The following is a 72,089-nucleotide window of genomic DNA, read 5'->3' on the forward strand; positions in this document are numbered from 1 at the left end:
GATTCATATCCCTGGACAGGGTAAAGCCCTGTTTATTTTTTTTAAATATATATAATTTTGGGGGTTAGTTCTATGTTATTTTATTGGGCAGAAGTATTTCCCATTTCCATTTTACAGGCAGAGAAGATGAGTCATACGATACTCATTATACAAGAGCAGCGGAGGCTGATTAATTTGGGCAGAGGAGGAAAAGTGTGTGGAGAAAAAATCCTTGATTCTCAAACTGGACACATTCTGCAGTGCTGTGCAGCTGGAACGGTTTTGAATTTGCTTCTGGGTTGTCCTAGGTTTCGGCCCATGTGCCTGGAAAGGTCTCTCGGGCAAACATGCTAATTTAAGAAGTTTGTCATTCTAAATGCTCTTAAAAGGATTAAACAAAGTCCACAGCAAATAAATGAACATGTTTGGAAGGTTTTCCACCCTCATGTAATTTCCAGAAAACAGACATGATTCACTTGCTAAACCAAACACACAGGTATATTAATGAGCCTGGTTCACATGACTGGACAGCACGGAGGGAGCCTCATCTATTGGCGTGGGTTCTGCTGCAGGAACCGCACCTGAAGGTTTAATTAGAATTTGTTTCCAGCGAGTGCTGCTCCAGCCTTTTTCTCCCCAATGTAAGAAAGCGCCCTCCTTGCCTGGCCATTAGTCTGCAGAGCCCCACGGCTCACACACTCCCCTGCTCATCAGGATGCTGATGGAGCCAGATTGCTTAGACACACTTAGCTACACTCGCAGCTGGGATCATCAGTCTCTTCTGTGTGTTCACCTCCACGTGCAGGGGAGAAAATCGAGTTTTGCTGGCGACAAATGCTAATTGACCACCAGTTATTTCAGAGGGACTGTGATGTTGGAAACTGGAGTCTCTTTCATTTTTATATGTTGGATGCAGACAAACTGCACGCCGAATCCCCCACTGTAAGTACACCCACCAGGGAGGGGGTCGGAATTTGGATCTGCACGTATTCAGATCCTGGCACTGGTCAGCTTACAGTGTTCTCGCTGGGTTTGGCAGAATGTTTCCATAGTGATTTATTTGGTTTCCAATAAATTTGCACAGCCGTCTCCTTCAGTCGAGTTCTGATGAGTTCAGTTGGGAGGGGCATGTGAAATTGGGGCAGGCAGAGAGGTGCAATGAAGACTAGACACCATCTGGTTACCTCTCATTTTTTATGGGCCCAAAAATGCTTGTCTTGTTTTCTTTTCTCCTCCATCTACCCCTTCAGGTCAGGGAGTCGTCTTCAAGAATTTCATCCTAAAATATAAAGTAATGAAGAACGCAGTGTGTCTCTTTGGTTGATTTCATTTGACATGGGTTCATTGTTAAAGATTTTCTGGTGAGGATTTTGTGAGCTTTTAAAAGCTGGAAGTGCAGCAAAACCAAGGAGAGAAAGTCAGAGAAACGAGTCAGCGGCCCCTGTGAGGTCTGCAGGACGAAGGCAGGAGGTGGGGCGGAGGCAGCACCGTGGCCTCCCCTGTAGCCCTGAGGCCAACGTGGGCATGAAAAGACAGCGTCTCTTGTCGCCATGTGTTCTACCAGGTCTCCAACTAAAGGAATGCGAGGAGATTTGGGGAGGCCTTACCTTTTACCATCTTGTCAAACATCTTTAATGCTGACTGTATTTATTCAAGATGACACAGAGATCACCTGCAGAGCTTGAGGGAGCGGTGCTTGCTTCCTGACTTGCCCGCCCCAGGCTCACTCTTCAGACTCCTGATTCTTGCAGGCACTGCAGTGCCCATGGGGGGCGCTCTGCTCCTGGGGGGTCTCTGCTCCTGTGGGGGGAGCTCTGCTCCTGGAGGTGCTGGGCACTGGAGTGCTCACATTGGAGCCTGTCGCACCAGCGCTGATCCCTCACCAAGTGATGAGCCGTTTGTGTAAGTTGTAGAGTTGGGAAACAGAGTCTTCCTGTGTCTACGGAGTTCTCCAGTAAAGCCAACTTGGAGGAAAGAAAGAAAATGCCTACTGTTCCATGACTGTGTCCTAAGAGTTTAAAGCTCACTGCGGGGCACACGTGAGATCTCATCCAGTAAATACTCTGGGGTCTTGACTCTGACATGTCATGAATTTGGCATTCTCATAATGTTATTTCTCTTAAAATATGTCTAAGCAATCATTTTTGTGTGACGGTTATGTGTGCGTAAGGGTCCTGAAGAAACTGTTGTGGATGGAAGTGTGGGCATCAGTGGTACCAGAAGGCCTGGTGGCCCTGGGGGCTGCCCGAGCTCCACACCATCTGTTACCAGCAGTCTTTCAGATTGCATCTTATTCCAGAGCTCATCGGGGCTCCCATCTCTCACTACGTGTCTTGAGAGAATATTTGTTCAGAGGGGAGGGGACGGGGTGCTTCCAAGTTTGGGTTCTGGGGTTCCCTGTCTAAAGGTGGCACTGGCACAAATCATTTATTCATGGAGTAATGAAGTCCCCCAGTCTTGTGGCTAATTGGGACTCCCTGTCCTTCTTCATGTTAGGAGCTGGAGGGCTTGGGTTAGGCCCCCAAAGCTGTTTTTGGTAAGCTTTCAGCCCTACCACACAACCTGGGTTGTCCCGTTTCAGTCACATGACTTTGATTTTTGCAGGTAGGTGTGACTCCTGGACAGTGCCTGGGACTTCCAGGTTTCCCTTGCAGTAGGAACACTGAAGAAATTTCAACCCGTAAGTTGTGTTTGGGGGCCTCGAGGACAAGTATGGACCCACAGAAAGATATCTGGATGGGTGGCGATCAGGCCCGAGTCTTGGAAGGACAGAGATTCCATTATTGTTTTAACAGTAAACTTAAGGGAGGAATTCGGGAAGGTCTGATGCAATTGAGGTTAAAAATATTATCTGGCTTTTATTGTTAGCAGTAGTGGTTTTTAAACCTTAGACCCATTCCCGCTTTTTATAATAAATATTTTGTAACCTTTCTTTTCTGGTGCCCGGAAGTGAACGTCATAGAAAATGTAACCTAACTATAAATATGATAAACAAATAGACAGGTAGATGGAAAGATGTGGTGTCTAAATTCTTATATTATGGGGTATTTTATATTTATGCTAATTAGTGACCTCTCAGGACAAAAGGCACATACAAAGGGAGTCACTTCTAATAAACTGTTTTTCCAAGCCTTACCTAACTGGGAAACAAGTGGCTTCAGAATGTTAGAGCACCTCCCAGGTCCCCGGGGAAATCTCCTTGTCAGAGTTACACTTGCTGATGGTGTCCTGTGCCTAGTGCAAGCATATGCGTTTCGGAAGCTGCCCGGTGGCTGACTCCGGGGATTCCTTCTCTGTCGCAGCTGTGAGGGAGCATTGTCTTTCCTGACCACAACCACAGAGGCGATTTTGAATCTCTGAAAACTGCCATACCAGTATATATCACAACACCCACAAGATATGCTGAATAAAGTAGAAAACTTTAAGTGCCTCCTTTAGGATAGAAATAGGATATAAAATAAATCATGATTTAAAAAATTCTAGTGCCCGAATAAGTGCTACATTACACTGGCTGCATTATTAGGTTAGACAACTTCATTACTGCTTTCCATACCACATCTTGTAGTTAGATTTTATTTATCTTTTTTTTCCCTAAAGAAAAAAATCATATGATGCATTCTTGTGTCAGAGGTGACAAGAAGAGAGCAAGTGTAAAACCGGAAATCGTGATGCTGGTCAGTCTAATATCAGCTCCGTCACTGCACAGATCATCTTAACTCATTTTACTGCAATTTTTGGAATTACCTTCTCACTTGGAAAATCCCCTGTGTCAGTTAGATTTGCTAGTAAAACAATTTTTTTTTCTTACTTAGTGCATCAGTGATGTTTTCAAGATGATAAAAAATTTTGCCCATGGCATTTAAACAGTTGCTTCTTCTCGTAATTCATGGTTCACGGTCTTGTATTTGTCACAACTGGAGAACTGTGTTTTCTGTGTGCAAATTCTCATTGCTTTGGTGACGCAGGGACACTTGTCCTTACTGGATGGAGTATGATAGTAGTTGTTTGAATTCTCTCTCTAAATCTGGAGTCCTGTGTTATGATTCCTGTTAACTTAAAAAATAGGAATATTGTTATTTACCTAAATAGATAACATCACACCAGTGATGTATATCAAATTGGTCCAAATAGGAATTCCAATATTAAATGAGACAGTAATTTCACAACTCACTATTCCAAAAATTTGGATTGATGGTTCAATTATACCAGGGGCATTACCTGTTGTAATTGAATCAATCATTGATTTCTTCAATAAAAGTTTCCATTCCATCTGCTCTATTGTTTTATTGTCCTTCTGTGTTTTGTTTGCTTTCTTTCCCAAATATATATGATTTTGGATTTTGTCATTGAAAATCCTTGCTGGTTTTGCTACCTCATGCTGCAGAGAAAGCCTGTGACTGTTTTATAGTCACTGATTTCATGGTTGTATGAGTGCTTAATGCCACCTTGCAGGGATGTGGAGACCTAATGAAGTGTGTGCATAAAAGGCTTAGTCTACATTGAGTGCAGGGTTAGTGTGAGCAGCTCATATCATCAGTATCATAGTTAATCCATTACAATCATCCACTGATAATCAGTGTTATCATTCAAACGTCTCCAGGAGAGGAAATGTAGTATTCTAAATGCAAATCTTTGCCACTCTTTTAGTCAATTCAACACCTTTAAAGCTTTACTGTAATAGGACTGTGTGCCTGGTATCCCTACTTTTACTTCTCCTGACCCAGGACGTGGTCTCCATGGCTGATGATCCATGAGACACTGGATTCTTGGTCCCATGGCTCTGTGTGTTCTGGGACATCTGGGGACTTCAGCACTGTTTTAGGGGCTTTGGGTCCCACCTCTTCATAGCATTGCTGAGATGAGATCTGTGGGTTCACCCTCATTCTTGAGTGTATGGTGCATTTTTTCTAGAACCAACACACGCCACCGTGGCAGCACTGCTTTGACCACGTGCTGGGACAGCGTGTGCTTGTCAGTTCTTGGGTTTAAATTTTCTGTTCAAATTTCTAAAATGGGGTATATTGACAGATACACTCCATGTAAACAGAAGCTCTGTGGGGTTTTCAGCAACTTCTAAGAGCATAAATATTCCTGAAGCAGCTAATCTTCCTCCCAACAAGTGAGGAGCAAGCCGGCAAGTCCTGGGCGCCTGTGGCGGCCAAGCTGTGCAGCCCAGGCTGCTCACCGAGGAGCAAGGAGAAAATCTTAAAAACCTGCTTCCATGCTGTCTTTCACAGAATCTCAGAACTGAATGTTTTAATATTTAAAGAGGGGTGATTAGTTTTTTTTATATATTATTTTATTTTTTCCTTTTTCAGTATTATTAGGTATAATTATTACAGTTCAACTCCACATACACATTGCATGTAAATACATGTATAGAGTATACTGCATTTTTTTAGTTTACATATATGTACTAATTATTGTTTCTAAGAACAGATTAGAGTTTCAGATTTTTAAACTTACATAGTTACCAGAGGAATAAAGACAACTACAAAAGAATAATAAACAGAATATGGTAATCCAATCACAAAGGACAGTCATATGTGCTTAAGCATATTCAAGAAATCAAAATAAAAATTAGTTCATTTGTGGTCTTATTATTATTGCTATTAATTTTAGATTCCTCATAAATGAAGTCATATGGCATTTTTCTTTCTCTTTTCACCCCACTTCACTTAGAATGACAGTCTTCAGGTCCATCCATGTTGCTGCAAATTGCATCTTTTATGGCTGAGTATTATTCCATTGTAGATTATGTATCACCTTGTCTTTATCCAGTCATGTGCTGATGGACATTTGTGTTGTTTCCATGTTCCTTGTTCTATGTCCCTTCTGGCAACAATTACTGATTTTAAATATTTTCCACCTTAAAATCCTTCCTGAAGGAGATGTGGTAACAGGAATCAAAAACAGTTACAGCACAGGGTTGTGTGTGATGGGCCCTAGGGGCTTGGTAGGAAGGTTGGCAGAAAGGATTTCAGATTCTGATCAAATGATTCCTCCTCTTGTAGCCCTGCTGACCGCCTCTCTCACGGCCTGCCCTACTAGTCTGACCAGTCCCTTCTGTGAATCCCACTGTATTGTGCACAAATTTTTTCCAATTGGTGTCATCCCGCAGGGACCTTAGGTGAGGCACCTAAGCTCCTGTGTTGGTTTCTTCCATCAGCCCTTAACTTCCTTGGGAGCCAGGACTGTCTCATTGCCCCAAGGATTCCTAATGCCTAGTGAGATGCCTGATACAGCTGGTACTTAAGAAGCACATAAGTCAAATGGAATAACCTGATCAAAGAAATGGTCCTCATTTTTCAGACATGCCTACTTGAGTACATAGGGTAAAATGACATGTTTTCTTGAATTTGCTGTCAAATACTTCAACAAAGAACAAGTAAAAGAACAAAGGTCTGAATAAAGGAAATATGGAAATGTTTGTGAATTCCTTAATCTGGGTGACGGGCTTATTGTACTATATTTATTTATGTATACTTAAGTTATTTTATAATTTTCTTATCATTAGCTGAATAGCAAGTATTAATACGTATTAATTGAAATCCTTTGAGCCGACCAAACTTACCCCACACAAAATCCTTAATATCCTAGTAGTTTGTCTTTCAGAAATCTTTTCCCACAAAGACAAGAAAAAAGGGAAAGGCAGATCCGTGCAATATTTCCACGTTGTCAAAAGACCAAAGGCCGATACAAAAGAAGAGATTGTAAAAAAGATAAAGAGGCTGAAATCAATGTCCGGAAAACCTAGCTAACAATCCTAAATGTCCCAACTTAACTAACCTCAGCACTGCCGCATCAAGAATGGGGCAATTAGAACCTTGAGGATTTTTTTTAAATAAATAAATAATGATCCAGTTCCTACCACAGGCAATTATGGTAAGAGTGAGTATAAGTTCTAACACCAACTAGTGTACAAATTATAATTTATACTTGATTCAAACTGCTTCTTCTATAAAATCTGAATCTTTTTATTCTTAAGACAGATTTGTGGCATATGACCTAGTGATAAAATTTTCAACTTGCTTGTATTCAAAAAGTTCACCAATGTGAGAGTTTATTACAACAACTATTGCTTTTTGGGAAACACATGTGCCTTGTCACTCTCTTCCATAAGATTTCCTGTGGAAAATTCAATCCCTCATTCAGGAAGGGGCTGAGCAAACTGTCTGATAGAAAACCTTCATACACTGCAACACAAGAAAATGAAAATGACAGTGAGCAGCCCGTGAAGCCGGCAGACACACACAGCTCACGGCTGTGTTCCCGCCGTGACTTTCTGTAACCAGCAGGGAAAATGTGCATTTCAAGAAATAGACATAAACACTTTTCAGGACCTGAGCACATAATTTCCCTTTCAGGGATTAGTGGGCTTCCATTTAATTCTATGAGAAGTGTTTAAAACAACAGAACAACAGCTGAGATATGATTTAAAGTAACATTTGTCTTAGTGAAAATAAAGCCAGCTGATAGTTATCATTTTTACTTTATTTGATCTCACTCTCCTACTTTACCTCACCAACCTCCTTCACAAAATGATGGTGAACGTCCCCTCCTGGGTCAGAAGGCTAAGTAGAAAGTACCAATCACATGGAGGTGTGCTTTGTTGTTTTATTTTTCAAAAGAAACATGTTTCATTCATGTGATTTAAAATTAAGATCAAGAAACAAAGTCTATTCAGTGAATGGTAGCCAACACATGTCGTCATAGCTGCTCATCAGGTTTGGCCCCACTTTACACACATTTACATGGACATGTGACATGTGCTGTCATGGGACATGGTGAGTGGGGACAGGGTCTCTGCTCTCACAGGGCACACAGCCTGGTGGGGGAGGCGGTGTTCAATCATTGCCTTTTTTTTTTAATGTACTTACAAATTATGGGAAATGCTATTTAAAAAGAACAAAGTGAGTCAATGAAAGTGAAAAATTCAAGGACAGTATTTAGGCTGAGGGAAGACAGGGAACCTCTTTGAAGAGCTGACACTCCACTGAGACCCAAAGGACAACTCCGGTGCTGCAGGTGAAGCAGCAGGGACACATTGATAAAGGGCTGATATTTAGGATACACCAAAATCTCTTTAAACTCAACAAGAAGAATGAATAACCTGCTTAATAAATGAGCAAAATGCCTCAACACACACCTCAACATAGAAGGAAACTAGATGCCAAAGAAGTCTATGGAAACATGCTCCATAGCATCTGTCATCAAGGGGCTGCAGACTGAAACAGTGAGGTATCACTGCACACCTGTCAGAACTGCCAAAACTCAGAACACTGACAGCACCAAATGCTAGTGAGGATGTGGAGCAACAGGAATTCTCTTGCATTGCTGGTGGGAATGAAAAATGGCCCAGATACTTTGGAAGACGGTCTGGCAATTTTTTACAAAACTAAACGTACTCCTACCATATGATCTGGCAACTGTGCTCCTTGGTGTTTACTGAACAAAATGGAAACTTACGTCCACACACAAATCTGCATACAGATGTTAATAGCAGCTTTATTCATAATCACCAGAACTCAGAAACAACTAAGCTGTTCTTCAGTAGGTGAATGGATAAATAAACTATGGTCCAGGCAGAAAATGGACTATTTATGGTGTTAAAATGAAATGAGTTTTCAAGGCATGGAAAGACATGGAGGAACCTTAAATGCATATTACTAAGTGAAAGAAGCCAATCTGGGAAGGTTCCGCAACTGTCTGATTCCAACTGTATGGTGTTCTGGGAAAGGCAAAACCACAGAGACTAAAAGATCAGTTGCTGTCAGAGGCTAGAGGGGAAGGAGTAATGAATGAGGTGCAGCACGGAGCATTTTTAGGGTCACTAAGACAGACTACTCTGTATGATGCTGTGATGGTAGAAACGTGTCATTCTACATCTGTCCAAACCCACAGAGTGCACACCACCAAGTGTAAATCCTAGTGTCAAATATGGGCTCTTGGTGATGATGACGTGTCAGTGTAGGTTCACCCATTGTCGCAAATGCACGCTCAGGTGCAGGCGTCAATAGTGAGGAGGCTGTGGGGACAAACTGCAGTTCATACACCCAATCCAGCCCCAGCCACTGCTGTGAATAAAGCTCTGTGGGTGTGTGGAATGTCCGGCTGCTCTGGCGTCTGAACAGCAGAGCTGAGCAGCTGCACCAGAGATTAGGAGGTTTGCAGATCCTGAAATATTGACTCCCAAGCCCTTGACAGAAAAAAGTCTGCTGTGTCCTGTTCTACACGAATCACAATTCACCCTGATGAGACAGGAGAGCAGGGCCCAAACAAGGCATGGTTAATCGGACTGAAGCAATGTTTTAGTTCCAAAACCTTTGTTGAAGTCCTGCAGAATCAGTGACAGAATGTAGCCAGGAAGCGTCTGCAGAAGGAGTCGGTAGCAGGCCTTCCCGCCAGGCTCCGGGATGCCGGGGGCCGCGCGCTGCACGGGGGCCACCCACTTGAAGAAGACGGACTTGCAGTGGAAGCCGATCAACTCATAGAGCTCGGAGAGGATGCTGCACTGCTGAATTCTCTCCTAGGAACGCTGAAGCACAGGGAGAAAAGCAACAAGCATCTGAACGAAACATGTAAGTGAAAAAAGACACGTAAAAAAGGTTTTCCCATAAAACAGAGACCTGATGACACAGGAAGGAAGAGGAAGGCTGACTTCGTGCACTGATGGGACCGGATGCAGAAATGCAGGGAAGCAGCGCTGTGCAGATGCTCCAGACCCCCTCCGGCCCCACCTCTCCACGTTCATCCTGTCCTTTTCCTAGAAAGGCCTGTATTCCCTGAAACAGAGGAATCTGCTCCCTACACATGAGACGCAGAGAAAGGAAGGAGCAAAAGAAAGGGAAAGTAAAGGAACAACATTTCATCTAGACCCTAGTATTTGGGCAGGACTTTCACCAAACACACATCTTCTCAAAGCACAGAGCACACAGTGAGAGGCTGACAGAGTGACTGCGACTTCTGCTCCTTAAGCACCAGCTACCTGCCAGCACACGCTGCGCCCCTTACTGAATCATTACAATCATCTCAGAAACTATTACTACCCCGGCTCACAGGCAAGGAAATCTGAAACTCGGGGAGGAATTATTATCATCCTGAACAATGTCCCATGACCCAGAATTGTCAGAGCCTCCACAGACCCTGGACTAAAATGCTCCACTTCACCACGGGCCCTGAGCCTCAGGCTGAGGCCACATCAGGTCTGCACGGGCCCAGAGCACGAGTATGTGGGACAGGGAATGGTCCCACTCGAAGTGCCAGGCCAAGGCCTTCAGAAACCTATGTAATGAAACCAAATACCCAAACTCATTTCCAACCCAATGCCCTGTCCGGGAGGACTGCTCGGCACATCTGTGCTGTCACCTGTGCACAGGCTGTGCAAGGGGCCCAGACAGTGACGTGACGTCCCAGTGGAAGTGGCTCGGAGACCACTTCATCACAGGAAAGACTCTCCCGGCTTCCAGCGTTAACTCTCCATTCCATTTTCAACTGGAAAGTAAGTTTAGACTTGTTTTCCTCTCCTAGAAACAGAATGGTAATATCAGCAGGAAACTCAAGACTGAGGAAGAGTCTCCTGGCCATCTGGAAGGATAGGCCGGGGAGGGAACAGAGACAGGGATCAGAAAGACCCGTGTTCCTGTCCAAAGTCTGCACGTCACTCACTTTGACAGTTTACATATTAATACAGGTGAAAAAATCTAATTATGATTGTTGGGAAAACTAATTGAAATAACGTATGCCACTAGCATACGTCTAAAATCCTTAATGAGTGTCCCAGAAATGGAAGTGATCGTGGTTAGTTACTGTCTGCCAAGTCTTGGGTGCTAAGCCCACATCAGCCAGCCAGAGATGTGCCAGAGAATGCCTCACCAGCCAGCAGCCTTCTCCAACTTGGAAACTCACAGTGTCTGAAGTACAGGCAGTGGTGGATGCTTTGGAAAACTCTGGAGGTAGCACTCCAGTGATGACTTTAAAAAGCTGGGGAGAATTTAGGGGACCATACAGTTCAAATACAGAAAATACATTCCATGTCTGCCCAAATTCATCTCTAGCCATGATGATTCAGAGAGGAAATACATATTCAAACGTACACCATTTTCCCACATAAGTGCATCAAAACAATTTGGAAAGAATGTAACTTTCTTCTCTAGATCACACAGCGGGGATTACAAGGTTTGTACTGAGAGCCCTACTTGTAAAACATCTGCTAACACAACTGGGTCCACTATCAGTCCATTCAAAGAGAAGGATGGAAAAGAACAAAGCCAAGCTAATACGCTCCGGTCTTTGGTGGGTTACAATGTCACAAAGGAGACGGACAGGTCATCAAGGAACCACCCTGCCGTGATCACGGAGCCGGGCAACGGGGTTGGAGGCAAGATGTACGACGCAGCCGCAGCTGTGCCCGCACTTCTAGGCAGGTATCCAAAGTCACCTCGACATGGCGTCCAATGCTTGTGCCCACGTCCTCATCACCTGAGATGTATTTAAGAGAAATGAAAACTAATAAACGGAGAATACCTTTGGTGGGCACACCGTCCAAAGAGCAAAGTCACAGTTTGACAACTGGCCATCCCGGTTCCCTGGGATTCATTCTTGGAGAACCTTAAAAACCACTCCTCTGTCCTCAAGAAGTGCTGCCTAATGTCCAATCTTTGGCTCAGGGATACAGCACGTTCACGTGGACTTTAATGTCTGCACAGATTTGACTGTCTTTCTCCAGGTTCATTTGTCCATTCTGAAGAGGCCTGAGTTAAGTCCATCTTCTGTAAGATCAATTCCCTCCAGTGAAAACTCATCGAGCCTGCAATTAAAAGCCAACTGAACAGGACAGTCCTCAGCTAAAAATGTCACCCACCCTTCACTGCTTTCTTAATTTCCTTTCCTGGCTAATTGCAAGAGACTAAAACCTCCCTCCACCCAGCTCCCCAAATATGTCAAACAGAAAGTAAGGTCCATAAAAGAGGAGACAACTCCATAGTCCTCTCTGATCCTAGCATATACTAATGTCAATAATTAGAACTATGATTATGGCTTCTTTCCTTTAAAACCTTTCTGGTTATTTAAATGAGACCTTGGAAGAGAGCTGTTTGGGTCTAGTACCTTGATCCAGAAGACTCAGGAGGCCTTTTTCGGAATGGCTGTTCACTGATTCATTCAAAACACAACTTCTCATTCCGGGAGGAGCTGTGATTTTCTGCCAGGAGATTGTGGTCACTCTCATGCCAGAACAGCTTTAAACTAAATCCTTACTTTGGATTTGTTATTTTTCCCTGCTTCCCCAAAAATTGACTTTCCTTAATTTCTTGCCTTGAGGAATGATATTTTTCTTTCTTTCTAATTCACCCTTTATTAAACAGGATTCTCAGGATGTGCTTGGCCTTACATAGGATGAGCCTTCCAACTCCCAGTGTGAGAGGCCTGGGGCTCACCTCCCGCCCTCCTGCCAGGGCAACTAACACTCAGTTCAGGAGCCAACAGGCACCCCAGGGCTTCTAAGGCTCGCGTATCTCCCAGAATCCCTGCTTTCTGGTATGACTTGGATTCTGAGGATTTCCCCTCACTTTCTTGAAAATTAGCTGTGCAGCGTGAAAGATGAGGAAGGAAGGATTTATTTCTTAATCAGCATTTTAAGGAACTTGTGTAATGAACGTTTTCACGAGTTTCTAGATCCCTCCATTGCCGAGACAGAAAACACAATAGATATTTTCTAAATTTAAGTATCATGTGCATTGTTTCTTTGCTTTTGTTTTCTTAGCTACTAACACACATTTTTTAATTAAAAAAAATAAGGCCAAAAATAGGATAGTAACTTGAAGGGGCAAACAAAATTTAAGGGCAAAGAAAGAAAAATGATAAGTACTCTACAAATTAATATAATACATACACTATGGATCAGATCAGCAATTCTCAGTAACAGCTAATTGAAACATGACCATGAGTTAAACGTCTCTCCTGTCAGGAGATGACCAACAGATAATAGAATTAAAACGACAAATTAAAATTCTAAGTCTGGGGAGGTATAGAAGGCTACCAGCTAAATGTGTCTTCTGGAAAAGAGGGAGGCTCACCAGCTCTTTGCTGTGGAGCCTGAGCCTAGGGGAGGGCGGTGAAGAACTGCCCTGTTAGTATCCAATTAACAAAGTGGGTGATGAATAAAGAGACGTGAGCTTTGATGACAGAGATGATACTACTATTCACTTGTCCTGTAAAGTATGTCTTCACGTTCAGTGATCAATACCTCGACGTCCTCAGGGATTGAGATTATAGGAAAATTCACTGCCTGGGACCAGACCTCCTCTGTGAGCTCGTGACACTGCACTTAGATGTCTAAAGGGCAACTCAAACTCCACCTGCAAAGAGCTGACTTCACGGTGCTCCTCCCATAGCCGTCCTGCCCAGGGCCCCTGGTTGGGAGGGAAGGTCTCTCTGCCCCTCCCAGCTCAGGCCCATCACTCACAGATGTGACTGGACCCCTCCTTCAGGGCTCAGATTTCCTCAGTCACCGAGCCCCACCACCCACACCTGACCTACCAGGTACTCACAGGCACTCCCTCAGCACTGACTCTGGGCTGTGGACCATGCTGCACACTGTGCGAATGTTATCTCACTGGATCTCCACAACAGTCCTGGGAATTGGGTACATCACTGCTTCAATTGATTAGATAAATTGTTTCACTTCCTTGAGTGCGTCAACCAAAGTGACACGGCTACTGAGCCACAAACATGGGACTGAAAACCACTTGAAAATTGAACACTGCTACACCTTGCAGCCACCCTACTCTGATTCGTCACATCACTTTCTGCCGAGCCTACTGAATGTTTGCAAGCATTCTACAAACACAAAAGTGATCTATGAGAGCACCCCACTCCCCTACTTAAATTGTCAATGACGGTCCACTGCCCTTAGGAGAAAGCCCCACCGGGCCTGAGCACAGCCCAACGGCCCGGCATCCTCGTTCCCTGTGCGGCCACGCCGCCTCACCCACCACGCAGCACAGTGCCGTGTCCAGGACTGGGATGCTGACTCCGTACAACACGGGGCTCGTCTCACTCGAACAATGATCACCCTCTTCAGTGGTCACCCTCTTCAATGCTGACTCTCAGAAAAATGTTTTCTCAGGATGAATCAATATCTTTTTCCTTACAACTTCCAGTCATTGATAATGAGCTCCCCCAAAAAGAGAGAAGACTTAATCCTCAGTCTCCTTATCTGTAAAGTGGGAATAGCAAGGAAATATGTAAGGTTTTCAGAGAAATAAAATTCATGTGAGACTGAGGGACAATTCCCAACATACAGTAAGCACTCAATATGGGCTTACTTAGTATTAATAAGAATATGTTGCATTCCAGCATCCTTAAATCAATGTTTTATGGCTTTGTCCAACAGACTACTGACAAACAGTTGGACGAACCCCTTTGAGCAGATCAGCACAAGTGTATTGGGAGAGGTAAGCGCTGCCTCCAGTTACAGCTCAAACTCTTACATGTTGTTTGAGCATTTAGTTGTCGTTATTGAATAAAGACAGGTGTTCTTTAGTCAAAGCTCCTGAAACATAAATCTTCAAAGATAGATACAAATTAGGTTTCAAGTACAACATTCTCACTAGAAATTATTTGAAAATGATAGTCTTAGCTCCTCTGTACATCAAAAGGGCATGTTCTTAATGTATCTGACTATATACACTGAAAGGATTGTTTAAAAGAAATTAAGATGAAGCCATCCTAAATAAGTTCTCAGTATCATCTGCACAAAGCCCCACCCAAGGGTCTCATTTCTCACTTCCACATAGGTGTTGAGGTAGTTTAACCTGGGTCTTGGTTTTTTATAACACATGTGAGGGAAGAGTTGTGGATAGATTTATGTAGCAAATATAAACCTAGTGTATTTGATGTGTAGGAATCCTAGAAATAAACAAATTGATATATAGTCCCACCCTTAAGAAGCTCAGCCTTCCCATTTACAACAGCATTAAAAATAAAATGGGAGATACATTTAACAAAAATTTACAAGATTTGTACATTGAACAATTTGAAGTATCACTGAAAAAATTTTAGAAGATCTACATATATGGAAGACATCCCATGTTCATGGAAGAGTAGACAATATTGTTAAAAATGTTAAGACACCCCAAAGTGATCTACAAATTCAGTGGAATCGCTATCAAAATTCCAGCTGACTTCTTTGCGAAAATTGAAAAACTGATCCCAAAATTCATATGGAAGTGCTAGGGGCCCAGGACAGCCAAAGCAATCTTGAAGAAGCAGAGCAAAGTGGGAGGACTCACTTTAAATGTTACTACAAATCTATAGTACTGAAGTCATTATGGTACTGTCATAAGTTTGGATACATAAATCTATGAGACACAGTAAAAATTCCAGGGGGGAAACTTACATTTACAGTCAGTTTTCAACAAGGGTGCCAACAACACTCCATTGAAAGAATAGTCTATTCAATGAATGGTGCAGGGAAAGCTGGGTATCTGCAGGCAAAAGAATGAATTTAGAATCTGAAACCCCCTATTGTATATAACAAATAAAAATTAATTGAAAATGGATCACAGACAGAAACGTAAAATCTAAACCTATAAACTTTCTAAAAGAAGACATAGTATAAATCTTTGTGGTCCTAGGATAGGTTATGGTTTCCTAGATACAATACCAAGAGCAGAAGTGATAAAAAAAAACCAGATAAACTGGACTTCATCAAAATTAAAACCACTTGTTACAAAAGATATCATCAAGAAAGTGAAATGAAAGGGGAAGTGGGTAGCTCAAGTGATAGAGTGCATGCTTGGCAAAAAATAAATAAATAAATAAAATAAATGAATAAATCTAATTACCTCCCCTATAAAGAAATTGTCTTAATGTTTAAAAAAAGTAAAGTGGAATGACAATCTGCAGAATAGTAGAAAAAATTTGCAAAGCATATATCTAATAAGAGACTAGTATCCAGGATATAAAACGAATGCTTACAACTGACCAATACAAAGAAAATCGACCCAATTTTTAAATTTACCAAGGAATTAAATAGATACACAAATGGCCAATAAGCATATGAAAAGATGCTCAGCATCACTAGTCAAATCAAAATCAAAATGAGATCTCATTTTACACCCACTAGGATGGTTATAATCAAAACACGGACAATAACAAATGTCGGTCAGGAGGCAGAGGAAACGGAACCCTCAATATGCAGCCATTGGAAAGGGGCAATGGTGCAGCTTCTTTGTAAAAGTCTGGTGTTTCCTCAAAAGTTTAGTGTTATCATATGGCTCAGCAATTCTACTCCTACATATAGGGTCATCCCTCAGTATCCTCGGGGGATTGGTTTCAGGAATCCACCACCCTGGATTCCATAATCCAATGATGTTCGAGTCCCTTTACAACCAGCCATCTGGATCCATGAAGTGGAAACTACAGCTATGGCGGGCCAACTGTGCAGCCAACAGAATGAAAACATATTCTCACAAAAGCTTGCACATCAATATTCATGGCAGTATCATTCAGAGTAGCCAAAGGTTACAAACAATATACATCCATCAATGAATGGGTAAAAAAATTATCAAGAATAGTCCCAAAAAATTTTGGAAATTGAATCTTTGACAAAGGAGGTGAGAACATACAATGGAGTAAAGACAGCCTCTTCAGAAAATGGTGTAGGGAAAACTGGACAGCTGCATGTAAATCAATGAAGTTAGACTACTCCCTCACAGCACACACAAAAATAAATTCAAAATGGCTTAAAGACTTAAACATGTAGACAAGACAATACAAACCTCTTAGAAGAAAACGTAGGCAAAACATCTGACATGCATCTCAGCAATGTTCTCCTAGAGCAGTCTACTCAAGCAATAGAAATACAAGCAAAAATATACAAGTGGGGTCTAATTAAACTTACAAGCTTTTGCACAGCAAAGGAAACAGTAAGCAAAACAAAAAGACAACCTATGGAATGGGAGAAAATATTTACAATAAATGAGACTGTCAAGGGGTTAATTCCCAGAATATATAAACAGCTTTTACACTTGATAAGAAAGAAAAATAAACAATTCAATCCAAAAATGGGCAGAAGTGCTAAAGAAACTTTTCTCCAATGAAAACATGCAAATGGCCAATAGGCACATGAAAAAATGCTCAATATCATTATCAGAGAAATGCAAATCAAAACTACAATCAAGTATCACTTCACACCAGTCAGAATAGCCATCATTCAGAAGTTCACAAACAATAAATGCTGGAGAGGCTGTGGAGAAAATGGAACCCTCCTACACTGTGGTGGGAATGCAGTTTGGTGGAGCCATTGTGGAAAACAGTATGGAGATTCACCAAAAGACAAAAAATTGACTTCCCCTATGACCCAGCAATCACACTCCTGGGCATATATCCAGAAGTAACCCTAATTCAAAAAGACACTTTCCCCCAAATGTTCACAGCACCACTATTTACAATAGCCAAGACATGGAAACAACCTAAATGTCCACTGACAGATGACTGGATAAAGAGGTTGCAGTATATTTATACCATAGACTACTACTCAGGCATAAAAAATAATAAAATAATGCCATTTGCTGTAACATGAATGGAACTGGAGAATGTCATTCTAAGAGAAGTAAGCCAGAAAGGGAAAGAAAAATACCATACGAGATCGCTCATATGTGGAATCTTAAAAAAAAAAAAAAAAAAAAAGAAAGAGAAACTTATCTACAGAGCAGAAACAGACACAGAGACATAGAAACCAAACTATGATTACCAGAGGGGAGATGGTGTGGGAAGGGATAAATTGCGAGTTCAAGGTTTGCAGATACTGATTTTGTATAGAATAAACAGCAAGTTTATACTGTTTAGTACAGGGAAATATGTTTAATATCTTATAGTAACTTATGTTGAAAAAGAATATGAAAATGAATACATGTATATTCCTATATAACTGAAGTGTTGTGCTGTAAACAAGAAACTGATGCAACATTATAAACTGACTAGACTTCAATGAAACTATTTTTAAATAGACCAAAAACAAAAAAAAAAAGAAAAAAGATATTATTAAACCAAAAAATAAATTACTGTTTCAGGCTACAACATGGATGAACCTTAAAAAAGTATGCTGAAATAAGCCAGACACAAAAGGACAAATACTGCCCTTTTAGGTGAAGTGTATCTAAGTGTTCATTGTACTACTCCTGTAAATTTTCCGGAAGTTTGAAGTCTATCAAATTAAAAATAAAGTGTATTATTCATTAAAAACATAAAACGATTCCTCACAGGAGGGCTTTAAATAATAAATGAAGAAATGCATGTAAATCTCCTGGAACAACACTTTGCAAGTCCACAGACAGTCACTGTTGTCACTGCGACTCAGAAGTTGGTACCAGCGCTTATGAGAGCTGCCTCCACTCGCTGCCCTGTAGACAGGAGTGAGGGCCTTGGCTCTGACAGGCAGGGTGACCTGGAACCTGAGTCAGACACAGCCACGCCCCAGACTCTGTGTTACCCAACTTTCTTATACAAACTGCTACATGTAACGTAAACACGCTAGAGGGATGTATCTTACAACATAGGCAATACAGTCAATGATTTACAATAACTATAAATGGAGCAACTATTGTACACCTGAAACATATCATATTTTAAATCAGTTATACCTTTAGAAAAAATTAAAAAATAATGTAAAAATGTTATAACTTTAATATCAGTCCGGTTTTTAAGTAAATACTAAACAGCTTAGAATGTATAAAAGCATTTAAGTGTGATATTTATTTACATATTTATTTACTTTCACCCTCCTGCTAAAAGAGAATTTAAACAATTTTTTAAACACAGCTTAACAACCATAACAACAAAAAGACAAAAGTGAGAGTGAAAAGAAAATGGAGATTCAATAATTAAATGAAACCAGGGGGAGGTAAAGTCATAAAAATGGATGCCATGAAGTCAGGGTAAGTGTTAAAGGCCAATTAGTAATTCAGCTGTAAGATTTTTGGCAGTTAAAGCAAAAAGAAAAAGATGAAGGGGCGGGTGGTAGAGCTCAGTGTTAGAGCATGTGTATATCATACACGGGGTCTGGGTTCAAGCCCCAGGGCCTCCACTAACAGATAAATACACCTAATTACCTACCCCCCAAAAAAGAGCCCCAAAGAAAAGAAAAAGAGAATTTTTTCTCTAAAAAAACCTGATATTAAATTTAGACTAAATACTTAAAAAAAAAAAGAAAAATAGAAACAAATGAGTGACACAAGCGATAATGCCTATGAGATAAATCTGTGGTGGCTGCTGGCAGGTCCCCATGTCCCACGTGGGAAAATCTGAAACATCTTTCACACCACCCAGAGTCATCCTCAGCCTACCCCACCCCTCCTCCTGTTAAATGCAGGAGCACAGCCAGGGCCCGGCCTTTGCTCTCTCTGTGTCATCACAGTGAGACAGGATGGAAGGGAGCAGAGCACAGCCATTCAAGGAAGGCCACAGCAATTAACATCAAAATGGTGAAGGATTCAACCCCCAATAGGCCTTGAGGCTCAGGATGAAGAGATTTAAATTCTAGCAGATCTTGAGCTTCATTATACACCCATTGTAATAGTAACATGGTGAATAACACGCCCCCAGGCACCATGGCAGTCCCAAGGCTAGCCACAAAAGGTCAAATGGTGGGAAATGGCCAACTGCCTGGGAATTACAGCCCCTTGCCCTTAGGCTGGTCCTTCTAATTATTAGCATATGAAACCACCAAGCACATGAATAAAAGCAACACAGCACAGCCTAGCAGTCACACCTCTCTCTCCCTCTTCAGAGAAGGCCCACACTCTGTGGAGTGTGTACCTACTTTTAATCGGAGCATCAAACCCCCACACATCGTGGAATTTCTCTTGCCTTTCAATGAATCTCTCTGAATAAATCTACCTTTACTCAACAGTGGCTTCCTTTTGAAATCTTTCCTGCATGAAACCAAGTACCCACATCTGGCGGGGCACATCCAAGAGGCTCAACCAAAGCCTGGGACACAGCCCTTCTCATGCCCCACTTATTTTTTCTTGTATCAACAGGACTGGGTTGTGAAGGGAGCTCTAAGGCCCCGGCTAAAGGACAGAAGCAGCCCCCAGGGCTCGAATTGGCGGGCAGACTCTCCCCCAGCAGGGGCCCTGGGGTCGGCCTGGTTCTCTGTGTTTCTTTGTTGTGCTGACTCCCCAGCCACAGAGCGTACTCCCTAGGCCTGTCCCCACAAAACCCTTCTCTACAAAATACAAACACATCATGTCACAGTCCTCTTGTTCAACCAGGAAATGTTCAGCCCACTATTTCCTTCCCCAGTAAAGTACCTAACTGTCCTCCCTCCCATCCCACCAATTCTTTCTTTGTGACAAATCTGCACTCCCCACCCACCATTCTGAACGCAGGTGCCTTGCTGGCTGGGACCCAGATGTTTCAGTCTTACACAGCCTGCATCCTTTCACTTTCCCCTTTCTACCTTAAAAAGCCTTTCCTGAGTCTCCCAACCATCTGATTCTGAACTTCCCAAATTGCTGAGTTTACGGTCACTATGTGCATACATCCCAGGTTTTGACTAGGTTTCCTTCACAAGATCCTCATTAAGGAGCTGCATCAAGAAGTTTAAAGAGGCTATTCTTACATCTGAGCGGAGGAGCCTGCATAAAATTTAAATGGCTTTGAATAGACTGTTAACCAGGGACAGAGAGGTCGCAGGTCCTAGTCAACAATGTCATGAGGCAAAATGTTCTTCAAAGGCTCAGAGTGGCTTCTGAACACGGAGTCGGCAGTGAGGAGGTGACAGGCAGTGAGTGGGGTGTGTGACAGAGCTTACGCTCCCCCAGCTGGGGAAGAATTGATTTTTTTTCTAGTTTTCAAAAAAATTTCTTACTACCCTTTCCTCCTATTGTCACATACCATTTCCTACGAATTAAGAAAATCAATATCAGTCATTTGGGCCACTTGGGAGAAGCTACACGATGCCATTCACAGGGCTGGGGCATGACAGCCACGCCAGCCTAGGTTGAAAGACCAGTGGGGGTATTTCCAAGGTGATCACGGGCATGCAGCAAACTCCCCAGCATCAATGACCTCATCTCAAAGGTGGGGCCTATAAAACTACCAAGCAAACTGCGTGATGATTATGGCCGACAACTGTTTACTAGGTAAGTGCCCATGACAGCTGCCGCTTAATGGGGAATGAGTATGACCAACGAGGCCCAGTCTACCTGGTCACACGCGCCCTGCCTTCCTGCCTTGGTGCAGCAGCAGAGTTTGTTTAGCTGAGATGAACGCCCCCAGAGCAGCCCCGACGGGAAAGATCCCAGCGCTGCAAGGCGAGGCCTGTTCCTTTCCTTCTCAGAGATGATCACAGTTTGCAGTCATCTGTTTTTATGTTTATCCCTTTTGTAACTGCCTCCCCTCTGGAGTTTTGCTCAAGCAGCACAGGGCCAGGTATGTCTTGCTCCCTGCTGGATATTCTGTGCTGGGAGACAGCCGAGCACACATCTGGCTCAGGTGCTGAAAGGAGAGGGCAGAAGGCCCAGGGGCCCATGCTGAACTGAGGCCCCTGCACCCAAAATTATGGTCTGACTTTGGGCAAATTACACAGTCTTCTTTACCCTGAGATTCCTCATCTGTCCATGAAAATAACTGCCCATGGCACACAGATTTACCGAGATTACAGGAAATAACCAAATTCACAACCTATTCAAGGGGCTACCAGTGCATCCTCAACAGACAAATGCTGCCTTTACGGCTCTGACACACGCGAAGCGGGACGTCCACACACAGTGAACACTGCTAAGTGCCAGTGTGTTAAGTGCTTCATGTATGCTATAATATTCTTTGCAACTTACAACAATCCCAGGAAGAAACGAATATTATCATGCAAGTTTCAGAGATTCACCAACAGGTTAGGAGAGGTTACATTCTAGTCCAAGTCCCCATGGTGATGAAATGGCGATTTAAACCTGAATCTGGACCCAGGCCTGGACTCCATCTCTCTCCCATCCACCTGATCACTTGCCTATGAAATCCACCTGTCCAATACACAAGTTTGCAGCCGGCCAGCTCTTGAATGCAATGTTTGCCACCGTTTCTCAATGTTCATTAATTACCATAAACTGTTCTCAGAAACCACTACAGAAAAGAAAGTTGGGCTTACGTCCCTGCCCGCAAAGAAAAGGAATTCTGCCTTCTCCTGTAATGTGCAGAACACCTTCCCTACACCACCAAATCCTTTTGTATGCTTCCTCCATGTTTATGTTAGCACACGGCTTATTAAATTAGAAGGTACCTGAAGTAATTCCATCTCGGTTGCTTTCCAAGTTTGCAGATTATCCATAATCATTCTGTGACCGAAAATACTACAGTGTGAATGAAAATACTGCAACCATGTCAGTAAAAAAAGAATGCTGAAACCAAGCCATCAGCGGCTGCCAACACAACCCAGCGAGGACAGGCCTGCAGCCCTGCCTCTACAGCCACTCACAATGGTGCCCTCTGAGCAGACTCAGAATAAGAAAGGACACGATACTTGCCCTAGATAGCTAGGTGCTTGTCTAAAGAATGAATTCAGTGAGTCAATATATTTACTTCCTCCCATACATGGAAAAGCACTAAATTCTTGAACTTGAGATACCTGGCTTTCTTTAGATAACAAGCAATCTTTTATTCTTCCAACTACCTGGTCTTTGTTTTAAAGCTCCTATATATCCTAGCTCATCCTCAACCTCTTGGGAACAGTCACTCCGAGCGATCTGAGAGGCTGTCATCCCGGCTCGAGTCCTCCCACCAAATAAAACATAACTCTTAACTTTTAGGCTGCACATGTATTACAGTCAAAAGTTTTGGACACCAGGAAGGGACCCAGAGCAGACTTCTCTCCAGCTGAACTCTCCGAGTTACCAGAGCCTTGGTACCAGCATTGGCACTTTGTGCCCATCTGCCTCCTCGGGGAATCCAAATGAACTTGGGTGAGTCTCTCCTGGTTCTCTGATCTCCCATATTGGTTGATGATCCTGAGTTTTATTTGGTGGTGTATCCAGGTACCTGGCCCTCCAGTTGAAAGAGACTGGAGGGAATTACCCACCCAGTGGAGACATACTGGGTGGGGCCTGGTTGAAAGATAACAGGAAACACCCACCTTGAGGAGACGTCTGAAGTGGGGCTGGTGGAAACATACCAGGAAAATACTCACCCAGTGAAAACTTCCTGAGTGGGTCCAAGTTGAAAGACACTGGTTTCAGGACTGTGTGGTTAGGTAAGAGGCTGGTCTAATGTCCTCAATTTGGTTACCTCCATTAAATTTTTCGGAATAAAAGTAAAACTCTTATGAGGAAACTTTCAACTCCAAAAATGGGACCCTTCTCCTGGCTGGAAACAGCTTTCTCGGGTGACGGAGAAACTTTCAGGAATGGTAGAGGCAAAGACTTCATGCCATAGTGTTGTCCCTGCAGGAAATCTTACCAGCAATTTTATTCTGAGAACCCGACCTTACAATGGGGAATAGAACTTTCAAAAAAAATTAAAAAAAAATAAAAACACAGAACAGAAAAAAAAGAAATGACAGATTGCCAGCCTCCAACTAATACACTAGCCCGGTTTATATACGTACAAAACTTACAACATTAATTAGGAATTAGAAAAAAAAAAACTCACCCTGAAAGTAACTAACCAGGCCTGATAAAATATTTTTTGGAATTCTGAACTTATAAGAACAAATTCCTCTTTAGGGGGAACTTGGATTTCTCTTCCTGTGTCCTTGAAATGTAAACGTTTTATCTTTCTCTGGGTGTTTTATGTGTGTGTATGTATGTATATATCTGTTTTTTTTTAAACGACACCTTGGACTCTGACATACAAAAGGTACAATTATTGTGTACATATTGTGGCCACGCAAATAAATTGGGATTCTCAAAAATCCTTTGATTGTACCAATTTTCAGATATTTTGCCATCTTAACCGTTGTTGCATCAGCCTGGACCACAAAGGCTTTTAGCTTTTGGAAAGTAAACTTTTGAATTTTATTTAAGCAACACCCCCACTCTCATGTGGAAAAGCCTCTTCATCTTATTGGTTTAAAATCACTATATATATATATATAAATTGATGGCCATATGATGGATCCTTTAATTTGGGAAAACTTTTAAATTGGTGAAAGTTGAAAGAGCTCTCATTATAAACAGCCGTTTTATTGGTACCTATTAAAATCAAGTTTAAAGGTAGAAAAATATATCTAATGGTTAACCTAAGAAATTAGTTAAAAAAAAAAAAACTGGTTTGAAAACCTACATTTGTGTTTTTCCTTTCCGATCAATGGTTTTAGAGATGCTAATAAATACTTAGAATAATTAATGTTAATTAGTCTGAATAACTGGAAAAAGGATTGTAAAAATGTCAAAAAAAAAAAAAAATAAGGGACTTATCCCAAATGGATAAATATTTTTATATGGTTATTTTGAATGAGATAAATAAAATGGACATTTTTGGATTTAGATACAAGGTTTTGATACTACACTATGTAAAGTAAAAAAAAAAAAGGCCAAAGAGATCACCTACTGCCCCCCAACATTAAAGTTCAAACAAGTCCGCTTTAGCACAGTTTAAAATATATGTATTTATAGAGCTAAAAAAAATACATATTTATAGACTGAAATACTTGATCAATGATTGGGACAACAGACCTATTAATCAAATTGAAAATTGAGAAGGGCCTAAGCACTTTGGCTGAAACTTGGGAATCCCAGAGACTTTTCTATATAATTAGATACAATGCACACACACACACACACAAAAAGCTTCTGACACTCCTTCAAGAAATAGGAATTACTGATTAAACCTAATAAATATAAAAATTAAAGGTAAAAGATTTAATAAAATTGAGATAAAAGTTTGTAAAATTGGTATATTAAATGGGCTTTATATAAAACTTTTGCTTAATTATATTGTGGGATAGATATATTTCAATGGAAAAACGCTTCCCCTTCTTGGTATTATAAGGCTGGGCACATATCTGTCCCTTAGAAAATATTAATTGAACAAAGTAAAGGAAACCAATAGAGTTTCGTGAGCCTTCCAATATAACTTAAAATTAAAAACTCATATTCAGTGGCTAATAGACAATAAAATAAGAGGTTTACCCTGGGTTTAACTTACAACTCAAGGAAAATAGACCTCACTAAATAGCTTATGCAAGCTTTGGAAGACATGCTAAAGTAAATCTTTAAGTTTTAAAACATGGAATTCTTTGTTTAAATCTCTTCTCACTGATACAAAAAAGCCAATTAAGGAGATACAATTGGACCTGCGTGACAGAGCAGTTCTCTGGGGAACTGGAAGCGTCTGTCTTTGTCTTGCAGATCAGAAATATAAATACAGCAAACAGTGACCTAGGACTGAGCCTAATTAGCTCAACGAGATAATACTTAAGGCCAAGAAATTTTTGGCATTTTAGAACTCATAACTCTGACGCGTCCTTCAGCATTTGTCAAGAAATCTTAAATGTCGGTTTCATAAATAGTAAGCATTAGTGATTTGAGCAAGCAAATTCAGCTTACTCCAACTATTATTATACCTATCTTATAAGTAAGTTTTAAAGTGAACCTATGAGATCTCTAGCTTTTGTCTGTTTATAAGCCTGCGTACACATTATAGATGTGAGATATTTCTACAGCTGAAAAAAAAAAAATCAAAGTCAAAGATCTCTGCTTAATTGACGTAAAAAAAATAAGAGCTTACAAACTAAGTATTTTTAAAATAAAAACTGACCAAATTGACTTTCAGCATCACGTGAACTGGAAAATATTCAATATTAAGTTAACACTTGGTATTGTTTAGTTTAAGTATGTTCTAATTAATATAGACATCTTTAAAGTCATCAATATTAAGTACAATACCTTCAGTGTACCTAGTTTTAATGAAAGTCAAATAAGATCCTGTTATATCTGTTGCAGAATTGTCAAGAAAAAAATAGTAATGTGGTGTAGTAAAATTTTAAGTAAATTAAATGCAAATGAGATGAGAGCTTTGGGTAAATTTTTAAAATATATTTTTAAAATGTATGTTTAAGATACTCTCTAAATGTTTGGTATCTTTAAATTCTAGATTTGTGCTAAATTAAGTTAAATGATAGGATTTTATTAAATAGCTATGACACTTTCAGATAAAATAAGATTGAAATATGAATTATTTAACATTTAACTTACCCTTACAGAGAAACTAAAGGTGTTTAGAAATATTAATAAATGGTTGATGCTACCATGAAATAATCTCTATTATTAAGGTTATAATCTCAGTATCCTAGGAAAGTAAGATAAATGTGTAAAGGAAGATATATGAATGTAATTATATTTTGTTAATAAAAAATAATGACTTTCTTCTGAAGCTGGTTACTTCTGAATGGAAGAGAAAATAAAGGACACACTACTGTGATATAGAAAGCTGTGGAACGCTTGTGGAAGAGGAACCCTGAGGAAAGAGTTCTGTACGTTGTCAGAATTGTCTAAGTTTAGAATCAACTTGGGCAAAGTAAATGAATCTTAGAAGTAATCTGGTACAAGACTAGATTTGGTTTTCTCTCTGTTAAGATGACAAAATTTTCTAACAATGTTAATCCACTTTCAGTAACAAATTGTAAAGCTTCTTATACCACATAACTGACCTGTTCTGCTTTTACCTTTAACGTATTTTCTTGTTAATGAAAAAGAACTACTTTACAGTGATCTATATGTTTATCTGACCAAGTGTTCTGAAAACTTTTAACAAGCTCCCCAAATATCAATTTCTATTAAAGTTCTTTTAATCTCCAGTTAAGTTTGGGATGCTACAGAGGGCCCCTGAAATATCCCAAAGAGAGATTTTAAACTAGTAAGTTTCATTTGGCATGTTAAATAACATGGTATTGTCAAATGAATAATAGATCTTCCTAGGTTATATTGTATGAGAAAATATTATTAATATAGATATTCTAGAAATTATATGGATTCCCTAAAATTCTGGTATATATGAAATGTTACCAGTCATAATTCTAGTTATAGTGACCAGCTTTCTTTATCGATTATAGTGTAACGTTGTTTAACCATGCTTTTAAATCACTTGTCATTTATATACAGTTAATTGTTTCCTTCTGATGATTTTGCAAATTGCTTTCTCTTCAAGGAGATTTATTGATTTCAAATAAATTTCAAATTATAGCACTGAACTAAACTGGGTAAGAAATTTTAAAGGTCTAATGAAAACTCTGAGTAAAAGAATTAGTTACATGGGACTGAGTAAACTGGTGAATATGGTTATAATTTTTGATTTTGTCTGAAATACTACTGGCTTTTAACCTGTTTCCCAGACATAAAGAAACTCTTCTCCTTAAGCTAGTTATGATTCACAGAAATTTGATACATTATACTTATGTATGCAGACTTGGAACAGTTATCTTTTCTCTCTATCTGATCCCTCAAGAGACTAAAAACTCTAAGGTCCCCAGTGGCTCTATCAGACAAATGAGGAAGATCATCTCCTAACAGATATAGCAATCTCAAAGTATTTTAAGGATTTTAAAGAGAAAAGAATTTACCTAAATCTGTAAGGCAGAAATCCATGACAAGCCCTTGACAAGGCATTCTGAGCCTAAGAAAACCTTATTAACATTCTACCCTGAGAGTCCTTATTAAAAGTTCCAACACAGCCAATTTAAAAAAAGCCTATATATTCAAATAATCAGACTTAGCTTGTAAATAAATTAATCTTGATTTGACTATATTTGAGAAAACTGAAGGTAACTTTAGAGAGAAAAAAGATTATATTTTAGTGGATATTAATTTCTAGTTTTGTTGATTGAGGTCTATATTTACTTGGACATTTCCCAGATCATTCCTTGCTGTTATGTCACATTGCTGTAAAGTTTAATTGAAGTATGAAAAGAATACTCTAGGTTTGTTTCTGAGGCTCAGTAATCTATCCTTGGTAAAGTTCCAATGCCCCATGACCAGCAGCCAGGGGATTATACATACTGGAACAGGCATGACTTAAAAAACTGTCTCCAACCTGAATGGAAGGACCCTTTATCAGGTACTCTTAACTAGACCATACACACCAAAGCTGAAGGAAACGGACTTTCAGATTAATTTCCTATCAGAAAGAGCCCCTGCAGTGCACTGGCCTATAGAGCACTGCTCACCTTAAAACAATGCCCAAATGGAGAATAATCTACCAGGTCAGGATGAGAAGAAGACAACATCTGAAGAAGACTGCAGACCCAAGACACAGAACCAGGCCTGTATGCCAATTACTTTGATAATTTCTCCTACATTTGATTATGAACTACTCCAACTGCTAAGTTTATGGTAAATTACCTATATCTAGTACTTCTGTGTTACCTTGGTGGGTTTCCCTACTCCAAGGCTCTAAGTAGATAGCCCTCAGAAACATTATTCTAAAAAGAAATTATACTTCTGTTTAGGTCACTATTGATCTTACAAGGTGGGAGACCTCACCTGGCCAATTAATACCTGCTCTGACCCTGACCATACATATGAAATTTCTCATAAGATCACTCAAACTCAATCAGGAACACAAGGAAAATTTTAACCCAAAAATATAACTTCTCGACTATTAAATTCTTACTCATGACTTTATAAACGTTACTACCTGAATTAGTTATATCCTGTCTATATAATAAATTTGTTGTCTGTTACATTTCCCAATGTGTAACTAGGTCTACAAAATTGATGACGGCTAAACATCTTGAGGGAATTGATAAAATATATAACTCTGTGTAAAATAATTGTAATAGTGTGATTCTAGTTATGGTAATGAGCAACGAAGGGTAAACAATTCCTGGATCATAATAGACTAGTAAGACAGGCGATCCAGAGAACTTTTAGTATCAACAGGGTCTGATAAAAAACTAACACCTTGAATGGCTGCTCAGAAGATACTTCACCTGAACTAGGAATGAGCCATCCTAGCACCGTGGGACAAAATTGGTCATGAAACGTCTCTCAAAGTATTGGTCGAATTTAGGACCAAGGGTTAGCACTGTGAATGAAAGTACTACAATGTGAAAGAAAATACTGCAACCATGTCAGTAAACAAAGAATCCTGAAGCCAAGCCATCAGCAGCCACTGCCACACCCCAGCGAGGACAGGCCTGCAGCCCAGCCTCTCAGCCAATCATATTGGTGGCCTCTGAGCAGACTCAGAATAAGAAAGGACAGGATACTTGCCCTAGATAGCTAGGTGCTTGTTAAAGTATGAATTCAGTGAGTCCAAATGTTTGCTTCCTCCCATACGTAGAAAACCACTAAATACTTGAACTTGAGATACCTGGCTTTCTTTAGATAACAAGCAATCTTTTATTGTTCCAACTACCTGGTCTTTGTTGTAATGCTCCTGTATACCCTAGCTCTTCCCATACCTCTTGGGAGCAGTTCCTCAGAGTGATCTGAGAGGCTGTCATCCCAGCTCGAGTCCTCCCGCCAAATGAAACACAACTCTTAATTTTAGGCTGAACATGTATTTCAATCAAGTCCCAGAACAGACACAATTCATCACTTCTTTAATGGAATACACTGGATCAGGAACCAAAAGCGTTTTCTTGTCCTGAAAAACTACTGGTTCCTCTTTCTTCCTGTCATTATACAGTCCCACCAGAACTCATTACTTTGCTGTCTGCTCATCTGGTAACCAAACTCAGAGAAGAGTCAACTCAGCAGACTGCCCTACTGGGGAGAACAGCCGGCAAAAGCACTGTGGGTTGCCTGCCCTCCCGCACGCTCTGCTGACCCCTAGTGTCCTCCGTGGAGACCAGGGCAACAGAGATGTTCCCAACAGCTGCAAAGTCCCACACGTTAAGAAAATCATTTTATTTTATACGATATGTTACGTATATACCCATCTCTGAAAACAGCTTTGCCAGAAGCCCAAATCTTCAACATTAATCTGCAAAGGCAAATCCGGTCCCTAAGTGAAAATAAGTCTTAAGACGACGCTAAGGCCTCCAAAGTTCTCTCCACGACCATCAACCAAACTGCCTGCAGGTCTGCAGCTGCAGGCGGCAACATGTCTGCTTTTAAAGCAAACCCATCCTGCCCTCGGGTGCTACAATGTCCCTCTACGCCCTCCCATCTCAGGGTAAGAGCAGCCGCTGCAGAACCTCACAGGGCAGCACTGACAAGACTGGACACAGAGGATCAGAGCTAAACTAAGCCTTCTGATGACACGAGCTTGTCACTGTGTCACTTTACAGATGAAGATATATATAGAGAGAACTGGGGTGATCTTGCTCAAAGTCACACAGCTAATAAGTGGCAAAGTCTATAACTCTGCTCCTCCCTCCGGTGTGACGCCCCAGCTGGGATGCCCACAGGGTTCTCTCGTGCCTGCCTTACCAGTCCTTTCCAGTCACTCATAACCCACCACAGGGTCTGAACCTAGACTGACATTACAGCCTCTTTTACCTCCAGTCTCTCAGGAACAAGGCTGCTCGGGCCACCGTATGACTTCCGGCTTCCCAAACCCTCCGTGCTCAGGGTGGTCTTGCCTGTGCATCCAGCACCCTGCTCAGAGGCTCTTCCTCCCCTGCAGGAGGACGTTTCCACTCTCCACAGGGACACCCCCTCAGGGAAGCCCTCTTCTCGCCCTCAGCACAGCAGGTGTCCCAGGCCACATCCCGAGCTGCCCCATTAGGACTGTGGGTGCCCAGATTTGCTAGTCAGACCAGCAGCCTCAGAGCCAGGCATTATGCCCGTGTCTCCCTGCAAACCTACTGCCCGCCTCACTGTCCCCAGCCAGCAGGTCACCTGGAAGTCACAGCAAGTGCCCCACCCAATCCAGAAGTCTCTTCATTTGCCAGCACCACTGAAGACTGGCTTCCAACCTTTAGTCAGTTTTGCACAAAAAGGCACCTTCCACTGTGAACCGGGGGGGGGGGTTTTGCTTATGCTACCCACCCTTACTGGAAATGTCAAGGGAAACCAAAAGGCCTTTTCTCAACACTTTTTTGATGACACCCTCCCACCCACAATACTCAAAAGCTCAAGAGAATTGGGTCCACGTGATTTTGTTTTCCTTATGCTAAGTGGCTCAAAACACTGTGGGATTCTTTCTCTTTTGAGGGTATTTGCTCTCAGTTTATCGGCTTTAATCAGTTTTCGTCTCTCTCTTCAGTATCCCTAGCAGTTGCCACTTCTTACTCCCTTCAGCAGACTCCCTCCCAACTTCTAGTCTAGGAAATCAGCTGTGACGAGGGGCCCGGGGGCAGTCACAGAAGATGCAACTAAGGCACAGAGAGGCGACATAGTTTGCCCAAGGTGATCAGCTTCAACCCCCAACAGTGTGTTTCACGTCCCTCTGTTTAACTCTTATGCTAAGCAAGTTAACTTCTTGTAGATTATAGTTATAAACAGATGAGGTATCAAAATATATACAAGGACACACATCAACTCTAAGATGTTCATTAACTCCACTATTTTGTTTCTATTTATTTTATTTCTGTTAAAAAAATTAAGAACCTCTGCAGTCAATATAGCAAAATGTTACAGGGCTTTAAATCCAGAATATAGAGGTGTTAAGTGTGTCATTGTTCACACTTATTTGTATGTTCACAAGACAAAATGATTTGAAAGTCTCTCTCCCCTCACCCTACTCACTACTGGCTCTCACCAGAGCTCCCAGACCACACATCTAACAGCCTTTCACTTTACCCACAGCTGAACTCATCAGATTTTCCCCAGAACTCCCTCTGGAGGTTTCCCTCATCAGAGCACAGCAGGACTATCATTTACCTCATTAATCCACCCAGAAACCTGGGCATTACTCCATTCTAAATTCACAGACATCATTCATCCTTTCCTTTTTAGCATCTAAACATGTCTTCAATCTGTTCGCTTTTACCCACTGACCATCTCAACGCTCAAGTGGAAGCCATCAACACTGCCCACCTGGAATCACGAGTCTCCCAAGTGGCCCCACAGCCGCTCTCCCCTACTTGAGACAAATGGAATTGTGTCAGTCCCGCGCTTTTAGGACTCTTTTCAAACCCACTTTTCTTAGAAGAAACTCCAAGTTCTTCACCTGGTGAAGGTCTTTGCCATCAAACTGTCAGCTCAGGGAGAGCAGGACACGCCCTCTCCCCTTGGCCCCACCCTCTGGCAGAGCATCAGCATGGGAGGACCTGCTGAGCTACACCAGCCTTTATTCTAAACCTGGTCTTGTGTTCTTAGCAAACTGCTTCACTTATGCATACATATCCAAGGTAGATTAGAAAGATTTTAGATGTTAAGCTAGAATATTGATTTGGGGATTTTGCACTAGCTACCTGCAAGTACAAGTTCTAATGATTCTGTCTTCTAAAAACCACACCCAGATTTAAGTAGTACTTGTGGAATGCCTTCGGAGTAAAAGGGACTGTAGTTTTACAGACTTTATATTTTATAACATGAACAACCCGGACATGGTCACAAATGGAACTGCCTCACAAGTGAACAGAAGACAGGTGAGAGGCATATAGCAACAGGTCACATAGATGGTTAAGAGCAACGTTGATTCTCCAACCCCCGAAAAAATTCCTCAATGAACAGAAAACTCTCAATTTTGAAAGTAAAATACTATCATATAAAGAAATAAAATAAATAATCCTCTTCATCAGGGTTTCAATATCTGTCTCCAGAATTTTTAGCAGGCTATACTGAATCCTAGCACAGGAAAATCAGATAGACTAGTGGTGAGTAAGTTCCAGGGAAACGGCAATAATTCCTCCACATTTAAAAGGACATACACTCACCTGTCAAGGTGAATGTAAACCGCATTCTGGAGAAATTCGGAAGCTCCCAGGCTCCGCTTCTGGATGGCAAGGACACGGACAGCTTCGAAGCATGCTTCTAACTGAGTCACCGGCATTCTTACCCTGCAAGGGGGAACGGAGGCCCTCAGTGATGAGCAGAGATGTTACTGTCGTGTCTCACAGCCCGTGTCTCAGGGACTCAGTGCCCTGCAGCAACCCGGTCCCAGGCGAGGACCCGCAGCGTGTCCCACCCAAGCATGAGGTGCACTGTGCTTGAGAAAGCCCATCCCCGATGGGGCAAGAGGTGCTGGTGAGGTTGTGTGAACCTATAAATGCCCACAGAAATACACCTACATACAATCAAGTGATACAATTAAGAGTAGCAGGCTATTTAACAAAATTTCAATTGTCAGTGGAAATTTTACCATTCCTTTCCACTTGTCCCCTGCACTCTGAGACAGGCTTAGGCTCTCTCACACCTGCAGCTCTGATGCAATCGTTGTGAAGTCATTTTACTTTGCTGCAAGTGTCTTCGCTCCCCGTGTCGCTGTGACTGTCGTCTCTTAACAAAGTGAGATGTCTTCCTGGATCTCTCCCTGAGTTCCTTGCTCCTGCTTCTCAGATCCTAAGATAAAGGGCAAGTGAAGACACATGACTATAAAAGGCACTGTGGACTTGACTAAAGCCTTCAGTGACCCCTAGGTGAGTGCTGCCCATCCATTACCTTCTATTCTCAAGGTTCTGCCCAGGGTGACATCCAGACAGTATAGCGTCCTGGGCCAATTAAATGCTCTGTGTCTTGGGCGCGTTGACAGGTGCAGGAGCTGTTTCCGGAGCCGGGCACCTCCCCACCTCTGCTCATCTCTCTCCCGAAGACCCGCTTCCAAGCCCCCAGGCTCCCTAATCTTCTGTCCTTCTCTTCTACTTTACTCCAAGCCCTTTTCCTCTTCCTTTATTCCCTACTTATCCCCAGCTGGAGTGATTTTTCAATCACAGTATCTGAAAAAATTTCCTGCAGCTGAAAGAGGTCTCCAGAGGTCAATGCCCATATGATGGTTCTTGAAGAGAGCCCCAGGTTAGGGAGACCCTCACCAACACTCACAGGGCATCAGACATGTTGCAGGGTCGACCACCCCCAACAAGAGTTTGCTGTGACCCCAAGGCACGCACAGCATCCCTGATCACAAAAATGTAGTTGGCTCATTTATCCGTTATTGAGAAGAAAAATTATAAATTGTTCATGTTCCTTACTAAAATTATTTATGAGGTGGAAAAAGGTATTGTAATACAAAAGAACAAATTTGACTTCATTTTAGATGTGTTCCTTTGGCTTTAAACCTGTGCCCTGTTTTCTAGGCTCAGACATGCTAGCTCTGCACCTTTTGTAAAAGAAAGTTGCCTTTAGCCTGAAATATCCAGGAGGGCCTATTCTGCGGGCTCTGATCTTTAAGGATGTTAGCTCTTCTACACTTATGTAGAGATGGCAAGTTGCAAAATAGAGAATAACCTGTTTTTTTTTTTTTGGAGGTTTTAAAGGGTCACCATGATTTGACCCTCATGGACAGCTGCTAGAACAAAGGATTCCAAGGAAATCAATTCGAACAGCAAGAAGTTTGCAACAACCAACCACACCCCCGCCCCTTTTTAGTAAAAAAGGAGACTGAATTCTGACTTGGGGAAGAGTGTTCTCCAGGATATCAGTATGCCATCCTCTGGGTCTGCCAGCTTTTCAAATAAAGTCACTATTCCTTGCTCTAACACCTCATCTCCCAATTTACTGGTCTGTCATTCAGCAAGCAGAACTAGTTTTGACGTGGTAACTAAATGACTTCATTGGAGGTAGTATGTCTCCACTGTTTCCTCATTTACAATATGTCACAACCTGTCAATTTTATATGCTGTTTAGCAACACAACCAAAAAACCTAATATAGGGAATGGATTCCACGGAAATAAAATTATTTCTACTCCTTCAAAACTTTTTTTCTTTTCTATTTTATTTGTTTTGCTTATTGAAACGAAAATAAAAGTCAAATCTATTTATTTCATGTATTTTTGTTATAGCTGCATATTTTAAATACTAAAAAGATATTTAAATTGCAATAAAAATAGTTCATATATTAGTGTAAAGATATATAAACAATCAATGTGGATTAGGAAAGGTATGGATATTTACTAAAAATCCACTGCACATCCAGTCTTTTACAAGCATATCCTGGAATATAAGCTCTATGATCCAGGGGTCCACCACCCACATTCTCACTGCCGAGTTCCTTAGTAATCAACTACCAAGGCACCAACATAGAACCACGCGATCAGTATTTTAGGTATAAATGAGGGAATTAGCTCATTCAATTCTATAAAAAAAAACCTTAAAATAATTACTGAACTTATTTACAGACAAAGAAAATTGGACATAAAGAAGTACAGTTTCTTCCCCAAGGTCACAAAGCTAATAACTGGTAAACGCAAGATTTGAACTCATCTGCCTGATTCTAAAAACTATGTGGAAATCCCATTTGACTGTGGAGGGTCCAGCAGCACAGCCTATCACCATATCTATGTACAGATCTAGCCTTAGACAGTCTGAGACAGCACCCCATTACTATGGAACACGAGGGCAAGTGATATCAATAAGGATTTTATATTCAGTAGTTTCTTAGGCCTCATTTATATAAAGTGTCAGCAGGTCAGCAGAAAAACTCTGGGAAATATGAGTGGATCCAGAGCTTTTTGCTGATTAGAAACTCAGTCTACCCGGACAGAGTGACCTTCCCATGAGAGGCCACATGGACATAAACTAAAGGCAGGTGAGCAATGAAAACTAGCAAGAACCTGGAACTCAAGCAAGAAGGACCCCTGCCATCCCTTGCTCAGTTGCCTCTTCGCCCACGTGGACACGATGGCAGAATTAACATTTTCTTGTCCAAGTTACAACATCATGGATTCTCACCCATAAAAAGTTACGGCTCTATGCTCTTAAGTACCTTCCAACTCAAATATGCTGAAACCAATACCTCAGCAGAATGTCTATATCTCCACTTCCTTTCTTCTATTAGGAGAATATTTCTATGGCAACAAAGCAGAAATCCAATTAAAAACACCATGCAAGGAGCCTGGAGAAAATCTGCATAAGAGACTTTGTTCTCACGCTCAGTGAATGGAAACACAGAAAAAGTGTTCCTTCTCCCTCAGCAAGTTGGAGGTAGCCTGATTGTGTGTGTGTGTGTGTGTGTGTGTGTGTGTGTAAATCAAATACAATGAATTCTGGGATATTTACAGATTTTTTTATCTTACTGTCATTTCATGAGGATGAGACAACCTTTAAATTAATTTGAATCTAGTGTTCTGAAAGAGTCTCAGGGTCTTTTGGTGGAGGAGGGGAAAGGGGAAAGGAAAGGAGGAAAGAAGTAAATGAAGCAAAGGGGTACGAATACTGCTAGGGAAAGACAAGACATTAATTTTGTTCTTAATTACATCACACACAAATTATGGACTGGCTTTCCCCCATGTCTTGTCAAGCACTGAGTTGCAGAAGAAAGGTGACAGCCCATTTCTTACTGAGCTTGTGATTGTACATGGCATCTTATAGACAAAAATCATTTACCCTGATCAAACACTCTAGCAGCAGGCCGTAATTCTTCTGTTTTGAGAGACAAGAAAACAGGTGTTCAAAGAGGATATATAAGTTGACAAAAGTCAGAGGACCAGTAAAAAGAGAGGATGAATTCAAACTCAGATCTGAATGCAGAGTCTGATCTTCCCACTCCCAGGCCTGGAAAATCCTTAACACACAGGCTCCCCAGCTCCCCTGCAGTGTTCCAGGCACCAAGGATTTCCCATAGTGATGGTCTCCATTTCTCACAGACACAGCACTCTGTGCAGACAATGGCCTCCATCGGACCTTGATCTTCTACCTGCCACGCCCAACATGCTTCACCATAAAGGCAGGAAAGCTGGCTTTCAAGTACATAAAAGCAATCCCTTTTCTAACCTGGTCCCTTCTGCAGCTTCTCCAGCCTAAAGGGAGCCATGAAACTGCTCAGAGTTTGTACATGAGTCACACTACCTCTCTCCATATGTCTCCCCAAATATACTACTTAGCTATGACCATTTTGATAATCTTGGAAACAAGTTTTGAAAAACAGAAAAGAAAGGATTCTGGAACAAGTACTTAATACTTACAAGTTTAAATGAAATTTACAAAATGAGTATTTACAACCCAAATCTGCCTTCCTAAGTGTCAGTTTTAACAGTTACAAAATATAATAGCAAAAAATTCTCACTTACAGAATTAACAAAGATATCAACAATAATCTGGAATAAACTCAAAATTAAAGCCCCTGTTCTACATGGAGAAAACTACTGGACTGTACTGAGGAGTAAAGTAAGAGGTGTGAATGTAGAGACATCAACATATTGCATGGAGGAAAGCAGTTTGTAAAGATGTTAGTTCTAAAGATAATTCAAAACTTACTAAAAAATCCCATGAAAACCATTATCTGTTATTTTTAAATACAACAAAGTATTTTAGAATTCTTCAGGAATAATAAAGTCATAATACTAGCCAAGAAAATTTGGGATGGAAGAAAAGAATCAAAAAATTACACTTTCAGTTATTAAATAAATTTTTACAATATGTAAGATATAGCACTGGAGTAAGAAAGTAAAATTGACAGAAATAAACCATAAGCTCAAAAAGAGACTCTAGTGTGCATAAGTATTTTGTACAGGTGGGATTTCAAATCAAAGAGCCAAGTATGAATTCAATAATTGTCCTGGGACAATCAGAGAATCACCTGGAAAGAACAAATTCTATTCCTGTGCTAATGACCACAAGAAAAATTAGAGAGAGTGATGTAAATATTAAAATACTAATAACAACAAATGCAACTCTTTGCTCATATTAATTCAACTTCTCCTCACTATAACAAGTACTATTATCATCTCCATCTTAGATATTAAAAAAACTTACAGAAGAGATTTATATCATTATAAGAAAGTATTTCTAAGGATACTACCAAAGATAAAACCCAAAAGGAAGACATTTACAAACTTAAGAATATTTTGGGCCACAACGAAAATAAAAAAAAAAAACTACTGAACAAAATGAAAGGCAAGAAATGACAAGAAAAATCTCTGTGGTACATGTTGATGAAGACAAGTGGTTAATGTTCATAACATACAAAGAGCTGTCACAAAGCAAGAAGAAGCTCCCTCACTTAAATGTGTGCAAAGGATAAAAGGGATCATTCACTTTTAAAAAGTCAGATGGCCAATGAGTTAAAAATGCTCAATACCTCACTGGTCATCAAATGCAAACTAAAACAATGAAAAAGCACTTTTGCCCATCATATTGGCAAATATTTATAAAAGATATTCTAGCTAGTGTCCATCTGTGAAAGAACAAACTGTGAGCGACTTTTTGGAGGATGACATGTCAATGGATATGTAAACTCTGAAAAACGTGTGTACACAAAGACTCAACTCAACTTCTAGGAATCGTTTCATTTAGAAAAAAATCAGTTCAAAAAGATGTACTCATCAGAGCATTTACACAGCACTGTTTAAAATGGTGGGATGAAAAGCTGAAGTGAAATCATATCCAGCGATAGAGAATTGGTTACATAAGTTATTCTACAGCTTTTCATTCCCCACTGGAGAAGCAATTTCTAGAGTCACTTGAAAGGAGCCTGTGATGAATGTAAATGTCACATCCAGGGACTAAATTTCCAGAAGCCTTAACTAAAGGAATACTCATACAAGATCACAGGTATGTTTGTATAAGAGGGATGCCAGTCAAACATCCTTTCTGAAAGTGGAAACTGGAGAAAACTTAAGGGTCCAACATCAAGAAAATGATGCGGTAAATCATGGCGAGATGTGGGCTCTGAAGGTGCCGGCGATTCGGCATGGTCCAGGGCCTTGTCCACAGCACTCTCCCACCAAAGGTGTCCTTGCACAAGAGACCACAGCTGCACATCAGGAGACCCCTCCACTCTATCCGAAAGGACCAGGTGAGTCTGGAGTGGGAGAACGTCTATGATATACCCCTGAGTGAATAAAGCGAGCTGCAGAACACATATAGTATTGTCTTATTTTTCAATAAAGCATATATACACACACATATACATAGATTTCTCATATATGTGTATGTATGTATTTATGGGTATATATATTTATATCATAGGCATAAAGGTCATTAAATATATACACCACATTGTCAACAGCTTTTACACTCAGGAAATAAGGGGAAGGGATGTAGGGGCCTTTCGGTACCACCACAGTTCTCTTTTCAGTATTTCAGTTAAGTATACTTGAATTTAAATGTTTATTTAAGTCCAAAGTAAAACGGACGATGCCTCCACAAGACAGAATGCTATACTGGTCATTAAAAATCATGCCAGGGGAGATAGAATATTGCAGAAAAACATGTAATAAACCGAATGGAAAATGGAGGTCTCCACACAGTAAACAGGCACAGAGTGATCACTGGTTTTTATGACAGAGGTGATACACACTGATGAAAAGAACAGAAAATAGATGTTAAAGTGTTAATTACTGTCTCTGAGTAGTGGGACAAGGATACCCTCTTTTGCCCCTTTTTTCAGACTTATTATATTAAATACACATTATTTTTCATCTGAAAAAAGCATTTTTAGATGTCTAGTACCATGCATTGGAGAAAATACATGAGTACTTACAGAAACAAATAACTAGGATACACCGCAGCAGCGTCACACAATGTAGAACGGGCGATACTGAATAACAACGTGCAGTTACATAAGGACCCACAAAGTGAGAGAACCTGATGTAACAGGGTGCGGCCCCCTTCTATTTGTCAGTTGTCTCTTCAGGTCTGAGGCAGTTCTGAGCACGGCCATTGTCAGTGCTGGTGTCTGGATGGATGCCACTGGAGGTGAGGGCACCCGCAAGCAGAGAGGAAGAACAGAAATCATCCTCTGCTTTTTCTGTCTTGTTTCTTTGTTACTGTAAAAGAGAGGGGTAAATAAGATAATGTAAATCTTCCCTGCTGAAATTTAAGTAATGAAACCGTTTTTAAACTCTTCACACCTTATATTCTGCCTATAACTGTCTTTACAACAAAGCATCATATTTATTAAATGTTAATTAACTCAATTAACTCCCTGTTGAAACCTATTAATGAACATGAAATGCACTACGTGAAAGCACCACGCCTGCAGTGACTACCTCAGCTGTCTTGACAGCAGTGCAGTCAGCCCCCACCATCACGTGGCCCTGAGCTCCTGATGCTGTTAAGAGAGCACGCTGCCGCCTCAGATGGAGAGGAACTGTGAAAGCATTTTGTGAATTCTACAGCACTGACAAAACATGACTGACAAATCCCAGGCTGCTTGGAGGCTGTCATTTTCTATTTCTGCCCAACACCCGTCAATGAGCAGAACCACCCCATTCCGAGCCATGGGAGTCACGTGGGAAGAAGTTTTGGAGAAATTTCCATGTATAGAATGTAACCAACTATACATAGAACTCTGACAAAAGAAAAGATGAAATACTCTGATTTTGGAAGACACTCAAAATATTCTCCCAAGATTTAGGAGCTGGAAAGTCTTGGCTTCTCTTCATCCACTTATTTATTTCACATCCAGGGAGAATCTCCCACAAACCCTGTTTCCCTGTGTCTGCTGGGAGCCTCAGGCACACTCTTGCTGTGGATCTTATAAGTCACAGCAATCTTATAAGTCTTATATGTCTCACTCCTGCAACCCTCACACAAGCTCGCCAACTAGACTCAATGTGTGTACTTGGCCCCATTTTCTCACCTGTTTATTTGGTATCTGTTCTTCTGTAAGCTGCCTGAAGTGCTTATTGGAACATGTCAGAAGAATTAGTGGGTAGATAAATGGACAGATGGACAGGTGAGAGATGGGCAGACAGACAGAGAGACTGCAAGAAAAGGGGAACAAAAAAAATTTCCTATGCAAAACCCTCTTCTAGTCAGGGAAGAAAACCGCCACGGAGAAGTGTTAAGAGGCAGGTAGCTTAGGATACTTTTCTGGATTCCATGTAAATTCACACCAAGAGGTGAGAGGGTAGAACTATAAATAATAAAAGAAAAAAAGCATGCATGCTTGAAAAATATATCTACAATATGTACTTTCTAAAGAACAGATTCAAATCAGCAAGGCCCAATAACACAATTTTTGGGTATTTAGAGAAGTGAGAATCCCACATCCAAACCACAAGACATCATTTTGGTGCACTGAGAGTCTACACGGGACGGTCATAAAGCTGTCTCCGCAAATCCATTCTATCCTGCACTTACGAGGAACGAACAGCTGTGCTCGGGCTGCCCACGTGTGTCATTTACACCCCTCAGCACCTCTACGGGGGAGGGACGCCTAGCGAGCCCCGTCTCTGAAGGACAGGAAACAAGTATGGGAGAGGCTAAGCCGACCTACTAGTTCTCCATCTCACAGGACTGGTCACTCCAGAGCAGGGCTCGATCTCAGACCCATGCTTGTAACCACAGTACTACCGTGCTTTATGTGCTTTTTGTGTGTATAATACATTTGTTTCTGGCATGAAAATATATTTAATAAATTTTCGGTTGTCTTGTCTATCTCATTAGCTCACAATCAATCTTTATACTGTTGAACTGTACTATTTCAAAAAGAGTACAACGGAAAGAACAGGGGTCAGAACGAAGTGGGGCTGCATTCTTTATCTGGTACCTCATCTCATCCAAGTCCCCAACCAGGGAGAAGGGGCAAAGGTTTTCATCTTTTAAAGAGAGGGCTCCAGTGATGATGACTAACACAATTCCAAAACCAAGGCTGGGGGAAGGGCACAGGCAGCAACCAGAGCAGTATCAACTGAAGGAAGGAGAAAAGAGTTCACGGGAAGGCTCAGGGGGTCAGCCTGATTTAATTTCAATCGATAAAAGAATACCACAGTCTGAAAATACTAGCATGCAATTGATTTGCTGTTTCTTGACATCTAGCAATTTTCCACAGCCCACATGTAACATTATCATGTACCAGTGAAAGGAAGAGTGTACAGACAGGGAAAATAAATGCCACAGGCAGGCTGAAAACCTGACTGGATGAAAGGAAGAGAAAGGGCATAGTTAAGAAGAGGGAAAAGGCTGGGAAAAAGACATCATCAGAAGGACTCTCAAGCATCATCCAACAATCATATAATCATTCATTCAAGAGAGGGTTACTGAGGTCCTATTTTGTGCAAGATTTTACACAGGGCAAAGAAAGAGCACAGCGTACATGGTGGCAGCAATTGGCAGGGCTCAAATACAATTCTGATCCTGGTAAGTTGCACACTTTTACTCAGTATAAAGGCAAAGAAAAAAAGTAAAATAATACTCTGTAAACACAACGCATTGTTGAAAAAAATTAAAGAAGTCCTAAATACCTGGACAGACACACAACGCACATTCCTGGATCAGAAGACAGTGCTCTTGGAGTGGCAGTGCCCCCCAGAGTGATCCATACATACAACGTGGTTTTGATTACAATCCCAGCAGGCTCCTCTGCAGAAACTGACTAGCTGCTACTACAATTCATATGGGAATTTGAGGGTCTCAGTAACCAAACGTACATGAAAAAGAAGAACATGAGAGGACTTGTAATTCTCAATTTCAAACCTTACAACTGTCTCTCCAAGTGATATTAGAGGCAATTTTTAAGTTATTATTGTGTTTATCCTTATTTTCCAAATTGTCTAAAATGAGTATATCTTTTACAATAAGAAAAATAAAAAGTAAGGTATCTTTTAAAACATGCACACTGATTCATTCATTGGGAAAAAAATATTTTAACTATAAAGTGTTAAACAAATATCTAGTGAAAAAGGACTACTTAAAAACAAGAGTGCATTTACATTTTTCATAAATTGAAATCTGAAAAGCAGAAACACATCAAGATTCTAGGGAGACCGATGCAACATATTAATATTTATTTCCAAAATTCTAATTTAACAATGAAAACTCAAGAAAGGTAAAATCGTGCTTGACAGCCAACTGCAAACACATGGAGAGCAAAGGCCTAGAAATCACAGTTCCTTTAATTCTGCTACTACCTCAGTAGGAGAGGAAATTCCTCACTGAGAGGACAGTGGAATCCCATGCATAAGACAGGATACGCAGTAAAAACTGCACTAGAATCAGGGGTGATTTTCTTAGAAGAACTCTAAGGCTACAACATTGTTAAAAAACTATAAAAGTTTGACAGACAGATTAAAACACAGTCATATATATTATACAGAAACATATGAAGTCTGCTCCCATGTTGCATAGAAATACAAACATATTTGTTCATTTATGGGCACTGATTACTTTATCCCAGGTAGAATATTTCAACTAAAACAAATAATCAATAATACACTACTCTTGTCAAATCTAGTTGATAAGTTACTCTGCTATGTAAACATAATGTGTCTAAGATAGTTCTAAAATTAGTGAAAAAGATTTTTTATGGTTCCCTGAACTCTTCTGAAAATTCCAAGCTAAATTTTAAAATAGATCAGAGCAGTATTTCTATATGATCTTTTCCCTCGTGAAATGAACAACACAGTCTGTTGTCAAAATTCTGTCCTTACAATGGTTCACGAGCACCGTATCCTAACAAAACTGCTGGACAGCAAGGCACTATCCAGACAATGTGACCAAACCAATGAAACACAAGGAAGACAGTGACCGTATTCTGGAGGGCTTATATATGTGTCAACACAGGGGTTTTTATTTGATTGGTTTGATTGGGTAGCAAAATAAAATCACTCAAGTACTTTCTTCTTTGAGCATTCTGTAAGTAATGACTCTGTTTTTAGTGTCATGAGCAGGAAAGAGTTAAGCATGACTTGATTAGGTCAACTAGCAACAATCATCAATGGAGAGTGAGTAATAAAGAGGTTAACTGATAGCAATGCTTCTGCCTACATGAGACCTAAAATAAACCTACACTGATCTCTGCAAGGAAAATGAGGAGATGAGGTCCCCAATGAGAAAACAAACTAACAAGATATCAAAAACGGAAAGAGTTTTTCATTAACGATTTCAGGAAGGAGTGGAGCATGTTGGTGAAAAGCACAGATGTTGGGAACAAACATGAGGGTCTGAACTCCCACAGCACTGGGTAGCTGTGACACTGATATGTCAGTGAAATTTTCTGCATCTCAGTCTCCTGACCATAGACTGGGGACAACAACAGCACCCGTCTCCTAGAACTGTCCTAAATTATTTTATATATAAAAATTTAAATAAAATACCTCAGATTTTAAATATTACCCCAAAAGTACAAGGAACAAAGAAAACAGGGATAAATTGGAGTTCATCAAAAGTGAAAACTTTTCTTCAAAGGACACCATCCAGAAAGTGAAAAAACAACACACAGGAGAAAATTTTTTCAAATCATTTATCTGATTAGGAATTTGTATCTCAAAAAAAAAAAAAACAACAAAAACAAAGCAAACAAACAAAAAAAACTCCTACAACAATACAAAGGCAACTCAATTAAAAATTGAATAATTGATCTGAAAAGGTATTTTTCAAGGAAAATATACAAATGGCAAATAAGCACAAAGAAACGATGTTCAATATCATTAGCTGTAATTGAAATCAAGTCAAAACCACTAGGGGAAACTGCTTCACACTCACTACAATAGGATATACTCAAAAAGAGAGTAACAAACAGTAATGAGGTCACAGGGGAAGTGGAGATCCCAGCCTTTGCTGGTGAGGACTTAACACAGCGAGGCCACTTTGGAAAACAGCCTGGCAGGTCCTCAGAGTGTTAAACATTTGGTTCATGAATGACCCAGCCTTTCTGCTCTCTGGGTACACACGTAAGAGAACTGAAAACAAGTGTCCACATAAAAACTCCTACAGGAATGTTCACGGCGCCATTATTCAGCACAGACAAAAAGCAGAAACAAACAAAATGTCTATCACCTGATGAATGGGTAAACAGTGGGGCCCAGTCATACAGTGGAATATTATTCAGCAATAGCAAAGCATAGAGTACTGACCCAGGCAACAACGTGGACAAATATTGAAAACGTTACTCAGTGTGAAAGAAATCAGTCATAATAGACGGTTTCATTTACATGAAATGACTCGATTTACATAAAATGTCCAGCACATGCAAATCCTCGTAGAGAGAAGAGTGGCTCCTTGGGGCTTGGTGAGGATGGGGAAGATGTGAATAACTGCTTATGTATACGGGGCTTCCTGTTGGGGGATGAAAATGTTCTAAGATTGACTGGAATGCACAATTATGGGCATAGAGTAAAAAACACTGTACATTTTAATGGGTGAATTGTATTAAAACTGTTAAGAACAAAAGAACCTAGGGCCAGTACCTTCCCATAGTAAATGCAAATTGCTAACTTTTATTACAGGAAGAAGAAACTACCCTCAGCATGAAAGCAGGAGATCTTCAAATGTGGGTAAACTGAAATTGGACAAGAGCATTTCACTTGAAACACTTGCTGAGTGTACACGAAATATTCAGAAATAGGAAAATCAGTTTGACATCACGAGGAAGCATTCTGCTTCAAATGAACATCAAGGATTCGGCAAGCCCAGCTGCTAAAAATGACCAGAGAAGAAACCTGGTTCTTACAACAAGCACCAGAGCCAACCAGGAAATGGTGATGAGGAAAGCAGGCAGCCGAAACTCTGGAAGAGTTAGCTACAAATAATTTCTCCACTGAAAATTCAAAAATAAAATGAAAGTGATGCAATGCTGTATTGTCCTCACGTGAATAGGCTTCCTCCGGTGCTCGACAGTTCTTTAACCCCGAATGAGACATTCAGGAGAATCAGCATGGCTCCTGGGAGCCCCAAGTGACTGCCCACCAGCACGCCGACCACCATCACATCTGCAAGGGTTGAATTGCAGAGAAGAGACCAACTTCTGAAAGGCACAGGAAATGTTGACCAGGGAAGAAAAGGCTGTGGTCAGTCCTGGGACAGAGGCCCTGTGAGCAGAGGCCAGAAGGCTGCAGGTGAACTGGAGTTGCCCTGGGGCACGAAGGGGCCACAAGGAAGCAGATCTCAATTCTCTCCTCTCTCTCCCTCGGGTAGGAGAGATAAACCTGCATCCTTCTCACCTGGAAATGTGGGTTCTGGCTGGCAGAATTCTTACAGACACGGAATGATTATTCAAGACTGGAAAAAGTCCAGCAATCGATAGGGAGTAGGGAGCCAACTCCACGAGCCTATCAAATGCTCCCATATTTATTGTGTATAATCAAAGGAAATAGTCATTAACAGTTGTGTGATAGTAAGCAGGAATTTGGGGAAAGTGGATGAGACAGAGATTATAGAATCCACCATGAGTACAAAGTCTTTGTGTATCTTTAGGGAAGTCATGGGGTGAGGGGAACAAAATACATCCTTTAGATATGTGAATTACAAAGCAGACCACCAGACCAGCCAGGTCCTTGTTTTGGGGATAACAGACTATCTAACAGCACACAAGCCCAGCTTTTATAGCTGAGGTCCTGGGTCCTTGCTTTGCAATGAGCAGAGTGCTATCTAAAACCTCAATTACACAAGCAAATTATTGTCTCTACTTTTTAAGGCAAGGAGACAGGAGTGAGGATGCACAGGCGCTTGCTTGCAAAGCAGTTACTAAGCATAGTTTTTCTTCTTAAAGTTGACAGGCTTCCTGGGTCTGCTATAATTTGTTAACCAAATCAAGGGCTCCCACATGGAACCATTATGGAGAATACCCTGGGATGAGATATCCTAGTTTTGGGTCTTTTCCTGCCAGCTTCAGCCACTCTAGATGGGTCTATGCACATCCCTGAATAACGATCCCACAGAACCACCCACACTCTTAACTCCTGGTGCTTGAAACTTAATTTTAGCTCTACACAACTTAACTTAGAAAAGTTTCAGAAATAAAAGATATTATATACATTTTATAGCTCATCATAGGACTGATTTTTCTGATTGCTCTAAGCTGCTTCTACTTGGTAAACACCTAACTCAGCCGGTGAAATCAATACTTTCCTTTGGGCATAACTATCCAGTTTGACCTCGCTAACTTCAATTGGTCAAATACCGATACACTTAATTGATTTTATTGTTCATCAATTTCAGCCGGGAGTAGAGGGAGTGTTACTCTGTTCCTCAGCCCACCCTCAACTCTTTTCTCATCAGCAACTCAGGCCTCCTGAAAACAAAAAAAAAGCATTTGTTTCCCTTCTCCTACACTTTCCAGAAACCCAACAGGAAACATCAGCCAGAAGAAAGAATTCAACACAAATGTTAAAACAAAAATCTATAAACCTGAAGTATCTCCATCTCCGAATCATGATACACAATGCCATAAGAGAAAGTGTGTTCAGACAAAAAGCATGCGTCACCCTAACCACCTGATTTATATTCTTCAAAGGAAGGACGGTTTTCGTATTTTTTATTATCACTCTTTGTTATTGTTTCTGATTAAGCAAAAAAATAGTTTATGAAATTATTTAGCACTGCAATAACAGACTTTTGTTGTATCAATTACAGAAGGCATTCAGAGGGGATAGGAAAACCCACCTCTGTAAAAAATTCAAAAAATCTTCCCCTGTTAAGAACACGTATACAAAATGCAACAGGGAATTCAAATTCTTGTGGAGAGGAGCAAAAGCCACAGAACTAAAGCAAAGTAATACTATGAGTCAATTCAAAATTCACTGGACAAACATGATCAATGCATTCAATGAATTTTAAAGGCACACTGCAAGCCATTCACTTAATGATATGCAGGATAGAGGAAGAATTTCCCTCTTTAACACACAGCAGAAATCAATATGGTGCCCCACCAAACAACGACCAAAGAACAATCACGTTTTTAAGAGTTCTAATAAATCAGCATGTTCTAAAGATGAAAATCCAAAAATTTTAAACATTCATTCTCACCACAATGAAACAAGCACTTAAAAAAAACAAAAAACCCCCAAAGAAACTAAGCGCATAGATCATGTACATAGATCAATGAGAATTTCTTTTGCCGCTAGAAGAAAGAACAGGCTATAGCCTTTTCCTTGAAAAATAAAACTACTTTTAAAGATAAATGTTAAAACACATTTCATCATTCATGTTGCCTTCAAAAATCTGAGGCACTTGTATCTGATTAGAAAAGCAATTCTGAGTAATACTATGTTACAATTCAGTGCCAGTTTGCTTTAGAAGAAAAGAGAAAAGAAAAGCGACTGTTTCTCATATCCTGCACAGAGTGTGAAGTGCCTCCCTGCCTCTTTCTCCTCCCGTTTTCTAAGCTCATGCTCCCCAACCCTTCTGAAATAAGTATGACAACCTCTTATTCCCACCAATATGCAAAATGAAAAAAGAAAATCAATTTATTTGTGTAAATATATGCCTATACTTTGAACTGGAAGAGAAAGGTATCAGAAGTCCATATGGAACTTATTTCTACATTCCTGAAATCACACACACAAACGTTCACACAGACACAGACACATACCCCCTGGATTACTGGGCACTTCACAAGTTTAGGAATTCCAACTTCTAGAAGATAACTTTGTAGTTAGTTTAAAATACAAAACTGCCAGCTTTTAAAAGTCTTGATCATCTGCTAAACCATCCAAATATCAAAGAGACTCAATTAGCCTTCTCTGTAGAATGTAATTTCTCATGATGGCAAAATAGACCCTAGGAAGTACTGGATCCAAGTCTCGTGTTTATCACTTGCTATGATCGTTTTTAAGCACATTAACAGATTCAGAAAGGTTTGTCCCAACAACATTTATTCTTATTTAAATAGTATACGTGTTCAATTGCCTATACAGACTATGTCCCATGATGGTGTTTAAGAGCTATTTTGTGTATTGCAATATGTATTTTTAAGTACAGACAAGGAGAGTGGGTATTACTCAGTTGTACTGCACCTGCTTAGCATGCACAATGTCCTGGCTTCAGTCCCCAGTACCTCCAAAAAAATAAATAAAAATAAGGGCATATTTAAAAATAAGAATAAAGTTATAAAAAAATACAGACTAAAAACCACTGCAATCTAGGAACCACAATTACAATAAAAAAAAACAAGTGTTTCTATCAAATATTGACTATATGCCAATCACAGAGACAACCACAAATCACACCTGATAACCATCACGTGTGATTCTCAGCAACCCTACTAAGTAGACACGGATGAGAATCCCGGCACTGCGGATGAGGAGACGAAGCTCGGAGGAGCCGGGGACGCTGACCGTCCTGCTCCCCGTGACACCACGTCTGGCCAGGGCAACCGCTGACGGAGCTGCACTGAGGGGACACCAAGCTGCATGGAACCTTGGGGAACTGGGGAGTCCCAGAAAACACAAAAATTGTTCAGTGAAAAACCAGCTCAAATATATTTCACTGTGCCACATCCTTTAAACAGGGAATATGACTGAGAACTTTTTGATGCCTCTGAGTCCTTTCTGCCATCATCAATATTTGCCCTCTCAGAGCGACCAGTGATGAACTGGACCCCATATGAAGTGCACTCAGATGGAAGATCATTTGAAGCTGTTTAATGAAGTTTGTAGGACTCTGTCCATGCCTCACACAGGCGGTCATCCACCACTTCTCCCCGGTGTGGATGTACCACCTGAAATCACTCCTTTCTGCTTTTTAAAATCCCTTCATCTACTCCAGACTTTTCAACAGCAAAGAAGCAGCTCAACCAGACAGTGGACAGCTTCTCACCAAATGGACTTGAACAGCCCATCGGACTACCTGGAAGCCCTTTTCTTCTATTAAACCCACTTTGAGGTAGTTCATCATTTTCTGATTGTTGGACTTGGCCTCAGACTGGCCTTCTAGGAAAGCTTCCAGCCTCACATCCGGGGATGGGATAGGACCCTGATATTGGGGTAAAAAAGTGCGGAAGGCGGACATCTTCCAGTCAGGTCTGCACTTGTAGAAGTGCCACAACGTGCTCAAAAATTATGCAGTCAACACCCCTGGGCTCCCATGGACTGATTTCACATTAACGAAACGCATGAGACACTGATGCAAGAAAACCAGAAACTTAACTTATTAATGTAACAGAAGACGTGAAACTATGAACCAGACTGCAATATCAGAGTTCAACCATGAGTACATTTTCTCCTCAACGCCCCAATCACGGGCAGGCAGTCACATGGCAAGCATGGACAGAAGTAGAGCAGGAAGGGTTTCTAGATTAACTCAATGGACTAAATTTCTGTTATATGAACAGATCTACTGCCTGGAAAACAACCCTAATCACGGTGCACTCTTCGTGGACAGTGGCCGAGACACGACTGTGAGCACCTGTGTGACTCTCCTTTCCCTGTCCTTTCTGGGCTAACGGATTCACAGACGTACAGAGATCAAGGCATGCAGATACATCTAAATCCCCAAAGCCCGTCTCTGTTAGCCTCAAAACCAGACAGTCAGGGTTTAAATACCAGCTCTGCCACTTACTAGTTCTGTGACCTTGGCCAACTTAACCTCTGTGTGCCTCAATTTCCACACTGTAAAGCTGGGATAAAAATCAAACTTTTCTTACTCGCTTGTTGAGAATATTGAAGGATACATTTCTGTAAAATGCTCAGAAAAGAATGTAGCACATTTTTGGTGCTCAACAAATGTCAATTTAATATTACAGTGGTTTACAAGTCTCCCTTCTAATCATCTTCTGTGTTTCCTGGCTAGTCTAAGTCCCAAAGAAAATCCTTATTTCTCCTTTTATAAACTCTTGGGGTGCACCCTTCTGTTCCATCCCACCACGTGTTTAAACTGAGGGAGGGGATGCCTCCTCCCCACTCCTCTGGGACATGGAGAGGGCATCTCCCTTCACACCCCTGACCCATTGCCCACAGCTGGCCCTCCTCACACTAACAGAGTGAGGTGTGTTTCCAGGGAGACAAGCAGGGCATGTGAAACCCTTCCTTTCCCTCCAGGGTTGGCCACCCTTGGGAAGCACCCGGGATGCTCAGCTCCATGGCAGGACATCCCTGTGCATGATGGGGCAGATCATCTCAAGGGAAGGCTCACTGTGGCACAGAGATACCTGTGACAGGGTAAGTCTCTACATCTGGGACACAGTATCACGGCACTCATTTACCCACAGCCCTGAAGTTCATGGAGAACATGGCTTCATCAGTAACAAAGAGGACATTTAACGCCTGCCTACTCTTTTGTGTCATCTCTCAGTTGGCTGCTGGAGACAACATGTGTATAAGTATTGGATCCCCTTAAGCCCCAACATATATGAAGTAACAAAAAATTCTGTGGCTTAACATAGTTTCAGGGCCACTGTGTAACAGTTCTGACTCTGCTGATGCTAAATTATGTGTATAGGAACTATGGAACCTCCTCAAATATGTTTCATCATAAAACCAGCTTTTCTTATTTTCCTGTTTCTTAGTAGTTGCCAAATACCGTCAAATGATGGCTTCACACAAAACAGCAGCAAAAGTTTAAGAGCCCTCTTGACATACCCACTGTGGTAAACACTTTACATAACTTCTAATTCTCACAATTCTACAAAGCAGATACGAGCATCCCCATCTCACAGACAAGGGAAAAACTCAGAACGAACTGACTCAGGCTCACGTGGCTCAGTGGCAGCACGTGCAGACAAACCCAAGTCAAAACACTGCACCCCTTATATGTACCAAATCATCTCCCACCAATAAGCACACAGCGGCGGGGTCAATACTCCGGGAACTCAATACACTTTTCACCTTTAAGGTGCTCCAGAGGCCGCTTCTAGCTGTTTTATAAAATTCCTTCTCACTGGTTTCTAACACTGGAAGAAAAGTCCGATTTTCCCATTGTTTGCACAGCAAGTCTGAAAAGTTCACAGCGAGATGACAGAATAAAACTAAGATATAAGCAGAATAATTTTTCCAGGTAGACAGACACAATGGACATTGTGGTATTCTGAAGCATTAAGCAAAGAAATCAAAATAAAATCACGTTGTTTAAGCCTTCTTTTAAAAACAGGAAAATTAAGACTGTAAGAAGGTGCAACAGTGCCACCTATGACTAAAAAGACCTTCCAGGTTGCCGGGAAACATGCAACACAAAAATTGCCTGTAGGATGAGAAATGAGAATCAGGTAACTAAAAGCTTGTGTACCACATAATGCACTTTGCTTCAGGGGAAGGGAGGGGTATTCAGTATTTAATCTGATATTGCTAATAGTCCTGAATATAAACAAAAGACATAGGCTCATGGAAACTCATCTTAGAAGAGGGAAGAATACAGTCCAGCCACTTCATTTTACAGGAGGGGAGACTGAGACCTGGGATCTATCCTCCTGTCAATCCGGAGCAAAGTTCCCCTAGGCCTCATGTCTTGAACTGTAGCAAAAACCAACAGATCTGTACTAGGCCTATATTCATAAAAGTCACGTCTGTATTTATCCAAAAGCAGATAATCTAAGTATCTTGCAAAATACTTCTAAAAGAACCAGAAATCTTACAAGTTTGTTGAAATACAAAAACATTTATTTAAATAGTGAAACAGCATGAGCTTTATTCTCTCTATTAAAAAGTGACACGTCAAATCAATGTTTTGATATATTAAACCTGTTAAGATTGCAGGAAAAAAAAGTCAAAATTTTCTTTAATCACAATAGTTAGAAGCTTACTCCCTGAAAATGATCAATGTGGATTTTTCTACATTTAATGGATCTGTTCAGAATCAGACGAATTTAAATGTCTGAGGGGATGGTTACACGGCAACATGAATTCTGAGTTGTAACAATACATATTCTGAGTAAGTAATCTTCAAGGTCATCTGCTTAAGGCAATTTAACTAGTCCCTGTCTCATTAGAATGATACAGATTCCATTTAAACTTCATATTGCACACAAAAAAAGAATCCTTGTTACTTTAAACCATATTCATATATATCATATATAAACATATTGAATATGCATCAGAAATAAGCCACCTTCTTTAGTATTCAGAGTTGATCCTTCTAAACTATCTGGCGTTGTGACAGCATATTTTTATTAAGCACATCTTGGGTGCTTTATATACAAGGCGTCTAACTCTCACAGTCAGACAACTTAAACCATATTACTCAAATTTCACAAATGAGGAAAAGTACTTAAGTCATGAAAACAAATTACATATTCATCATCAGGAAAGAAAAGAGTAAAGATTTTAGTTACAATATTCACTGACAATCTTTTCTTCAATACTAAGACTACACAAAACCAATTCAGTCTTTGTAAGTATTTCTGTCAATAAGGGCCACTAGAGAAAAATATGTAACATCATAAGCAATGGTTGGACTTTCAAAGCCCACTTCTCTTTTGCACTATAATTACTTTTAACGTTTTGTTTTAATGCTTACAGAGCAATAAATTTAAAAAAATACTAAATTTTAAAGTCATTACCTGAGAATAAAACATTTGTGAAAATGTACAATTTTAATTTATGCCACTCTGTCTCACATTCTCACTGGTGTCTCTCCTTTCAAGGCCTCATCAGGTTGAGATGACTAAAATCGGCCATTTATGGACTTAGAGGTGTTCGGGAAACCACTCAACGGGAGGCTGATTAGAGGAGCAATTAAAAATGCATCCTGTGCAGCCAGGGTTCCAGCACAGAGGTAGCCACCACCAGCTGCATGTGATTTGGGACAAGCTGCTAAATCTGAAAATCCCTCAGCTGCAAAAAAGGAGACACTGATACCTACCCTCAAACACCTGCTATGAAGTAAAACATGAGGAAAGCATTTTAGCCTTAGGTAAGTATCCACTCACAGCGAGTTTGGTCATTATGATGATGAGGATGGCTGTTAATAAATTAAGCTAGACCAAAAAGTAGAAATCACCATAAAGGAGAAACATTTTAAGTCAATGAGCATTTCCTTTTGGATGGATTGCAGAATATTCTATTGATGTTTTTAATAAACCAAGTTTTGTCCATTAATTATAGATTTACATGTTCACGGACAAGTCTCCAGAAAAAGAATTAGAGGCCTCTAACCTCTGAATATTAAGAAAGTAAAGTTTAAAAAAAACAGGGGGGAGATTATACCTCATTTGGGAGAGTATGTGCTTAGCATGCATGAGGCCCTCAGTTCAGTCCCCAGAAACTTCATTTGAAAATTTTTTTTTAAGAAATGGAGAATTAAAGCAAAATGATGGAGGAATACAGAATTTTTTTAGGGATTCAACTCAGATTTAAGATGGGGAAGAAAACATCCACTTCTCAGAGGAATTCTTGAGAACTATGTAAACTGGATCTGAGATGTCTAGTCTTTTAACATTATTCAAGAATTCATATTACCAAGACTTAAAACTACCTGATAACCCACATTGGTGATAGTGATCGTAACAGCTGCCAACACGGATCGAGTTCCGGCTAGGAATGCTCTGTTCTGACATCTCTGCCCCTGAGGCCTCACCAGGCTGAGAGCACTAAATTCGGTCATTCATGAGCATCACGTGTAAGTCCTACATTTGTGATTCTCACTCCCCCCTCCCCAGCCCCTCTGAGGGAAGCATTGTTATCATGTTCTCCACCCACAGATAAGGCCACTGAGGCACTGAGACTAAACCCTTTCCAGGTCACATCGGCATTAAAGGACATCTGTATTTCTGCTGTTTTGCTTTTGACAAAGGAATCTGAGATATCAATTCAAGAGAGACTTTTAAATAATAAAGTCTGTCTGGTCTTCACCTCAAAGAGCAGATACTATAAATTCCTGATGTAGGATGAGGCTGCCACCACAAACTGACTCAGCTTGAAATTAATATCAAAGGTGAAGCAGAGGATACACGTAAATATTCACGAGTGTCAACTCCGCTCACGGGTCTGGGCCCTTCACTGCCTGAACGGGGGTGAAATCCCCACCCTTGTCTGGGAGGGAAGCGCGGCTCTTCCAGGTCTCACCCAGGCTTCATGGGTTAATTCCCCCCACAGACGGTCCTCAACAATTAAAAAGCTCTCAAGATTTTTACACCATGCAAAACTGAAAGACATTTCTGCAGATGGAGCAATTTCTCACGCTTAAACCTTTTTTGCCTACACTTAGCAAAGGGGAAAATAGAAACATGACTCTGCAAAGTCTCTGAGCCTCACCACTCACAGGAGTAGAAAGGCCACAGCAGAAGATGCCTCTTCACATTGCAGGATGAGGCCAAAATAAAGCAGCCCCAACAACAGGAACTCCCAGAGACAGCGCTCAGCAGTCTTCTGCACACTCACGGCTGTGCAGCCCTCACCACCATCTATCTCCAGAACACTCCATCATCCCAAAAGAAACCCCCTGTCCACTAGTAGTCACACCCCATCTCCCCTCCACCCAGCCCCTTGCAACCATCACCTGCTGTCTGCTTCTGCATGTGCCTATTCTGGGCATTTCAGATCACTGAAATCAACAATATGTGGCCGTTTGTGTCTGGTTCCTTTCACTTAACATGCTGTTATCAAGGCTCGTCCATTTTGAAGTGGTATCAGCATCACTCTCTGGTTTGTTTTGTTTTTTTTTTTGAAAACTTTAAAGTTTATTAGAAGGTGGTAAGTACTATCAAAAAGAGTAGAGTGGAGCATAAGGTATTGGGTTTCAAAGGAAAAGGGCAGGTTGAGCAGTCAGGGTGTACTTCCCAGAACAGGTGGACTTTTTCATCTTCCCCTTTATTTTTTTTTTTATTCACTCTTACGTCTGAATAATGTTCCACTACATGGAGATACTACATTCTGTTCATCCATTCAGCAGCTATTTATGGACGAGGTCCAGAAGAATGAGTGTAAGAGGTGACTAGCAGGGATGCCATTAAACAAAGGGCAAGATGTGCTTTAAAAAAAAAAGCCACCAAACAGAGGCACAAGGAAATTCAGTGAGTTTCTGAGCAAAGTGCATGCTTGCTTTGGCAGGATTACCGTGCAGGGCTGAGGTGGATATTGGCAGGAATCACGGGGAGGGAGTCACTTGAGAAGACTCTCCACTGCAAGCAGCTCAGACAATTCTCATCCCTCATCCTCTATTGTTAGAGCCATGTTTCTTGGTTTCTCTTATTTCAAGTAATAGCACTTTAACTACACATCTGATCATCTGCATCAGACCACCTTACCTCCAAGCCACAGAAAATCATTCACTGACCGGAGCAGCTCCAGGACATATCGGTGATAGATCAGGGAGTACTGCAGCATCCCTGCCTACAGGCACAAACCCCACATGTGCCCTGGTGATGTCCGGAAAATAAAATGCATGGAAATATCTCACTGCTAGTACACGACTTCTGACCCTAAATTTCCCCAAAATCATGCTGGCAAAGCATTACACAACGCTCTCACTACAAAAAAAAAAAAAAGGCTAAAAAGGCAAATTTAGTCTCTTCCATTGAAAACCAGCAACCATCAATGCCAGTATCTGAGCTGGAATGCTCCTGACTTCAAAAACCACTGCGCAGTTACTTTTGAATCGTGAAAGGCCCATATGTATTCCACGTAGATTATATTACAGTAGGATTTTTCATTTCAAAATTTCCAGTTGCAACGTTAGCACAAGAAAGTTTATGTTTCAGATTTAAAAAAAATCAATTACCTTCCACTTTCTTAATGTTGATCCTATTATTATTTTATAAAGGGAGCTATGCTTCATATTATAAACCAACTGTTTGGTTTCTGCAAACAAGAGCTTTATGACCTCACTATTTCAGAGCAAACTTTAATGATGCTTTGAGAGGTAGGGCCTGGGGCGCTCCCTAACAGCTCTTTAAATACTGACAAGGATGTGCTATTAAGTAATGCAAAGGCTATAAGTCCACATTAACTCAGAAACCAAAGAAACTACACCAAAGCCTTACTTTATCATTTTTATATATTCCTATTCTTTTGAATATTAATGTTCTTAAAAGATATGATTTTCTTTGAGACAGATAACAGCTGTATTAAATTTCCTCTCACCAAGAACGCAATTTTTATCAAGAATAAAACCCCTATGGAAATCCAAAAGACGGGATATTTCTACTGAAGTGTACATGCAGATCTGAACACAAACATAAATCCTATCAGATCTCAAGCGAACCAGCTCAACAAAGTCCTGGGCTACACTGGAACTTAGCTCTTCTGTTCCAAATGTTGGCTGAGCTAAGATCATCACACAAGGCAGGGAAGGAGAGAAGAGGAAAGTCCACCTGGCGGCCTCCATCTGTTTTCTTCCAGCCAAAAGGCGCCGCTATGGCGGCCCCTATGGCGGCCCCACTAACAAGCCCTCCCCATAAGAAAATCCGTCATCCACACTGCCGCTGCCGTCCCCAAGCAGCCCCGACGCCCCTCTCCCACGGGTCACCTCCCAGCCTGTGAATGGTCTTCAAATGACCCCCCAGTTGGTGGCACCCTCCCCCTCTTCCCCGCTACACACACGCACACACACTCAGAACAAGGGCAGCCTTCCCAAAGCACAAATTTGATTACATCACCCCCACTTCAAACCCTTCAGAGGCTCCCTGGTGGAGTTCTAGCCCCACCCCTGACACTGCTCGCCCAGCCTCACCTCAGTACCCAGGTCCCCAGTGACCTCAGGGGCCCCCTGACCTGCTCCTACTTCCCACTTGCCTCCAGGCTCATTTTGACTGTTTCTAAAGGAAGCCTTCCCTCCCCCCAACCTCCGCACTTTGTGTCTCAGCTCCTAGAACATTATAGGCTAAGTCAACTTCTGACACTGCTAAGCTCACAAAAAGCAAATACATTTTGCTTACTAATGTGGGTCCGCTCTCTCTCCCCTAGACACTCAGAAGTGCTCGTGTTATGAATAAATGAATGACGGGGTGGGACTCAAAGGGACAGACATAACTGCTCTCGCCCATCCCGACCCTTCTTTCTGTAGAATATCAGAAGCAAAACCAGAAGTACCTTTTCTGAGGGTCACTTCTTGCTGACACCCTTCATTGCCTCCTGTGTCAGTTCTAGTAAAACCCAATCTCATCCAAAGCCCTCCACCCAAGGCCATCTCCAGTGTCCTCCCCAGCAGGGCACTCTCCACCCTGGACCACACAAGGCACACTCCCCGAGTTTCCACCCCACAGCCTCCAGGCCTCTGCCCGGGCTGCTCCTGCCACGTGAGCCATCCTCTTGATGCCTTCTCCTGGCTGACACTTACTATGTCCTCACAACTGAACGTAGAGCCCATTTCTTCCAGGAAGTCCCCTCTGATAATGTCCTTTAGGTCTTGACAGGGGTCCCTCTACATCAGCACTGCATGGAGACCAACTGGGTGTTTGCCTGCTCCTTTGAGACCACGACCACTTGGGGGCCATGTGTGAAGGTGTGAGAGATTACAAGAGGGGTGGGAGAAGCAAAAAGCAAAAATCACAGCCCAAGTCCCAAATTCAAGGTTTCTTTCTCAGAAAAAAAGAATAAAATATTTCACACGTATGCAATATGGTTACTATTTTTGTGGCTTGTGGACAACAAGAGCTTGGTGTTCTAGTCCAAAACCCCGGTTACATGCAAAGAAATGTATATATTCATATCCAAAAGAAACCAGAGCTGCTCAACAACAGTTTGCAGTTAGAATTGAAAGGAACTTTGATAAAGGCAATCTCTCTCTCTCTCTTCTTTCTTTTCTAGCATCATATAATTTTAGAAGTATTTGCGTGACTAAGAGATGGCTACAGCCCGTGATTCTGCACTGGATTGTTTGGGGCCGAGGAAGCCCAGATTACATGCACTGTGTAAATGCAATCATACCAACACAAAGACAGTGCCCTGGTGGTGGAGCTGATGTTCCAAAGCAGGCAGCCTTATGCTGTAAGAGAACTCTAAATAGAAAGTAAGAAATGCAATGTTCTGTACTCAATTTCATTCTCTATATGGGCCATGAACTGATAGTATATCTTGTCTAATGAAACCCAAAAATAAATTGTCAACGTCGATTTTCTTCATCTGACCGTTTTATGCTAACTTTTTATATATGAAAACCTCACTCCATACGGAAAGCTCAGGCCTACACTGCAGCACAGTTACATCCCGCGGAAGAAACTCTATCAAGGGAGAACTAGAGAGTTTCCCTTCAGAAGCTGCTAAGTCTGGTTTTGCACCTGTACGTCATTTGCAACCACGTCATCGTCAAAGGAGTAAGACCTTACCTCTGTGGGGCGAAAAGCACTGCGGTGCTTCCGAACCATCAAAGGACACTGAGATTTGTGAAACAGTCCTTAGGCACATAAGTTGCACTTTTTCTGAAAGGCTCCAAAACTGACCCACTTCACCATTCCACATACAACAGGGAGGTACCGGAATTAGTAGAGAAAACATGCCCTTGAAATCTGACAAGGCCCTGCTTGAATCTTGCTACAGCATTTACTAGCCGCAAAACAGACCAATTCCTTAACCCCTCTGAGAAGGCTTCCCAGTCTGCAAAATGGGGCTGCCACCACCCACCTGGGAGGCATGGATGTGAATGCAACACGTAAGTAGGGCGGCCAACTGGTACCTGACACGGGGCCTGGCTAGTTTCCCTCCGCTGCCCTCCTCCCCCTTCAAACTTGCTCTGTTCCCCCGGGTAAGGGTCAAGCCCCCGGAACAGACTGCCTGATTCTTCTGTGTGTCCCCAGATATATGACTTACACTTAGGAGGCCAGAAAAAGAACTGTCTCCTCCCCAGTCACCGTCAATGTTCTTAAGAGTCTGAAAATTTTTAACACTATTTTGCATGGAGACTATTCCAGAACTGTCCAAGCACCATTCTCCAGGTTGGCTCCTCATCCAGCGCCCATCCCTTCTCACCTCAGATCCTCTGTCTGATTGCCTTCTGTACATGGGAAAGCGAGTCCAGTAGGGTGGGAACTTCCTAGGCCTCCCTCTCTCCCTCACAGGTGGGTGTGACTACCTTCTCCCCACTCCAACTCTAGCTTCCGAGGAGACTCCCCTCCCGGACCCTGGACCCTGCAGCCTCTGCATCGTCCCAAGATGCGCTCACGTGGCCACAACCTTCCCTTCAGATTTCTTCCTGGGTGGCCCTCCCCATCCCCCCGCCCCTTAAGGATAAATGGCATTGCTCTGAAAATCGCAAACGCTGCCGCTGACTGACACACCAAACCAGCATGGTCTGGGCTTTCCCCCAACTGAGGCACAGCCCTGCCCCCCCTCAGCCTCAGTCTGCACCTCTCGAGATGAGCTCATCTGCCTACACGGCTGTGAACACCAGCTAAGAATGACGACTCCCAACGGGTATCTCTAGTCCGGCACCTTCACCTGAGCCCCAGGCTCATAGACCAGAGTGCGTCTTTGAAGTCCTAACTTGGATGACAAATGGCATCTTAAAAATGTCTCATGTCCACCATTTACTCTGGAATTCGATTTCTGGAGGTACCTCCCAGGCTCCCCATTTCAGTAACAGCCCCAGCACCCACCTATGTGTTTGAGGTCACATTAAATTTCCAATGTTCCCTCCCCCTAGCCCTGCTCTGGAATCTGTCTTGTCATTTCCATCGCTAAGCCCATCTCAAGTCTGGTTCTGCAGGGACCACAGCCGGAACCCCACAAGCTCACAACATGGTGCAGTGAGTCACAATCTTCTGAAGGGTGCTCCCTGGAGGGGGAGGCATCTCCTGGCACAGGTCACCTCAGTAGGCACTGGATTCTCACAAAGGAGGCCCAGGAGAAGGGACTCAAGGTTCTCCCATGGTCTGAACTTTGAAGGGCCTGAGGTCTGTGGAAGCTCCTAATTAGCAGACACACTTGCCAGTGAGCATATGAGGATGGAGGAACCCAGGCAAGGCTGTTCTCACTCCGACCCCTGGGCTCTCAGGAGCCACGGGAATGGCCTGTGTCCAGGGCACAGCCCAGCCATCACAGATCCCAGCCTAAATTTGCCAACCCGGACAGCCTAGACTCCTTCTACTTGCAACACTTTCATCTGTTCTGTTCACCCCGAGAATGTGATGGACACTTTCAGAAAGTCTGGCCTGTCTCAAGCGAGACCAAGTCAGTGAAAAACACAGTGTCGACATTTGGACCAGAGCATGAAAGGAGAAACAAGGCCTCATGGCCAGCATGACGGTGGTGGCCAAACACTTCCCCTGGGTGAGATGAACCACCATGGGTGTGAGAATCCAAGGTCCTAGGTCGGTCAAAGCTTCTTCCTACACAGCTGACTTAGGTGTTGGAGACTCACTCGGCAAACTAATGACACGGCCGTCAGTGGTGGACGTCAGCTGCAACAGACACGGTGTCAGCTATTTACTGCCAACATGTGTTAAAAGTAAAGGCAGGTGCAGGGAGGCCTGAACGGCTGCTGAGGCAAACCACAGACCTGGCTCTGCATGCCCACTGGCTGAAGCAGAGAGGAAGCCACGGTCCCCTTTAGCGAACCCTGTGTCCACCAGATCCAGGTGAGCCAGCTACTTAGGAGAAGGCCATGTTGTCCTGATACTCAGAAAAAACAGCCTTGTAAAGGGAACAAAAGAGTGGCATGGATTTTAGACCCGCTTCTGCCCCTTTATGAAGGCAAAGTAAAGTAAACTGCACTGGGAAGTTGAATGCAAAAAAAAAAAAAAAGAAACAAAACGGTGACTGCTTACTCCAACAGCTGCTCACCCACGAGCCGGCCACTTCCTCACCAGTGACCGCTGGCCAGGCAGCGCCATCACGCACGCCACAGAGTGACAGCCAGGAACCGCGTGCCGAGCACGTTTTTGGAAAATAGGAATCGAGCAAGATGCTGCAGACTTTGACTTTACAAGTTTAAATACTCCATGAAAATAATCCATCAGCAGCCGCCTAAATCAATTCCCATCTCACTTCTTCAAAACAATCAAACAAATTTAATAAGGGCGCATTTGTCACCAAATATAAGGAGGACCAAACAGGTTCCTCAAAGCAAGGATTTTAACAGTTATCAAACACCAGTGGGTGATGTGCTAACAAAGCAAACATTGCAAAAATTAGAAAATAAAAATATGACTAGGTTAATACATGGATCAAGGCAGCTGTTAAGTTTTTGCTTTTTAAAGCGATGGAGACAGCACGGAGGGCGATCCAGCTATTTCTAATGCAGGGTGTGCACAGCCCACCTTTTCAGACGCAACAACATACTCAAAGGGCAGTACAAGAGAAAAAGGAATAAAGACAAAGGAAAAGAGGAACAAGCGAAAATTAGAAACACACAAGAACAAAAATGAATGTGACAGCCTGTACAAGAATTTACTTGAGTGTGTGAGGCCAGGGACGCAGGGACAGTGAGACCCATCCTCACCTCCCGCTCCAGGGAAGGTAGGGGCCTGTGTGGAGCAGTGCTGCCGGGGAACACCAACGTGGTCAGAGCCCCAAACCAAAACTCCACCTATATGCGTCTAGACAGCTTTTGAGCTACAAATTGTGGTCACATTTCAGGCTGTTTTACTCACTCCCACCAAGAGTAACAGGAGAGGATTAGGCTCTGCTCCTGCACCAAAGCATTGTTTTATAAATTAATGACTGTAGAATAGTAAAAGGAACAATGGAGTAAAAGTGACTGGAGAAGAACGTGCTTGACCCGAGCTCACTGACCGCGTTATCTCACTGACGTTCAGATGCTGGCTGGGTGCTTTTTGTACCAAAACAGACAGACCCACCAGGAGGGAGGTTTAATGCGCTGCTGTATTTTGATGCCGAGAACCATGCCTGGTACACGAGGTTCTGAGTAAACAATGGTGACAGTGTCAAACACTATGGGCTAAGCACACATCCAACTACTCTGCCAAATCCCAAGGACAGACTTGAAAAGGCAAAAACAAGCTGGCATTCTCTGGTGGGTCTGCAGACTCAGAGCCAAGCAGTTGCTGAGCAAAAATGTCACCAGTGCCTCCTATGACAAAAGAGGAGGCACTGGCAATGGGGCTCGGGCAGGGCTCCAGGCTTCCACTGCTCACCCACCAGTCTGTCCAGGGGGAGAAGTTGGTCCCTGCTTACGTTGCACCGATGCACCTACCTGGACTAACGCCTGGGGGCTCAGCAGGAGGTGACAGGTGAGGTGAATGGAGGCAGTCTGGGAGAAGCCCAGTGCTGGCAGCTGTGCCTTCAGCAGTGCCCAGGATCCTAAACCTGCCACCTCATCTCCAAGGAGCAGAAGGGGAGTGCGGACATGTAGATCGAAGGGCCCAGTGAGGACAAGTACAGATCATGGCCTCGACATTACTTGCCCCTTCCTTAATCCATAGAGTAATATCCGGGGAGGAACTGAAAATTCATCCAGAGTTCACCAGGCACACATGCAGGTGGGACTCGGGTCCAGTGTTCCTCTCACTCACAGGGCTGGTCTTGACTTTCTTTTTATCAATTCTCTGGCACCTTCTCCTCAAACTGACCAACAACCAGAAATTAGGATCTGATCTTAGGTAAGTACAAGTATCACAGATCACCGCCTCCACAGCGGCCCCAGCTGCACGTGCTAGGAGCTCCAACCGTCACCTGTGAGACCGTGATGAGCGCTCTCCAGACTCAAGGCCCAAGGCCGTAGGCTGGGGAGACACAGATTCCCTCACTCTCTGCAGCAAAGGGGTCCACCTCTCTGCAAAGACATCTCAACCTCTCCTGCCCGAGGGACAGCATGATGGACACACGGGGAAACAGAGCAGAAGGTGGGGAGTAGGCAGCCCAGAAGAGCTCGTCTGCACTTTCGAGGCAAAGTGAGGCCTTTGACATAATCACAGGGACAAAGTGAATATGAACCTTTCCCTGCTCTGTCCCAAACTCCGAGAGAAGTAGTTCTTTCGGAAGTCCCTGGCTGTGTTTCTGATGTCCTAACATGGCATGGTGACTCTCTGGCATGAATGGAGGGCCTGAGCCGTGGGGGTGCTGCGCCTAGGAGTCAGGAGACACCGTCTCCACCCCCAGCTCAACCGGAGCCTCATTCTGCATCTTGGGATTCAGCATCTCATCTATAAGCAAAGGGATGAGACTGTCCCAGAACAGGCTGCCCATCAGTAATGAAATGAGATCCATGTAAAGAAAGTTTCCCAGTTGCCACATTTAAAAAGTAAACAAAGAACTAAACAAACAAACAAAAACAAAAACTAGAAACTGATTTTAAGAACAGATCTTACTTATTCTACTGTATGTAAAATACTATCATTTTGACATGTAATCAATATAGAAAGTAACAAGATAGTTTACATTCTTTTTCCTAGACAAGTCTCAACATCTGATGTGCATTTGACCTACAGCACATCTCAGCTCAGACCAGCCTCCTCCCCAGAGCTCCTAGCATCAGTGGCTGTGGCTAATCTATTGGACAGCAACTCCAAGGGTCCCACCAGGGTTCCTGTCTGAAAAGTGGGAGGCAGTGTCCACACTAACCCTAAAAGGATCTCTCTGAAACAAAGGTGGATTCACTTTTAAATGTCTGTAAACCAGCGGGCTGCACCTCCCTCCACCCTTGGCTACTAGACAGCCATCTTCCTTGCTGATCCCTTTCTGGATGTAGGGAAGCAACCTGGCACAGAACCAGGGCGGACGGGCCGCCAGGTAAATTACCTTCAGTCTGTCTTCAGTCCCATGAAGTCCTCCTTCTCAAACAGGATGCAGAGGAGTGGGATCTTGTCCGCAGAGTTGTTGGGGGCCCCATCCAGCCACTTAGACTTGAGCAAGATGTAGAGTGACACAGTGAAGCCCTCGATCCTCTTCACCACACTGCAGTCCTTGTAGATTGAATGCCACGTCGGTGCGTGTCTGCTCGGCTACCTCCCCATGCAGCACAAAGACAAAGAGCTGAGAGTCATAGAGCGAGGTGCCATACAGCTCCTCTGCATGTGGAGCTTCTTGAAGCCTTGGCCGAGAGGCAGTCGTTAATGGTGACAAGGCCCACGACCTTGCGGTTGGTCTGGAGTTCACTCCACCCATTCTCCGGCGCATAGTGGTGCCTGTAGTAGATACAGAGTGCCCACTGGGAGCCGCAGGGGATGATCCGGCTCACCAAGGAGATTTGCTTATAAATGCAAAAGAAATTCTCCTCTGAGATGATCCCAATGGCTTGGACAACCACGGGGAGAGTCTTGTAGTCCTCAGCACTCTGAACGTAGTCAGGGATGCTCATGTTACAGGCCCTGCCGAGAGGGGAGAGGAGATTGAGGTACATAATGTGCTGCGGGCTGCAGGCGCCTCTGGGTTGCGGTGACCTGGTGTGTACTATCCAGAAGGCAAGGGAAGTCCAAGCAAAGCCGGGGGTAGAGTTTGTCCTCAGAGCCTGCACATGGCTACCGTAGCTCGGATCACATTACTCAGCTTTTGGTCTAGGCTTCCAGGCCCTGCAGAGAAGGATCATTTATTGTTTACTGTACCAAGCACCTAGCCAGACCCTTATGCATAGTCAGTCCTCAAAACTGCTGAATAAAGAAATGAACAAAGGAACTGCCTTCCCGAACCCACTTCAGCAGAATATAAACAAAAGAACCACAGTGGGATCAAAACATCTGGATTTCAACTCCAATTTATTTGAACTCCTAAGCTGCAGAATAATGGATAAGAAAACTTGCCTTGGGTAGGAGGGTACAGTTCAGTGGTGAGCACATGCTTATCAAGTACGAGGTCCTGGGTTCAATCCCCAGTACCTCATTTTAAAAAATGAAACAAATAAATAAATCTAATTACTCTCCTCAAAAAATATTTTTTAATTCAAAATTCAAAAAACACCTTGCAATTGACACAACAATGTAAACTTGAGTATACTTCAATTAAAAAAAAAATCCTTGCCTTACAAGAATATATCTGGATTATGGATATGTAAAATGTAAAATGCCTAGGGTACCACCTACATAAAAAACGGGAACTGTACAAATATACTATCCCTCATTTATAAGCTATATTTCCTTTGGGGGGTTTATAACTTCACAGAGCTAATTTTCTCAGATTAAAAAAGAAAATATTACCTGATTATCAGTACTGCTGAAGAATCAGATGACCCTATGAAAGCATCTGACCCACTGAGGTTACTCAATAAAATTTTGTTGAATGAATGAATAAACAAGCAAAGTGAATGCTGCTGCCTGCCACAGACCATCATAATGGTACTGCCTGGAAATTCCAAGCCCACATTCCACCCGACTCTACATTAACCATGTGGGTGACCTGGGTATGCCTGTGTGCTTCTCTAAGACCCAGGTTAATCATGAATAGAAATGAGGGCAATAACACAAACCTCAAAGTGTTAGTGAGTCAGTAATGAATTGTACCCCAACTTTGCAAGGTAGAACCATTAAGTAAAATTGGGCAAAAGTCCATAGGCCCTCTCCATATAATCTCTTACGACTACATGGGAATCTACATTACATCTTAAAATAAAAAGTCTAATTTTTTAAAGAGGCTATTGATGTTAAATGAGCTCACTGTCTCAAATAAAGAACACACAGTACAAATAGGACAATGCCCAGCCCATGAGATACACTCATTTAAATTTCCCACTGAACAAACTTGTCCCTCCAACTTAAGAGCACGAGGATGGGTCCTCGTGGCCAGAGGACACTGCACCTGAAACTAACAAAGCTAATGTTCCCCACTTCCAACAGCCCCTGTCACCACCCTAGGTCTAATTTGTATTCGTAATTTTTTTCTTTTTATTAAATAGAAACCCCCAATTGCATAGCCTTCAGGTCACAAAAACTGACCACAGAGATCATGATGGCAGCCTTTCTTGGTGAAACAATAAAATGAAAAGCCATTTCCACAAGGCCTCTGTGTAAATATACTAGGGTACTTCATCCTGGACTGAGAGGAAGAGGACTGGGGAGGAGGGGGCAATCTGAGGCACACAGAACCAAGGGCCACCTGTCCCATGATAGACTTTAGACTCAACCCTCACTTCCCAGAAACTTCAAAATACACACAGACAGATTGCTATGGACAAGATTTTTTTTTTTTTTTTCGAAGAAATCCCTGACTCCCTAGCAGGTCTTGTTTCTACCGAGACACAAATGGATTATGTGTATAATGTTTCACAAAAGCCTTAAAATATTATCACCCCAACTTGACACATTAGGAAACTGAGGGAGAGAGGTTTATCACATAGTTCAAGATTAGAGAGAGGCCACGTCAGTCACCGTATTTAAACCCAAGCCCCTGCTCCAGTGCTCACACTAGAAAGTGTGACATACTGACCCTTTCCTGCTTTCTCCTTGCAATAAATCACTGAAGAGTCTTTTCTGTGCCACGTGGAATCACAATCACATCAATTTTCCACAAAGAGCTATGTCACTCCTTGGAGGACTTATCAAAATCTAAAGAGTTGGGATGGGAGGAGAGATTTGCATTTTCTGTTTCTCAAAGGAAACATGGCTTAAAAAGAAACTGAAAAGGACTTATCTAGTCTAAACCCTCATTGTGCAGAGAAGGAAATGGAGGCTCAGAAGAGATGAGGAAAGGGCCTTATGAACAGATATTGCCTCAGCGCAGCACCAAACCTTCCCTCGGCACTTCTGGGGGAGGATCTGGGAGGCCCAGGAGAATGAGTGTTAGAAAAAGGAAAGAGAAGAAGCATACAAGTCCCTGTGTCTACAACACCATACCATGAAGTTCCACCAAATTACCCAGTATGGGTGCAGCCAATATTAAGGTGGGCTAAACAGATTATAGAAACCTGGAATTCTCAACCTTAGTGGAAATTCCAACATTTAATATGCTTTTTTCCCAGTTCAAGCATCAGCAGAGTGGGCGCTCCATACCATGGACAACACTAGGCCTGGAGTTGTCCCAAATACAGATCTCTATTACCACGTGTGCATACCACATAGATGCCCACCAGAAGAAAAACGCCCACAGATAAGATGGAATTACTGAAACTGAAAGCAGCCAACCAGCATATATTACTAGGAAAAACGGTGCTGCCAGAAATGGATTCATGGACATAGAAAGCAACCTGTGTTTAGCAGGCAGGAAAGGGGGAATTAACAGATACACATTAATAAATATAAAATAAATGACAAGGATCTACTATATAGCACAGGGAACTATATTTAATTTCTTGTAATGAGTTCTACTAAAAACAATCTAAAACATATGTATATACATATGAATATGTTTATAACTGAATCTCTGTTGTACACCTGAAACTAACATTGAAAATTGACTACACTTCAATGAAAATAATTTAAAAAATAAGTAAAAATAAAAGCAACGCCATTAAGAAAAAAATAGAAGAAAACTCTAATCCCCTTAGCTGTAGGTGGTGGAGAATTCTGGTTGCAAGCACCAAGCACTGGATCACTCCAGCACTGACTGAACTCTTTCTCACCATCAGAGAGTTACTTGGCTTCACTGAGGTTACTTTTCTCTCCTGTGAAAGGCAACAGTTGCAACTAATGATGTATAGAATCTCATCATTCACAAGCCCCAAAATTAGTGAGGACTTCCCATGGGCCAGGCTCTGGACAGATGAAAAGATAGGGTCCCAGATTTATTCATGCGTAGAAGTTTAAGCCAAAAAGACATTAATTCTTCCTGTTTTGATAGACAGATTCAATGCAATTCTGATTAGAATACCAACCAGATATTTCATGGAATGTAACAAGTTAATTTATGGTCAGGAACAGCCAAGAAACTTCTTTAGAACCACCACTGGGGAGGGGTAGTTAGGTCATTCATTTCCACTGTTCTTTCTGAAGTGATGAAAACGTTCTGGAATAATAATGGTTGCACCACTGTGAATATGCTAAACGCTGCTGAATTGTACCATTTAAATGGATGGACTTCACAGTGTGTGAAGAATATCACAATAAATCTGTTATATGAAAAAATATTTCTTGACAATTATTTTTCACTCTATACAACTAGCCTGCCCCACAATTTAAGAAAAAGAAAAAACCAAAACAAACCAAACTGTGCCAGGAGCTCTTTAGGACTGCAGTGTCCCTAGGTCTTCAATGCCTCTGGTGGTGCTGTTCCTGTTAACACATACTAGCTGGGCTGGACTAGTTAGGGACTGTAACTGTATTCCTAAAATCAGCGGTCACATATTTCACTCTGGGAGAGGGAAGGAAGGAGGATGTCGCAGCCTCATGCCTTCATTACATTTTTAACTGAACCAAGTCCTGCTTTCAACACTGTAATCCCTCTCACTATAAAAACACGTGACATCAACAAGCACCACCATCATAACTGAAAGTGTTCAAGGTACTTACCTGGGGCAGAAACACTGAGGGAGGAGAAGGAAGTTCGCTCAGCACTGGCACTCCCTTTTCCTGACTCCACCAGGAGAAGCTGGGCTTTACAGCTGGAGACTCTCAGCCCGGGGAGCAGCACCCACGCTGCTGAGCTTGTCCTCAGGGAGCGGGAAAGGGAGAGGAGGGGAGCCCCGGGGTCGCGGGACAGGGAAAGCGGTGGTGTGTGGACCCAGGCTGCAGCCCCGCTCGGAGGACAGACCCAGCCCCAGCTGCTAGCTACGGTCCGGGTCGGCAGACCCTGCCGGCCCGGGACACACCCCTCCCAGGGGCAGGGACGGGCCGGCGGCCGAGGAGAGGAAGCCTGGGAGGAGAGGACTCACGAGCGGGAGAGGGGAAGGGGACGCCAGCCGCGGACTGAGGGGAGCCCGGCTGGGGCGAGAGGCGGCAGGTGCACACCTGGCCCTGGGCAGCTGTGGCCGGGGCGCCAGGGCAGGTGGCGCGGTCAGAGGGGCCTGGTCCAAGGAATTCAGCTGAACACACGCTGACTCGCCCCCTCGCGTGCTGTGACAAGCGGACCGCCCTTCCGCAGCCGCCTGACCACTTTCCCGGGAGACCCCAAATTGCACTTCCACAGCCAGAGGCCCAGGCTTCTAGAAGGAGCCAAAGCCTACAGGGAGACAGAGTTGAGAAGCCTTTGAGGCCGATCCCCGGCTTGGAGCTGGGGCTTCCAACCCGGCGGTCCAGGTGGCACCGACTGCGCATGTGCAGAAGGGCCAGGGATCCTCTTGGTTCTGAGAGAAAAGCTGGGGCAGCAATGGAGGAAGAAGATGGGAGAAGGAGGGGAGGAGGGGAAAAGTGGAGTGAGACAGATGGACAGGAGGTGCAGAGAGAAGGGAGGGATCTGGAGAGGGGAGGGGATTAGCGGAGATGGGGAGAAAAAGCTTTACCTCTGGGGGCACCCCAAAGGAGGAGGAAGTCCTGCCTCTGTACCCTTCTCTAACCCTTCAAGGCCCGCAGCTCAAGTTTTACCTCCCTGGTCCAGCCCTCCAGCCAAGGCCTCTGCAGAACCCCTACGGGGATCACACCCATTGCCCCCATGCAGAGCTGGGTTTCCTGTTGCTCTGGGAACCAAGCACCCGAAGGTGTTGTCTCTCAGAACTACCTTGGGAAGGGTACGTATTCCCCTTTTACACGCTGGGAAACAGGCAGGCACGATCTCTGCCTTAGCTCCACTGTCCCAGGTGTTGGGCTGGTGGGGAGCGGGGTGGTACAAGATCAGAGCCCCAGACAGATCAGACTGCCTGAGTGATGGTGCATAGTCCCCATCCCTCCTGGGTAATCCACGCCCCACCCTAGTGGAACCATCAAGGGCTCACAGCAGTTCCCTGGGTGTGGGAGAGCTGTCCTCAGTTCCAGTGCCCAGCTTGCTAAGTAGATAGGAGTGTTACCGAGTCCAAATTCATTCTCCTCAATGCAGGACAGGCCAATAAGTTCGGAGACCAGGTGTTGGGACATGGAATAGCAAATTTCTGTAGACCTAGATGGCAAACAAATGTCCTGGAAAACCATCTCCCCAAGTCAGAATTCAGACTCCTTTCCTACGTGCTTGGTTGTAGCAAACTTCTTGGTGTAGGAATTCTTTGTTCTTAGAATCCTTTGTTCTTGCAGCTATCTGCCTGGGTCAAATCTCTGTAAAGCTCCAGCAAAACAAACGTTATTTTCTATTCTGCAACTTGTAATCTTTTTATGAATGAAAAAGTGTTAAATATCCTTAAAGGGCAGAGCCTTCAGAATAGGCTCTCCTGTATAGTTCAGGCTCTAGGCAACATTTTTATACAAGCAAGATGAAGCCTAGGAGGCAGAGCACAGAGTTAAAATCAAAGGAACAGATCTAATATGGAGACAGATTTGTTCTTTTCTATTACCGGGGAAGAAGCCACTTCAGTATTTACATCACTTTAAGTTAAATATAACTAAAACCTTAAAGGAATTTACATACATAGGTGGGAATGTGCATAGCATATCTGGAAAAGCACACAAAGATTAGTAAACAGTGGCATCTCCAGGGAGGGCTGGAAGAACAGAGGATGAGGGAAAACTTCTTTCACTTGTGTATATTTGTGCTCTGTTTGAATTTTTTTAACCACATGCATGTATTTCTTTTTCAGCAAAAAAAAATTGTAATGGAGCAAAGGAGTAACTAGCACAGCAAATAAAGCAGCCATGGAATCACTGAGCCATCACTTTTGATTTAAGCCAGGAACCATTTATTGACTCTCTCCTATGTGCCCAGTGCTGTTTTAAGTATTCCATTATTATTATTATTATTTATTATTATTATTATTATTATTATTATTATTATTATTATTATTATTATTATTATTATAAAATTATTTTATACAATTATAACATGCTATCCCTCACTCCTGCCCTTGGTTGGTGGAAAATCCACTGAGTTTTTATTGAGTTGTTTTCCAAGGTGTAGGGGTGAGTTATAAACAGAACACATTTTCAGGGCAAAAAAGTCAGAGTGATTTCCAGCAAGCCAGATATCTCTGAAGGGTTTGTAATAGAGGCACCCAGAGGCTGAGAGAGAAAGCCTCCAGGACCCTATAAAAAGCTGCCCAAACTGCCTTCTCCATGGTACTACTGAAGTAGGAAAGAACAAATCTGACTCCATATTAGATCTGTTCCTTTGACTTTAACAAAGCCAAGTTAATAAGCTCCAGTCTTTTCATGGGTTATGATGTCACAGAGGAGACGGACAGGTCAACAAGGAACCACTATGCCGTGATCACGGAGCCAGGGAACGGGAAGGGCGGCAAGACGTATGATGCATCCTCAGCTGTGCCCGTGCTTCTAGGCAGGTACCCAAAGTCACCTCGACAAAGTGTCAAATGCTTGTGCCCACGACCTCATCACCTGACATGTATTAAAGAGAAATGGAAACCTATAAAAGTCCAATACACTTGGTGGGTACACCGTCCAAAGAAAAAAGTCACAGTTTGACAACTGGCCCTCACCGTTCCCTGGGATTCATTCTTGGAGAACCTTAAAAACCACTCCTCTTACCTCAAGGAGTGCTGCATATTTATCCTATTTTTGGCTCAGGGATGGTGCTCATTCAAGTGAACTTCAATGTCTGCACAGATTTGACTGTCTTTGTCCAGGTTCACTTGTCCATTCTAAAGAGGCCTGAGCTAAGTCCATCCTCCATAAGATCTATTCCCTCCAGTGAAAACTCATCGAGCCTGCAATTAAAAGACAACTGAACAAGACTCTC

General features: G+C 42.2%; 1 long non-coding RNA gene across 1 annotated transcript; it reads right to left on the bottom strand.

Moving 5' to 3' along the window:
* Positions 1–8,303: 8,303 nt before the first annotated feature.
* LOC135320636 (uncharacterized) lies at positions 8,304–32,862 on the bottom strand. The gene is made up of 8 exons (XR_010379882.1): positions 32,747–32,862; positions 15,380–15,467; positions 13,974–14,197; positions 12,088–12,181; positions 11,506–11,788; positions 10,348–10,505; positions 9,641–9,786; positions 8,304–9,517 (listed from the first exon to the last, which is right to left on the bottom strand). It is a non-coding gene; the product is annotated as an uncharacterized LOC135320636 (long non-coding RNA).
* Positions 32,863–72,089: the final 39,227 nt, after the last annotated feature.

The sequence above is a fragment of the Camelus dromedarius genome, unplaced genomic scaffold (genome assembly GCF_036321535.1).
Source record: "Camelus dromedarius isolate mCamDro1 unplaced genomic scaffold, mCamDro1.pat HAP1_SCAFFOLD_172, whole genome shotgun sequence".
In the NCBI taxonomy this organism is placed as follows: Eukaryota; Metazoa; Chordata; class Mammalia; order Artiodactyla; family Camelidae; genus Camelus; species Camelus dromedarius.